At 44.1% G+C, this 72089-nt stretch overlaps 1 protein-coding gene across 1 annotated transcript; it reads left to right on the forward strand.

Moving 5' to 3' along the window:
- Positions 1–15051: 15051 nt before the first annotated feature.
- On the forward strand, positions 15052–49071 carry TTC9 (tetratricopeptide repeat domain 9). Its single transcript, XM_030812748.1, has 3 exons — positions 15052–15985; positions 41293–41475; positions 44777–49071. Exons 1-3 carry the CDS (start codon positions 15580–15582, stop codon positions 44854–44856), a joined length of 669 nt encoding a protein of 222 aa, XP_030668608.1. The 5' UTR covers positions 15052–15579; the 3' UTR covers positions 44857–49071.
- Positions 49072–72089: the final 23018 nt, after the last annotated feature.

The following is a 72089-nucleotide window of genomic DNA, read 5'->3' on the forward strand; positions in this document are numbered from 1 at the left end:
AATCTATTAGAACTAATCAATAAATTTAGCAACACTGCAGGATACAAAATTAACACACAAAACTCAGTTGCATTTCTATACACTAACAATGAACAATTTGAAAAGGAAATTAAGATAACAATTCCATTTATAATAGCATCAAAAACAATAAAATATTTAGGAATAAAGTGAACTAAGAAGGTGAAAGACTTGTACACTAAAAACTATAAAACATTGCTGAAAAGAGTAAAGAAGATAGAAAGAAATAGAAAGGCATTTCTTGTTCATGGGTTGGAAGACTTAATATTATTTAGATGTTCCTACTATCCAAAGCAAGGTACAGCTTCAATGCAAACGCTATCAAATCCTAATGGCATTTTTTGTAGAAATGGAAAAATCCATCCTAAAATTCATATGGAATCTCAAGAGACCTCAAATAACAAAAAAAAAAAAAATGAAAAAGAACAAATTTGGAGAACTCAAACTTTCTGATTTCCAAACATATTATAAAGCAACAGTAATCAAAACAGTGTGGTATTGGCATAAAGACAGACAAAACAATGAAACAGAATATGGAGCCCAGAAATAAACCCTCATGTATATGGTCAAATGATCTTTGACAAGACTGACAAAACCACTCAATGGGGAAATGGCAGTCTTCAACAAATGGTGATGGGAAAACTGGATATCCACATGCAAAAGAATGAAGTTGGAAACTTGTCTCACACTATACACAAAAATTAACTGAAAATGGATTAAAGATTTGAACATGAGATCTAAAACTATAAAACTCTTAGAAGAAAACATAGGGAAAAATCTCTTAACATTAGTTTTGGCAATGATTTCTGAAATATGACCCCCAAAGCACAGATAACTAAAGCAAAAATAGACAGATGGGATTACATCAAACAACTTTTGTGCATCAAAAGTCAGAATCAACATAGTTAAAAGGACATCTATAAAATGAGATAAAATATTTGCAAATCATTATCTAATTAGAGCTTAATAGCCAGAATATATGAAGAATTCCTACAGCTCAACAACAAAAAATCAAATAACTCCACTTAAAAATGGGCAAAGGACTTGGATAGATGTTTCTCTAAAGATGATATAAAAATGACTAGCAAGCATATGAAAAGATGCTCAACATCACTGTTTATCTGAGAAATGCAAATCAAAACCACAATGAGATATTATTGAGCACCCAGTAATATTTGGCTACTAGCCAAAAAACAAACAAACAAACAAAACCTCAGAAAATAACAAATGTTGATAAGAATGTGGAGAAATTGGAACACTTATGCACTGTTGGTGGATTGTAAAATGGTGCAACTACTATGGTAAATAGTATGGATTTTTCCTCACCAAATTAAAAATAAAAGTATCATATGATCCAACACTCCAGCTTCTGGGTATAAATCCAAAACAAATGAAAGCAAGGTCTTGAAGAGCTATTTGTACCCCCAGGTTCACAACAGCACTATTTACAATAGCCAAAAGGTGAAAGCAATCCAAATGTCCATCAACAGATGAACAGATAAGCAAAAGTATTACATACAATAAAATATTATTCAGGGCCAGGCACGGTGGTTCATGCCTGTAATCCCAGCACTTTGGGAGGCCGAGGTGGGTGGATCACGAGGTCAGGAGCTCGAGACCAGCCTGGCCAACATGGTGAAACCCCATCTCTATTAAAAATCCAAAAATTAGCTGGGCGTGGAGGCACACGCCTGTAATCCCAGCTACTTGGGAGGCTGAGGCAGGAGAACCCAAGAGGCGGAGGTTGCAGTGAGCTGAGATCGCACCACTGCACTCCAGCCTGGGCGACAGAGTGAGACTCTGTCTCAAAAAAAAAAAAAAAAAACAAAAACAAACAAACAAAAAAACTGCCTCGCCTTATACATTAAGGTAGTACTGTAAGGATCTAAATGAGGCTAAAATGCTTAATAAGCCACAAAGATGAACTTATATCATTATGAATGTGGCACTCATACTGGCTGGGCATGGTGGCTCACGCCTGTAATCCCAGCACTTTGGGAGGCCGAGGTGGGCAATCATGAGGTCACGAGATGGAGACCATCCTGGCTAACACAGTGAAACCCCATTTCTAGTAAAAATACAAAAAAAAAATTAGCCAGGCGTGGTGGCAGGCACCTGTATTCCCAGCTACTTGGGAGGCTGAGGCAAGAGAATGGCGTGAGCCCAGGAGGCGGAGCTTGCAGTGAGCCGAGACTGTGCCACTGCACTCCAGCCTGGGTGACAGAGCGAGACTCTGTCTCAAAAAAAAAAAAAAAAAGCAGAAAGAAAGAAAATCATTGAGGAGGAAGGATATCTGCCTGAACAGGTTTTTAATGCAGATAAAAGTGCCTTATTTAAAAATTAAATGCCACAAAGGACATTTATTAGTAAGGAAGGGAAGTGAGCACAATAATTTAAGGCAGGAAGGGATAGGCTAACTTTACTGTTTTATGGAAATGCAGATGGGTTTATAATCATGACTGCCCTTACCTATAAACCTGCTAACCCCTGAGCCTTGAAAGGAAAAGATAACACCAGCTGCCAATCTTTTGGTTGATAAGAAGGCCTGGAAATGAGAACACTTTTTCTGGATTGGGTCCACTGATGCTTTGTCCCTGAAGTCAGAAAGCACCTTGCCAGTAATGGACTGCCTTTTAAAGTTCTTTTGATATTAGACATTGCCCCTGGCCACTCAGAACCCTATAAGTTCAACACTAAAGGTGTTAAAGTGGCCTGTTTGCCCCCACACACAATGTTGCTAATTTCGCCTCTAGATAAGGGGGTTATCAGGACCTTTAAAGCTTATTAAATATGGTACTCTATAGAAAGGATTGTTAGTGCTGAGGAAGAAACCCCCAACAGGGAGAACATCATGAAAGTCTAGAAGAATTACACCATTGCAGATGTCATCAGTGTTACAGAAAAAGCTGTGAAAGTTACCAAGCCGGGAACAATAAATTTCTGCTTGAGAAAATTGTGTCCAGATGCAGTGCATGACTTCACGAGAATTACAGCAGAGCCAATCGAGGAAATCATGAAAAGAGACTGTGGATATGGCAAAAAAAAAAAAAAAAAAAAAGTAGGGGATAAAGAGTTTCAAGATATGGATCTCAGAGAAATTCAACAGCGATTAAATAGCAAACCAGAGGAATTAATAAAGATGACTTGTTGGAGATGAGTGCTTCCACATCAGTGCTAGATGATGAGGAAGAAGACATAGTAGAAGAAGCAGTGCCAGAAAATTAATTGACATTAGAAAATCTGGCAGGTTTCCAATTATTCAAGACTGTCTTTGACTTCTTTCACCACGTGGACCCTTCCATGATATAGGCACTGAAACTAAAGCAAATGATTGAAGAAGCATTGGTGCCACAGGAAAACATTTTTAGAGAAACAGAAAAGCAAAAATGTCAGATAAAAATTATGATATATTTCCATAGAGTGACACCAAGCGGGTCTGCCTTTCTCACCTCCCTTCCACCTCCTCCACCACTTCCTCCTCTGCCACCCCTGAGACAGCAAGACCAACACCTCTTCTTCTTCTTCCTCCTCAGCTTACTCAGTATAAAGATGGTAAGGATGAAGGCCTTTATGATAATCCATTTCTACTTAATGAATAGTAAATATATTTTCTCTTCCTTGCAATTTTCTTAATAACATTAGCTTTTCTGTAACTTACTTTATTGTAAGAATACAGTATGTAAAACATATAATACAAAGTATGTGTTAATCAGCTGTTTATGTGTTATCATAAAGCTTCTGGTCAACAGTAGGCTCTTAGTTAAGTTTTGGGGGAGTCAAAAATTATACGAGGATTTTTGACTGCACAAAGGTCAGCACATCTAACTCCCCCCCAATCTTCAAGGGTCAACTGTACCTCAGAAGTGATGATATATCACTTCCAAGACTCAGTTTTAAAAGATTATGGATCTCTTAGATCTCTTGTTCTGGGGGAAGCTGGGTACCATATTGTGAGGACACTCAGGGCCTATGATGCAGAAGATCATCAAGATGCCAAGATGTTCAGCCAACAGCCAGCAAGGAACAGAAGCTTGCCAACCATTATGTGACCGAGGCTGGAGCTGGAATCTCTTCCAGTGGAGCCTTCAGATAACGTCAGTCCTGGCCAACAGCTGGGCTGCAACATCTTAAAATAACTTTAGCCAAAACTACACAACTAAGAGACTCCTACAGAGACCATGAGATTGTTTGAAAATGATAAATGATATTTTAAGCTGCTAAGTTTGGGGGTAATGTGTTACACAGCTACAGATAACTAATATATCTCTCTAGCAGTTCTGTAGGAAAAAAAGTAGTGTGATTGGCAGGATTGGGGGATTTAAAAAAGATTGCTAAAATGTTAAATGCCTGCTAATGGAAACCCAACGTTACATGATCAGAGTTTCATATAAATTTATGAGGAACAAGACAATGACCAAAAAAATCTACATATAACCAACAGCAGAGCCAGTCTCAGCACTTGGCCAAATAGGCTGCTGCCAAGTAGATAGAATTTGAGAGTTAAAAGTTCCAATTACCCTTAATTAGCCTGAAATTTTACCATTAGAGATTAATGTCATTGAACCTTATAGCATCAGGTCTTTAAAGTTCTCCTGGAAGGGATTATATCTTAAAATAGTATTTATAATAGGATTATGACAGAAGACAAAAATCTAACTAATGAATGGTTCATCTGAAGAGACTTTTAATACAAAGACTATTTATATAAGTGTGGGCATGGTTAGAGAAACCAAGAAAGAATGTTGAAGTATCCAGAGACTAGCAAGAGAGGGAAGATATTTAGGCAAAAAAAGAAGGAAGGAAGGAAGGAAGGAAGGAAGGAAGGAAGGAAGGAAGGGAGAAAGAGAAAAGAAAGAAAGGAAGGAAAAGAAAGAAAGAAAGAAAGAAAGAAAGAAAGAAAGAAAGAAAAGAAAGGAAAGCAAGAAAGAAAAAGAAAAGAAAGAAAGAAAAGATAGAAAGAGAGAGAGAGGAAGGAAGGAAAGGAAAGGAAGAAAGAAAGAAAAGAAGGGAAGGGAAGGGAAAGAGAGAGAGAAATAAATTGCATTACCAGAACCCATTAAGAGGTAGACTCAAGGAGGAAGGGCCCCCCAGTTATAATAGTGATACAAATTGACCGCTGCCAAAACCTTGGTGCCAAAGCAGGGAGGAAGTGGGAAAAAATGTTAATCTGTCTTTTCTCATTCTCCAGTCTCATGTTGGTGCCTCCCTTTTGCCAAAGCTGACCCTCAATAAGAGGGCAAAGAGCCCAGTTGGTGCAGAGGTCAACCTCCCAAGACATAAAGCCAACAGAAAAAACAGGGAATGGACAGCAGAGGGTGGCACAGTGTTGGAGCATCTTTGGATTGGAGAGAATCAAAGATCATCCAGAAGCATCCGCCAGGCATTCTGCAGAGATCCTCTTTATTGCAGGAATACCAAGAAACTCTACAGGAGGCAAAGAGCATGGCCTTTGGGGTAAGGCAGACCTGCTTCCAAGCTGTGTGACCTTGGTCAAATTACTGAACCTCTGAAAACCTCAGGCTTCTTCTAAGTTGAGCCTCGGAACAACAACCTCATGGGTATGGGTGAAATTAAGTGATATACACAGAGGTGTGGAGACTAGCCTTCTCCCTGACAGGTAAGCTACTGACTTAGTTAAATATGAAAGATTTGATGCATCAGAGTCACACTGCAACCTAACTTTTCAACTAGTTAAGTGGTTCATCAAAACATCTTTGTTACTACTTAAATACCCATTGACTGAGGCCTGATGAAATACATTCTGATGCACTCATAAAAACACATACTATATAGCTATATTTTAAAATGTAGCAGTTCTGTATACTGAAATACAGTGATTTCCAAGATAATACTTATGATTGAAGATATATTACATTGAAAGCTAGAGAGACAGATAATCTCTATCTCTGGAGTGACACATAAAAATCAAGTAATAGTGGATGCCATTGAGAAAGATTTTGGAGGCGGGGGGCCAGGGGAGAAGGAACACATAGTATTTTTAATATATATTCCATTATATAGAGTACTGTTTGAATTTTTTCCCATGTACCTATACTATCCTCAAAAAAAACTAAAAAGGCCAGGTGCAGTGGCTCACGCCTGTAATCCCAGCACTTTGGGAGGCAAAGGCAGGCGGGTCACTTGAGGTCAGGAGTTTGAGACCAGCCTGGCCAACATGGCGATACCCCATCTCTACTAAAAATACAAAAATTAGCCAGGCATACTGGCACATGCCTGTAATCCCAACTACTTGTGAGGCTGAGGTGGGAGGACCACTTGAACCCAGGAGGTGGAGGTTACAGTGATGGCACCCCTGCACTGCAGCCTGGGGTGACAGGGTGAACCTCCATTTCAAAAAAAAAAAACCTTCCTTGACACCAAGAGTCTTTAGAATTGGTGTCTTGTATTCTTCTGTTTTTTCCATTTATTCCACAACCATTACAGAATGCTTGTTAATATATATACTAGGTGCTTGGCTACAAAAAGAATAAGACACAATCCCTGCTTTCAAATAGCTACAGTCTAGTCGCAGAGACAAAAAAGCAAGCAGATAACCATTATGCAGTGTAATGAGTATGGCTTATCTTATTTTCCTTATTTAAAATGTGAAGACATACACAGACATCCAATTCCACTTAAGCTCTTTTCCTACTGCAATTATCACATTCTAACAGCCTATGTAATTATTTATTTATAAATAAATTACATAAATTCAGTCCTCCCTCATTCTATGAAGGTGACAATTTTTGCCTTTTTAATTCATTGATCTCCAACACCTAAAACAGTGAAATATTTCAATAGAAGTTTGTTGAATGAATGTTGAATAAATAATTGCTATGCAGTATAAAAGCATGAAAAGGGAGCTACCAGAACATAACAGAATGAACACCAACCTTGTATATGGAAGCCAGTGGGACTTCATAGTGGAAGTGACATTTGTGCCAGGTCTTTTGGCAAATCTGGGTGACTTTGACTGGAAGACCTAATATTCTAAGAGCAAGCAAATGAGAAATACAGAAACACGAAACACGTAGGAAACAGTAAGTACAAAGGCATAGAGAGATAAGAATAGTACATCTGGAAAACTAAACATATGGCAATAAATATTGTTTGTTGATAACTGTGTAAGCTGGGTGATAGGTTCTTAAAGATTCATTATGCTACTCTTTTTTGTGTGTATGTTAAAATTTGTCCATAATACAAAGTTAAGAATAAATTAATAAACTATGTTTTAATGAGTATAAAAGAATAGAAAAAAGAATTTCTCTCTTCCAATGTCTATATGTATAAATCTCAGAGAAAACTGATTGTCTCTACTTGGTCCATGTGCTTCTCCCTGAAAGCAATCACTATGGTGTAGGAAGACGGAATAACATAATGGGCTCAAGCCTGGAATAGGTACTAGCAAGTGGGTGGGGGTAACAGGGGCAGTGTAGGGAGCTAGAGTACAGCATGATTGACAGTTCCACCCGACCACATGGAATAGGGGAAAGAAGAGTGTCCTAAGGAAGGTTGGTAGCTGATCCAAATAAATGATATCATGGTCCCAAGGAGGGCTTCAACTGATACTGGAGATGAGGCAGTCAGAGAATGGATTGGGTGGTAGGAGACAATGGAGATAGGTAGAGAGGCCTTATTTTTCTAAATAAGGTCAGGCTGAATCAGGCTCTGGAATCATAGAGAAATTTGTTGTTGGGTTGGGGTTGTGAGCAGAAGGTAGAATGAACGAAAATGTGAATCTCACATTAGCTACATCTGGACACAAAATACTCAAAAATCTCCTGCTTTCCCATAGAGGGATATTTGAAGATTGAATATGGATAACAACTTTTAATGAAAATGCTATAATTTTTCAGGTAAATTGTAATGTTTGATGCAATTAGAAAAACGTCCCCAAAATAGCTTTGATTTGGTTGTCATGTGACCAAACCCTGAATAGCTTAGCTTAGTACAAAAGATATTCAAATACATGTCTCACATATGCTCAAGAGATTGAGCTGAAGGAAGAGACAAAGCAGCCCAAGCCATCTGTTTAGAAGGTACCCAAGCTCCAGAGTGAGTGTGGAGAGAAAGGGGCCTCCAGTCTTCCAAGACCAGTGGGTAGCAGAAGAGTCAAAGACTCCAAGAGGCAGAAACAAGATCCAGAACTGGGGCAGACACAATGCTTGAAGCCTGTAAAGGAACATTGTGCCTTCTACTGTTGACCATGCAAAGGTCTTTCCTTCAAAACAGTTCCACACACTTCTCTAGGAAATATTCCAGCATATCTCAGCAGTAATGAGCTGTTCCGTTAGTGATGTGAGCATCCACAGGATTCACTGGTGTGTGTTCAAGGCTAGCTTGTTAGGAAAGAAGAGACAGGTTTTGATGACACTGGGCCAAAGTACCATGAGTACTAGAAACTTGCCGTGTGGCCCAGTCATCTTTCTCCTTCGTGAGGTTCATGAAGAATCCATATATGCATGTGCCACTGACAGATGAGAAATTAAAATACCACTTTACAGTTACCTGAATAAATGCCCAATTTCTTAGTGTAGAACTCTTTTAAAAACAAAGTTAGAGGCCGGGCACAGTGGCTTATGCCTGTAGTCCCAACACTTTGGGAGTCTGAGGTGGGCAGATCACTTGAGGTCAGGAGTTCGAGACCAGCCTGGCCAACATAGTGAAAGTCCCTCTCTACTAAAATACAAAAATTAGCCAGGCGTGGTGGCATGTGCCTGTAATCCCAGCTACTCAGGAGGCTGAGGCACAAGAATTACTTGAACCAGGGAGGCAGAGGTTGCAGTTAGCCGAGATCACGCCACTGCACTCCAGCCTGGGCAATAGAGTAAGACTCGGTCTCTGAAAAAACAAAACAAAAAAAAACAAAGTTAGAGCAAGAAGCCTATACTAAAGGCCTACAAGGGCCTTCTTCTCCCTGTGACATACCAAAATCTCACTTTCTTTCCTGCCACATTAGACAAGATGCAAGCAAAAAATGTACACTTAGCTATGCATTTGAGGAAGAGAAAACATGGCCAGATCCCAAGGGAAGGCCCTGATTCAGCTTACCTATTCCTGCTGCATTAAGAGAAAGCTGAATGGAGGTTCATACCTCTGTTCATGTTAAACATGGATCAATTGATTCTCTAGAAAAAACCCCTCTCTGGGAAAAGGTGAAGATTAGGAAAGAAGGGAAGATATTGAGCCTCCTGTTGGAAGTAAATGCTCAGTGCTGCCAAGTGAAAATAGCACTCAGGCAAAAGTTTTCTCAGCAAGGCAATTTACTTCTATAGAGGGATGTATCTCACAGATGGAGCAATGGCAAGACCACACCAGACAAGGGAGGGTAAGGGAGTCTTATTCCTAACGCAGCTAGTCCCTACCTCTGTGTCTTTCCCCTGTTGGCTAGACCACAAAGCTTAGACCACAAAGTCTAAGCTAATTCCAATTGCCTATTTTAAAGAGAGTGAGGGTACAAGCTGGAGTGGCAGGGTGAGTAGTTTCCGTGGGAAGGATGGTTACAGAGCAGGTGACTAAGAATGACTAAGGACAGAACAGGTGACTAAGGATGACTACCGACCAAAGAGGTGACAGAGGCTAGGAGGGGGTTGTTTACTGAAACTAGGGGCAAAGAGGCATAAAGAACAAGGAAGTTAAACTTTAAAATGGAAAACAAAGAACAGGGAAGCTAAACATACTGACATATTGGTTCTTTGAAGAGGAACTCAGAACTCATTGTATTTAACAATTTTTCTCCCTCTTGAATTTTAAAGGGAGTTTACAGGCTAAATTTTGAAGAGGAATTTACTGTATCCTACACTCCCTTCCCTCTAAACACTTGCTCCTCAAAATGTGGTCCATGGACCAGCAATATCAGCAGCACCTGACAGCTTGTTAGAAACATAATCTTGGTGCCGGATGTGGTGGCTCACACCTGTAATCCCAGCACTTTGGGAGGCCGAGGAAAGTGGATCACGAGGTCAGGAGATCAAGACACAGTGAAACCCCATCTCTACTAAAAATACAAAAAAATTAGCCAGGCATGGTGGCACGTGCCTGTAGTCCCAGCTACTCGGGAGGCTGAGGCAGGAGAATCACTTGAACCTGGGAGGCAAGGCTTGCAGTGAGCCGAGATCATGCCATTGCACTCCAACTTGGGTGACAGAGTGAGACTCTGTCTCAAAATAAAAAAAATTTAAAAAAAAGAAACATAATCTTGGGCCCCAGCCTAAATTAACAGAGTCAGAAAACTGCATTTTAATAAGATCTCCAAGCAATTCATATACACATTAAAGTTTGAGAAGCACTGAGATTCTTTTTTATATTTTTTGTATTTTTTTATTTCAATAGCTTTTGGGGTACAAGTGGTTTTTCGTTACATGAATTGTATAGTGGTGAATTCTGAGATTTTAGTGCACCATCACCCAAGCAGTGTACATTGTACCTAATGTATAGTTTTGGTTTTTTTTTATCCCTAGGCCCTCCCCACTCGCCCCCTTCTGAGTCTCTAAAGTCCATTATACCACTCTGTATGCCTTTGCGTACTCATAGCTTAGCTCCCACTTATATATGAGAACATACAGTTTTTGGTTTTCCACTTTTATGTTACTTCACTTAGAATAATGGCGTCTAGCTCCATCCAAGTTGCTGCAAAAGACGTTATTTCGTTCCTTTTAATGGCTGAGCAGTATTCCATGGTATATACATACCACATTTTATTTATCTACTCATTAGTCAATGGGAACATAGGTTGCTTCCACATCTTTGCAATTGTGAACTGTGCTGCTATAAACATGCATGGAGAAGCACTGAGTTTCTGACTCTGAAGTTCATGCTCAGATTTTCTGTCATTTGGGTCTATTCTCACCTCCTAAAATAATGCTCTGCATATGGCCAATGGTTAATGAAAGAATGTTTAAGAAATTCTTGTTGGCATTTATTTAATTCCATTTGAAGGGAGAAGACCATTTCTGGGAAGCCAGAACACGTTTACCAATGAGTGGCTTAAACAGAGACAGAAGCATACTAACAACAAGCAAACAGAACAATTCTAGACATACACAGACAACTCTGTGGAGTGGGACAGATGGGCATAGTAAATCTACTCTCACTCCATGCTACTGCTCTTGATATTCCCTCCCTTCCTCGTTCATGCTCACCTTTATCGGACCTACTACTAAGCTCTTGTGCTGAGTTCTGCTTCATACACAGGGTAGTAATGCATGGGTTACCTGTTTTTCATAGCCGTGTCCTCAAATCCAAAATCTACAAGTCAGATACTGCACCATTAAGCCAGCACACAGTGGGAAAATAAAAAGCAATTTGGCATGTCAATATTTCTTACCTTTAAATGGTTGTGACCACTGTGACCCAATTCATGTCTTATTTCCGACAGGAGCCAAATCCCAGGCCTGGGTCTTTATCCAATATTTGCCTCCTGTAGCCTGTCCTATCTAAGTTATTTTAAGGACTGGTAACAACAAAAATTCAGAGTGCCCAACCTCCAATTTCTTCTCTTTGCTCTACCTGATGCAATACCTTAAAGTAAAAAGAGCCGGCGGTTGGCAAATATTTATGAATTAACTGGAGTTCTGTCACAACATTCTTATGGGATCCGATAACGACAGGATTTAAGAGCAATAATGAAAGTTACCATCTGTCGTGCACTTATGATATGCTTCACAACAACCCTATGAAGTAATTAGTAGTCCCATTTAATGAATGAGGAATTTAAGTTTTCAGAAGTTGAATAACTTGCCCAGGAAATAGTCAAGATAGAATTCCAGCTAACACTTGTCTGAGTCTAGACTCTCTTAACCACTGAACTTATATGATGTCTCACTTGTAAGATACCACTGCTGACGCACTGAGTGAGCAGAGAATCATCTACCCTCTCCAGGGATAATGTGAGGATCAAATGAGATGAAAAATGTCAAAGCATTTAGGAAAGTAAAGAAATATAAGATATGATTTAGCACGCTAAAATTGTGTCCAACTAAAAGCCCTAGGTTCTCTATAAACGACAACGGTATATGTGAAAAATGTTCACCTTTATAATTAGAGCTACCTCATTTAATTCTATACACATTTTTAATTTATCAAATTAGAAAATATTTCCTAAGAGCTCACCCTTGATGTTGGCAAGGAGGCGGTGAAACTAGCACATTGCTGGTGGCAGCATAAGTTAGTACAATCTTCCTGAAAAGCAAGTTGACAATGTGTTTCGAGACTTTATTAAAACTTGAAATAATGTTTTCTAAGAAAAAATAAATTAGGGGCCGGGCGCGGTGGCTCACGCTTGTAATCCCAGCACTTTTGGAGGCCGAGGCGGGCGGATCACGAGGTCAGGAGATCAAGACCACAGTGAAACCCCGTCTCTACTAAAAATACAAAAAAAATTAGCCGGGCGTGGTGGCGGGCGCCTGTAGTCCCAGCTACTCAGAGAGGCTGAGGCAGGAGAATGGCGTGAACCCGGGAGGCGGAGCTTGCAGTGAGCCGAGATTGCGCCACTGAACTCCAGCCTGGGCGACAGAGCAGGACTCTGTCTCAAAAATAAATAAATAAATAAATAAATAAATAAATAAATAAATTAGGACAAAAATTTAAGTATAAAGATAGTTAAGAGCATAGATTCTGGAGCCAAATTTCTTGGGTTTAAGTCCCAGCTCCACTACTCATTAGCAGTGTAATCTCAGGCAAGTCTCTGTGACTTGGTGTCTAACATGAGGATAACAATAGCACTGATTTCACTAAGTTATTATGAAGATTCAGTGGATTCTTATATGTTAAGTGCTTAACCCAATGCCTGGCACAATGTAAATACTGTATGTAGGTGATATCTGTTATTTTTATCTCAGTGTTATTTATAATAGCAAAACCTGTCTGACTATAGAAGAATGCTTAAGTACACTATGGTACACTTACAGTGGAACTTTTTTTTTTTCTTTTTTTTGAGATAGAGTCTCCCCCTGTGGCCCAGGCTAGAGTGCAATGGCACGATCTTGGCTCACTGCAACCTCTGCCTCCCGGGTTCAAGCGTTTCTCCTGCTCAGCCTCCCAAGTAGCTGGGATTACAGGCACCCACCACCACGCCCAGCTGGTTTTTGTATTTTTAGAGATGGGGTTTCACCATGTTAGCCAAGCTGGTCTTGAATTTCTAGTCTCAGGTAATCCGCCCACCTACGCCTCCCAAAGTGCTGAGATTACAGGCGTGAGCCACTGCACCCGGCCACTTACAATGGAATATTGTACAGAATATTAAAAATTAGGCTTTAAAATAATATTTAATTACATATAATGTAAAGTAAAAAGCACAGGAAGCAAGCCTGGGGAACATTGCAAGACCCTGTCTCTACAAAAAAAATAATTAACCAGGGGTGGTGGTGTGCACCTATAGTCGCAACTCCTTAGGAGGCTAAGGTAAGAGATGAGAGGATCCCTTGAGCCCACGAGTTTGAGGCTGCAATGAGCAATTATCATGCCATTGCGCTGCAGCCTGGGTGACAGAGAAAAACCCTGACTCAAAAATAAAAAAGAAAAGAAAACAACAACAACAACAAACAGTAAATGAATTGTGTATATTGTTCCATACCACTTATGTTGGCTAAAAGAGCACTTTTTACAAATATAGATGCCTAGAAAACAACTGGTAGGAATCACATCAAAATATTAACAAATAATACAACTGGGTGTAGACTGGGGGGTTCTTTATACTTTACTGTATTTTCCAAAGTCTCTACAGCAGTGTTTCTCACACTTTAATAGGTAAACAAATCACCAGGTATGCTCGTTAAAATGCAGCTTCTGGGTTAGTAGGTGTGGGATTTTCAGATTCTGCATTTCTGATAGGTTCTCCTGTGATGCTGATGATATTGGCCCAAGGTCTACACTTTGAGTAGGAAGGTTTTAAAGCAGCATATCTGAACCAATATACTGGTTAACTGAGACCCACCCTCAGAATTTCTGATTTCATAGGTCTGGGGTAGGATCCTAGGATTTGCATTTCTGTTTCCCAGGTGATGCTGACACTGCAGGTCTGGGGACAGCACTCTGACAACCGGGGCTCTAGAATCTTTCTTTTTCTTAACATTAAGGAAGGGAGGGCACTAAAAAATATGTCAGGCTTCTCCATTGCCTCCAAAATCAAATCGAAACTCTTCATCCAAAAGCTCCCATAATCCAACCCAATCATTTCCCACTACTTCTCTTTAGGCCATAAAATCAAACCACTATGTCCTAAACACACCTGAGATTTCGGACATCAGGACTTCAGCTGGATTTCCTCACTCTGACTACGCCACTTCCTTCTATTTCCTCATGCCAAATCCTACCTAGCCTTCAAGGTCCTCAAATGCTATTTCCTCCATAAAGCCTCCTGATCTACCACTACTCAAAAAGCTACCTCTCCCTCCCCTCCTCAGGGCTGCACAGCACTTTTCGTTCCTCCCCAGCGACAGGCACCATCTGTACCTGGTCCAGCGACTCTACCGGTGGGTGGTGTATCTTCGCCTGTAGACTGGGAGTTTCTTGAGGTCAGGGGAGTGACTTGCCTATCTTTGCCTCTTAGCCTTAGCAGATCCCCAATAGACAGCTGACACTCAGAACTGACCAAAAGAAGGAAGGAATGGGACCTCCTGAGGAAGGGCACAGAACTGTCCTGTAAATGGAAACTAGACCGGACGCACGCCAAGCCGATGACCCACAGTAACAGGTGTTCTCCATCTCTGATGTCTGTGATTCATCCTGCACAGCTGCGCGCACACAGTGCACGCATACACAGGCTCCCAGAATACGGCGCCCCACACGCTGTACAGCACGTCGCGTTCTGGACGCCCCGGCAGCCACACACACCGAGACACAGCTCAGCGACAACCTGGATCCACAAAAAGGAGGCCCTGCCCCCTTAAAAATACTAACACCTTACTGCAAAGAACTAGCTGCTACGGCTTGCGCCTGCGCCCCTTGTTCCCCGCCGCACCTTTTCTTGTAGTTAAGAAATCTATTTCTGCACGCATTTTGTCGCCGCCGCCCCCATCCCTACACACACACACACACACACACACACACACTCCCCTTCCCCCTAACCTACCCGCCCCCACCTCCTTTCAGACTAGGCGCGCCTCGCAGAGCGGGATTGAATGCGAAAGAACGGGGCCGTCTTTGTCATTAATCCTCCCCTCCTTCGGGCGAGCCAAGCTTCTTCCGGGTCAGCGACCATCCCCGCCACCCCACTCGGGGCTACGGTCCCCCCGCAGCGCTAGCCCCGGGCCCGCGAGCACCGGCCCCCGCCACCCGCAGGTTGCGGAGGGAGGAGGGCGGGAGCGGGCGGCGCGGAGCCGGGAGGCGGGGGAGGGGCCGGCGTCCGAGGCGGCGGCGGCGGCGGCTGCGGCTGCGGCTGGAGCAGCCTCTGGCAGCAGCGGGGAGAATGGAAGTGCGGGGCGTCAGACCGCCGCGGGGTGTCACGGCCGCCACGAAGCCTGCGAGGCGAGGGGCCGGCGCCCGCGGCTTTTAAACCCGGGAAGGCGCGGCGGCGGCGGCGGGCAGATCGCGGCGCGCACCAGGCGCCGGGGCGGCGGCCGAATGGAGAGAAAGGGCTCGGCGGCCGGGGCCAAGGGGAACCCGAGCCCGCCCGCGGCCGGAGAGGGGCAGCGGCCACCGCCGCCGCTGTGCGTCCCGGGCGGCGGCGGAGGAGCCCCAGCTAGGGGCCAGGTCGGGGCGGCGGCCGAGCCGGCCGAGCTCATCCGACGAGCGCACGAGTTCAAAAGCCAAGGGGCGCAGTGCTACAAGGACAAGAAATTCCGTGAAGCCATCGGCAAATACCACCGGGCGTTGCTGGAGCTGAAGGGGCTGCTGCCGCCCCCCGGGGAACGGGAGCGGGACTCGCGCGCGGCCTCCCCGGCTGGGGCCCTCAAGCCCGGCCGCCTCTCGGAGGAGCAGAGCAAGACGGTGGAAGCCATCGAGATCGACTGTTACAACAGCCTGGCAGGTGAGCCGCGCCGCGCCCCCCGCCCCGCGGTCCCGGTTCTTCGGCCCGGTCCCTCCGCGGACCACTGCGGCGCTCCCGCGGTGCAGATTCTCCTGCTGTGACTGTGCTGCTCTGAGGAGAACCCGGGAGGGAGGCGCTTTGGAAAAAGTGTGACTTTTAGGATTATGCCTTTCAAAGGCCATAGTCATCTCTTGTCCCTTCGCTAGCAGACATCGTAAATCTCACCTAGAATTGACTGGATAAATAGAAGGGGACCCAGCTGGCCTGGCTATGGCTGCTGCTGCTACTGCTCCTGCTCAGCAGTGGACCTGGGTCCAAAATGCAGAAGCAGCGCCCGGGGTGGGCCCCCGCACCCACCGCTAGCCCAGCTTTTTCCTGCGGGTGAGTCCCAAGGGAGGCCTCGCACCTGTCTGCTCTCCTCAGGTAGCATGAGCACCAGGATTGGTCCTCGCCTTTTCCCCAACCAACCGCATCCCTGTAGGTAAGATCTTCCCCAAGTTTTTTGGCCCCAGTGGCAAAGGGGAGTTTGACACCATGCCTTCAGCATCTTGAGCAAAATGGATTCCAGAATGCCACTTTCTTCTCTCTGAGCTCTGCTGGGGCTCCCGGTTGCCAGGTGAAGATCGCAATCTCAAAGGAAGCTTGGTTCATGGTTGGGCTTGAACTATGCTGCATTCTCCCTCTCCTCCCTGCCCGTTTCTCACTTTGTGTAGCATCAGTCCTCACGCCAGCTGGCTGCTAGGGGTGAAGGAAAAGGGGGCCCTTCTCTTGGGCAAAGAAGGTGTACATTCCAACATTCCCTTTGGGGACAAGAGCCAAAATCAGGCATTTAAAAATTTTTTAATTTAGGCGCAGGAATATTTAAAGTCTTTTAAAAAAGGAAGAGTCTGGCTCTTGCCAGGGCCTTCCTGGGAGAAGGTGGGAGAGGTTGGCAAAGGCAACTTGAAAAGCATTCTCTCCTCTTCTCTTGCCCCATTTGGTGAGATTTTGGCGTGGTCAACCTTCTCCGACCAAATAAAGGGCAGTTCCTCCTAGTTCCTAACATGTAAGATTGCCTAAACTGTCTATGGACAGTTAGAGCAGGGTAGGAGTGAAGAGTGACTGGGTGTGGCAGGGGATGGTGAATGTGTCTGAAGCCCAGGCAGTGGAGAGGGGGGGGGGTAAAAATAAATACTGGCAATTCTGCTCTGTTCTTAAATGCAGATCTCTCTGTTCCCTCTGAGGTTTCTAGTACCAGCCTACCTCTGTCTTCCCAGAATGCCATGTCCAGTCTCATCTTTGATCAGGTAAAACCCAGGCTATGGAGGCACTTTGTAAATTGTAGTTTACAGACTTAAAGGATTAATAGTCAGAGTAGTAGTAGCAGCAGTTGGAAGGAATGGTGGTACTAATAGCAATACTAGCAGTAATAGCAGCAGATAAAATTGTAGTACAGCAAAAATGGACTCTTTCAATCCATTATAAGATACAGCTTGAGTCCTTTAGTTCCCGTAAGTCTTCGGCATACTGGCTGCTGCCCCATGAATAGTTAAAGGGCAGAGCAGCCATGGGTGGAGGAAGAGGCACTGTGGATTGCTAATGCAGTGACTTTGGAGTGGTAATGGAGTCTTATATTTAGTCAGTATTATCCATGGACATTCTAGGGCTGCCAGCCAGTGGCTAGCACTGCCTGCCCTCCACCCCAGACGTGGTTACATTTCCATGGTGAAATCAAAGATGTGTCCTTGGTCAGGCCAGCCCAGTCAGGGCGGGGCTGAAATCTGGATAGCTCCACCACGCCCATCCTCACCTCACACACTGGAAAACTTCAACTGTGAGAGAATGGAAAGCAGCAATAGCAGATATTCCCCTCTGCTGCCTTCTCTAGTGCTCACCACTTATATTAATAATTAATTGTGTGTGCTGTTAGGCATCCTCCATTGTCTCTTTAAATCTTTATAATCTAGATAAAAGAAATATGATCATCAGTTTTGCAGAGAAAAAGCTCAAGGCTCTGGAGCCATTCTTCTCCAAAGGCAATGTTCTTGTCATCATACTTCGATGCACAAAGTCAGCATCCTCTGGGCCTCTGTCTCACTTGAGCCCGGTTTCAGGTAGGCTTCAAAGCCTTGCACTTTGGAAATTCCTTTGGGAGATCTCAGGCCTGGTAACCAGGAGAAAGAAATAGAATACTTTGATTCAAGGCTCTAACGGTCTATTTCCAAATGTCAAGTTTCACAAAAGAAAGAAAAGAGTGATTATAAGCAAAGCAGTTTTGTCAAAGCCGAAATCTGTATCCTGTATAGAAAATTCAGCTAGGAGGATGGTTCCACTTAAAAGTCACTCTGGGGCCAGGCACGGTGGCTCACGCCTGTAATCCCAGCACTTTGGGAGGCCTAGGCAGGTGGATCACAAGGTCAGGAGATGGAGACCATCCTGGATAACACGGTGAAACCCCGTCTCTACTAAAAATACAAAAAATTAGCTGGACATGGTGGTGGGCGCCTGTAGTCCCAGCTACTTGGGAGGCTGAGGCAGGAGAATGGCGTGAACCCGGGAGGCGGAGCTTGCAGTGAACCGAGATCGTGCCACTGCACTCCAGGCTGGGCGACAGAGCGAGACTCCATCTCAAAAAAACAAACAAACAAAAAGTCCCTCTGGGAGAAATAGAAGCCTTATGTTTGTTTCCTTCAGGGCTATGTGTAAAATCAGTGATGACTATTTCAGAAGTCCCAGCTAATAGGAAAGTATCCTTTCTTGTCAGATTACAAAATAATCATGCCTGTAATATGTATTTTCTTTTGTAAAACACTAAAACGTTTAAAGAAGAAAATACACGATTACCTCTAATCCAGTTAGAAACCCATGTGGTATATTTCCTTCCTGTATTTTTTTCTGTGAATAAATGTAAACAGTTTACAAAGTTGAGGTCCTCCTGTGTATACAATCAGGTATCCTGCTTTTAATCCCATTTGTTTATGTCAGAAGCATTTTCACATTTCATGAAAATATTTTCATGAAGATTATTTTAAATGGCAACAGAAAAGTTTTACATGTGTATTTATACTTCTCATTGGCTAGAAAGGAAGGAAAGATGATTACTGGTATTGCTGTTAGAGCCAGAACAGTGCAGCATGGCCCATGAGATATCTTTTCCCCTGTGTGCCTGCTAAAGGGAAGGAAACCAGCAACTGGAGGCTTATTCTGGAAGAAAGGCCACTGACCCTTCCACCAGGGCTGCAGCACCAGCTGAGTAGCCCAACAAGCTCCAGGTTCTGAGGGAGTCTGAATATATTTAATCAAGGATCCGTCCTCCTTCTACACAAAGCTGTGCATAGAGAGAGAGGACTGGGTTTTAGGAGGAAGTTGGACTACCAGCCCAGAAGTACCTGGAAAATTAAGCTGTGTTACTAAGGGCGTCGCTGCTCCAAACAAGAGGTGGTTTTGAGGCTTCTGGAATAAATCTAGGCTCAGTGAACCCTTGTACTCCACATGGAAGCCTCCAAAAGAATAGCAAGGGGACAGCTAGAATGTGCTAAAAGATGTCGGTCTAAAAACCTATTTGGATGACTTGAGGGAACGCATGAAGGGTGTGCAGGCAATTTGCAAAGGGCTGCAGGTTGTGATCTCTTCTGGCTGGGATTTCCTTTTGGTTGGAAGAGATCTGGCCAGTTGTGCTGGGCCCCTGGATGTGATTTTTGCGTATGTTGTTTTCCAATAAATTCAAAGAAATAGGTGGGGATCGTTCTGTTTCTACAGAATTTTGAATGATCCTGATACAATGATTTTTAGAAAAGATATCCTGACCTTCCTGGGGAGACATAGGAATCTGATCTTTACCGAGGCTACAAAGGAAGCATGTATTGGCCTGTTGATGGACTCTTCTTGACATTGAACAAGACACAGGACTCCCCTGGGCCTTGGAATGTTCTGTGTAGAACCCTTTGAAGGGCAGAGCCTTTTGCCCTACATCTGTTCTTGTGGGGCTTTGGTGGCTCCAGCTGAAGTGTGATCAAAGGGATACAACACACAATGACTTTGTTGGTATTTTCAAATGATGTTCGAGGCTCGAATGCCAGCAGTAGAGATGGAAATCAACAAACCATGGCATTGGACCTGAAGGCTAGGAGCTTGTGCCTCTGTCCCTGGGATACCTTGTGACCTTGGATAAGCCCCTGCCATTTCACTTTACCTCCATTTTCCCATCTACTCAGAGCTATGTTTAGGAGACTTCTGTTGATCTTACCAAAGGGGCAGCTAATATCCACTGATCCCAGTTGAAGCCTTGGGATGGGGATGTGGCAAGGCCTAGAAGGAAGTCGCACTGGGAAATGCCTGGGATGGTGCTGGTTTGAAACAAGCTTTTCAGTGCTTGTGGACATGTCTTAAAGCCATGGGATCAGAGCCAGCCACATAATTTGCAGGGCCCAGCAAGAAATGAAATGTAGGACTCTTTGTTGAAAAGGCAGGGAGGAAGTGTCGCTAAAGATCCTGAAAGATAAAGCTTTTTTCTTTCTTTTATTCTCTCTTTCTCTCGACTTGACGTGGTGTTTTGTATTTGCTATTTAATGTCATTGCAAATAAAAAATTTTAAAAGTTAATTATTAGCATAGATTTTACTATTCTTTATATTGTGTGGTGCCAGTTTTAAATGAACTTATAAGAACACTTTACTTATATGAGGAATTATAAAAATTATACAATTTACACTTCTGTAGCTCATACATGCATATGTATTTATTCTTACTAGAACAGTGGAAATGCTGCACCAAATAAACTAAACTATTTTTATTTCACTTTTTTATATGTGTACTTTATATGCATATTTCATATGTGCACTTTCTACCAGGCTTTCAGATGAGCCAGGAAAGGAAAAGGGACTACACGTGACCCTACCCTTTCCTTCTGTGTCATCATTTTCAGCATGAGTGGTTGGCTAATATGGGGAAGCAACATAGGTAGGAAAGGATATGATAGGGTTCCTAGATTATTTGTGTTTCTGAGAACATTATTTTTTTTTCCACGTTTGAAGCCATTTCTAGTTTGAATGGAAAGAATGGCCCTTTGGGACTGGCAGCATATTCATTTAGTTATGGGCATAATTAAGTCTTGATGAACTCTCACGCATCATGGGGCTCCTAGAATTCTTTACTCATGGGGCATTGTGAATGCTATATGCCAATGGGGCAGCAAAGAGTGGTATTGTTTCCGTATCCTCTGTCCCCGCTCATGCTGTGTTGTCCCATCAGACTTCACTTAAACAAAACGCAAGTTTAAAGATAAAGTGACTAAGAATTTCAAGAAGGCAATAGCAGAGTATTAAATGAAGTACAGGTTCCTTCTGAGTGTGGGCCCTATGCAACAGCACAAGTTGCCCACCCTTGAAGCCAGCCCTCAATGGGACACCAGAACATGGCTGGGTGGATACATCTGAGGTGGACAAAATTGGATACAGACTCTAAGGCAGAGTCTAAGAACAAAGGGTATTCAACAGATGTTGGTGTAAAGATGGATGAATTACAAATTTAAAAACTCAGTGGTGAAAAGGAGGTCAGGGGCTAGAGACAAGCGGTAACCCTTGCAGTCAGAGGATGAATTCCTAGGGTAAGGACTGGTCAAAAGAAGGGAAAAGAATGTAGGCCTCATGCTAAGATGCTCAGCCAAGATCTTGCCATCCCATGGGAGAGCTTGACTGGCTAAGCTGTTGTTGACCTGGGGCTGTTCCTTAGGTAGCACCTTGACCAATAAATCTTAAGGGTCAAGTAAATGGGGCTTGGAATACCTTCTTCCAAGGAAGAAAGTGAGAATTGAAACTTGCAGAATGCTTTCAAGGAAGGTACTGGGAAGAACATTACAAATTTAGACACTGGGCTGAGTTCCTAAAGTGGATTTGGAAGCTCCTTAGTCCACCTCCAAGGGAAATAAGTCAGGTGGCTTTTAGCCAGGAACTCTTTAGGACATCTTGAAATCAGAGTCCCTACAGCCAAAATACATGGGAGTGCCCCCTCCAAGGCAAGGAAACTCATCTGCAAAGCAGACAGGAAGGCCAAGATGTGGAGCAGCCAAAAGCAGCTCCCAGAGCTTTCACAGGTTGTGGGTGACCTCCAGATTCACTATAAGGAAATCCTCTCCTTACAGCTGTTCTCTTTCACCACCAGACTGTGCCTACTCCAAACAGCTAGGATGAAAACGGAATGTTTCAATCAACCAACTAGAGATTTCCTAAGCCCCTTTGGGAAGGCAGATGTCCATATTTGGAACGAAATTTTCCATTTCACCCAGATGATTAGTGTGGCCCAGGCCCAGGCACGGAGCAGCAACTCTAAGGTCTAGCTCGGACAGTGGCACCAGACTTTAAAAAGCCAAAGATAATGCTACAGGGATTAAAGGAGTGTAGCCAGGCCGGGCACGGTGGCTCATGCCTGTAATCCCAGCACTCTGGGAGGCCGAGGTGGGTGGATCACTTGAGGTCAGGAGTTCAAGACCAGCCTGGCCAACATGGCGAAACCCCATCTCTACTAAAAATACAAAAAAAATTAGCCGGGTCTGATGGAGCACACCTGTAATCCCGGCTACTCGGGAGGCTGAGGCAGGAGAATCGCTCCAACCCAGGAGGCAGAGGTTGCAGTGAGCCGAGATCGCGCCACTGCACTCCAGCCTGGGCAACAGACTGAGGCTCTGTCTCAAAAAAAAATAAAAAATAAATAAATAAATAAAAGAGTGTAGCCTACCTTGTGATATTTATATGGCCTTGGAATTATTTATTACCACTGTAAAGCTCACTATCTTATACAGACATGCAATGTCATATCCCCACCAAAAGTGTGAAGTGGTACTAACAGCTCAAGATTTCTGTAAAATCAGAATTTTGATTTTGGATTTGGATATGACCCCAAACCCTATATAGGTGCATGGATTCCCCTGTCAATACTACCAGCTTGTCATCCCACATGAGCTAGGCATTTCCAATGATAGGGATATTCACCACCATCTGAAGCAAACTTTTTGACAACCACCACCACCAAAACAACTGTAATAATAATGGTATCAGTAATGACAGAAAGGATTACCATGATGAGCCCAGTACGTAGTAGATGTTCCACAAATGTGTTTGAAATGAGTGAAAATGCTTGTCCCAGCATCTGTCTCTTGTTAGGGATCCAATAAATTCAATCATTCCATTAATGTTTATTGAGCACTTAGTATACACCAGACTCCAGGCTTGGGGGCTGGGTATACAGCAGTTAATATGAAGGACAGGGTCCCCGCCTTACATGAACTTATGTATACATAATTTCATTTGATCTGTACAACTCTGTGAGACAGAAAAGTCAGCCTTGGAACAGTTAACATCACTTGCCCATGGTCACATAGTGGTATATGGCAAACTGAGATTTCTCAACCACTGGGTCTGTAATTCCAAAGTCTGCAGTCTTAGCCATTCACCCTACCACCTCCGTCTTTAGGGGTTTCTTCCTTAGATAATAAAACTTGTCTCACTGAAATTTCTTTTAATCCATCAATATTCTACTCTTTGAAGCAACACAGAGTATATATCATCTCTGTAGCAAAGACAAGCCTTGACATTTTTAGGGTAGCTCTCTTGCCCATCTTCCAGTCTTTCCTTCTGGCGGTTAGACATCCTTTTACTGTGAACGTGCCTTGTGTGATTAGGACTCCCATTCCATGGCCATCCTGGGTGGTTAAGGGGAAAGTGTCCTGTGTTCTGAAACCAGGTCATTGTTTCCCTAGGTCCTCCCATGTTAGTAGGAAGGTGACCTGAATTTGTATGGACAGTGGGGAGTGAGAAGCCCTGTGAGTCATAATTTCTAATGAACATAGAGACTGCAGAGTCCCCGCCCATGTCTCTCCTCTTTTCTTCCTCTCTTGCTTTAGGGTGTGTGAATTGCAGTTAAGAGGTCTTGAGAAATCGAAGTAGAAATGTGAAAATTAGGAGTTCATTTCAGCCATTAAAGAATATACTTGGTTGGGCACAGTGGCTCACACCGGTGGTCCCAGCACTTTTGGAGTCCAAGGTGAGTAGATCACCTGAGGTCAGGAGTTTGAGACCAGCCTGGCCAACATGGTGAGACCCTGTCTCTACTAAAAATACAAAAATTAGCTGGGCATGGTGGCGCGTGCCTGTAATCCCAGCTACTGGGGAGGCTGAGGCAGGAGAATCACTTAAACCTGGGAGACGGAGGTTGCGGTGAGCCGAGATTGCGCCACTGCACTCCAGCCTGGGCGACATAGCAGGACACCATCTCAAAAAAAAAAAAAAGAATATACTTGATGAGGAAAATAAAAGGGGTGTTCTTTGAAGGCTAAAATTTCCCCAATTCTCTTCAGACATCTTCTTTAAGAACGTAGCAGAAGTGGGGCTTAGTGTAAAGGGACCTGGACTGCAAGTTCTGTCTCTAACTTTCTGTGTGCCTTGGATCAAAGAATTTTACCTCTTGGACCATGGTTTTCTGATTTTCAGAAAATTAAGGGTTGAATTCCAAGATCTCTAATCTGCTTTCCAGATCTTAAAGAAAAATTCTCCACATCATTCTTTCTGAACTGTGTGGCCATTACATGGAATAGAGAAGTTCTATGTGTGCTTAGAGATACTAGTCTCCAAAACCTATATTACTTGAAAAGGCAGAGTGCAGAACAGTCTTTAATATGATTTTCTTTGTGTAGAATTTTAATAAGAGAATAAACATATATGCTAGTACAGTGTTCGCATTCAAGAAAATTGTCTCAAGTCATACCAGAGAAGCAGTTAACTGTTACCTTTGAAAAATGAGGCTAGGCAAGGAATAGGGCAGAGAGATTTTAACTTTTTTTTTTTTTTTTTGAGACATAGTCTCATTCTGTCACCCAGGCTGGAGTGTAAGTAGCATGTTATCAGCTCACTGCAACCTCTGCCTCCTGGGTTCAAGTGATTCTCCTGCCTCAGCCTCCCGAGTAGCTGGGATTATAGGCTTGCGCCACCATGTCCAGCTAACTTTTTGCATTTTTAGTAGAAATGGGGTTTCGCTATGTTGGCCAGGATGGTCTCTATCTCCCGGCCTCAAGTGATCCCCCTGCCTTGGCCTCCCAGTGTGCTGGGATTACAGGCATGAGCCACCACACCCGGCCTAACTTTTTACTTTAAATCTTTCTGTAATGTTTGACTTCTCTACCTACATGCATATTACTTTTTTTTAAAGAAAAATGATGAATGAGTTATCTGTATAGAGAAATTATGAGTAATTTTGCGTTTTAAAAATATTCCTGAAGAAAACATAACCTACAAACATAATTTTAATGCCATTCTGGGTTTTATCATGCCCTGTCTATACTTGTCAAGCAACATTATCCCACAAAAAAAAGTTTGAATGCCTCAAACTTTCTCTTAATATCTCATAAAAAGACTTGTCTCCCTTTCTGCAGTGGCCACCATCCCAGTCCACACAAAGGGCTAGATTCTGGCAGCATGGTACCCCACAGAGTAGGAGTATGTCCCCTAGACTCTGTTGCACATTAGCGACAGTTTGAATCTTCTGGTGAGGCAAAGAAGAGAGTTGAGTCAGCACTTGTGATGTAAACTGGTTCTGAATGTTAGTAATATGTCTCTGGTGTCGAGGAAGGCAAGGTGTAGGTGCTCAGCATCCAAGGTTCTTGTTAGCTCCTGAGTCTAGAAATTCCGCATGTTGGAAGCTCAGCCAGAGCAGCGGAGCCCCCAGAAGGAAGCTCACTCATTCATTGGATCTTTACTGGATGCTTGCTATGTCTCTCCACAGCCCAAATCTAAATCCTTTATGGTTTAAAAAAAAAAATACATGAAGTGGGGCAGTTGGGACCAGGGTTTTAGTCCAGGCTCTGCTGCTAACTTGTTCTGTGACTTTGAGCAAGTCACATCCTGCTGAGCCTCAGTTTCCCCATCTGTAAACACTGGGGGTTAGATCAGCTTCCTGCCAAGCTTTCTTTCAGAAGCATTGAACTATCCAGGATTTCAAAGGGCTTCTAGCAACCCCCTCCCTGCCTTGATCTTTCTGGGAGCAGTCAGATTTGGGGAAGGAAACAGGAGACAAGCTCTCTTTTATTCCAGCTTACTGGTATGTGCTGACAATAAGTATTAAACGATCCCAACTGAGATTTCCAAGGCAACCCTTGCAAATTTGGGGGTAAACCAAAGGGACATCAAAGCCTCCTTGGATGATACAGTCAAGCACTGGATTTCTGAGAGAAAATGAGTAGGAATTGAAGCCTATGTAAAATATTATCTGGGCCCTGGAATGTAAGTTGATGGCACCAAATAGTACTCATTGCTGCTGTATCTCCCTAGATTATCCCCAAATTCAACTAATCAAGCAGCCATTCAGCATCAGAAACCTGGCAATGCTGGCTATATTAGGCCAGGAAGTACCGGTAGCAGTGAAAACAAAAAACGAAACAAAACAAAGCAAAAGCTTTTGATAAACAGACTGGCGAGAGTTTGAGAGAACAGTTGCTGGTTAAGTTCTAGCATCTCAGAGAGTTCCTACCCATGGCTCAAGGCTGGAAAGTCCTGGGGATTCTGGGCTGGATCTGAGCATTTGGGGATGTGATTCTGGGCTTGTTGCTTATGTCCAATCAGAACTGCACTCCTTTTTGTAATGGATCTGCACCTGCAGGTTGTGGAGACTACAGGACCATTGGAAACTTGAGTGGACTCTGATGCCTATACAGAGAGGGGGGTATCCCATGAGGATGGAAGGAAGATAGAACACAGAGGAAAAGACAGGAAGCAACCTAGACCTCAGAAAACCGGAGGGGTAATGTGGCGTAATGGAAACAGGTCTTTACGTAGTGAAATCTGAATCTGAATCCTAGCTTCCCTACTTCTTCCTCCATTAACCTTGGACAGGACCCAACCACTGTGGCTTCTGTTTCCATGACAGCATGTGAGTAATAATAATGTACCGCACAGCATTTTTATGGTGATTAAATTTAATGATACCTGCACACATGCCTAGCACAGTGCCTGGCTCATAACAGAGGCTTAACAGATGCTAGTTAATATTTGAATCTAACTCCTACTCCAGTAGCATGAAGACAGAGGAAAATATAGGGAAAGAGAGGGGGAAAGAATGCAGCAAAGAAGGCTATGGGGAAACACGGGAAGCAAGTGAGCAAAAAGGTGAGGACAAAACAGGGGCCAGGGGAAAGAGTGCCATCTCCCTAAGTGTCTGCAAGACAGGGGAGGTGAGAAGGTATAAGCCAACAGCTTTTGGTGTGGACATTGTTCACCACCATGCCTGGTGTATTCCTGGTCAAGGGAGGCTGAGTGAACATATAACTCATCAGTTAGTTGAAAGACCACAGAGTTCCACCATGACCAAGAGCCGGTGGGTCAGGGGTCTGTGCCCTTTCCAGCTTCTCAGGATTTGGGTCAGTCTAAGAAACACTTAGAAACTGTGGGTTCTAGGCACACATCATCTCCAGCCTGAGATTCTCCAAGTGAATAAGGCTCAGTTAGACAGTGCCTGTTCTCTGCCACTCTTCACACTTTGCCCCAGGATTCCCCCTGACCCTGCCTTTGAAATGAAACAGCAGGGAAAGAACTTCAGGCACTCTCACAAGTAAGACCAGTTGAGAATCTGACAGTGGAAAATAAGGATTTGCCTGCTGGGAAGAGAAGATACATGCTGTGATCATTTGAGTCCCCAGGGGAGCTTAACAAGAAAGAAGGCTTTCTGGTGGGAAGAGAAACAGAGGATGGCAGAGGCTCATAGGAGAAGGAGACATCCGACAGAGAAGCCATGGGGCTGGTAGCTTCGGGCCTGCCCCACCCACCCTCTTGTGCATCAGGCAGATGCCAGCTTACTGAGCTTCCTTACTGGGGTAGGTTGAAGAAAGTCCTTGGCTTAATCAGGCATCTTGGGAGTGAGAGCACTAGCAGGTGTGTCCCTTGGATCTGCTCACAGCTGCTCCTCCACCAAAACACCCAGGGTCCCTCATGACCCTAAGCATCCCCAGGACAGTGCGCCATGAAAAGGCAGTGCTTTCTGCCTAGGAAACCCTTCTCACACCTCTCCTCCCAAGTTCCTCTTCCCCTCATCCCCCAGCTCTCTCTGAAGGGATGATAATGGTTAGTGGTGACTTTTTAAAAATAGTTTCTGTCTGGGAGTGGTGGCTCATGCCTGTAATCCCAGCAGTTTGGGAGGCCAAAGTGGGTGAATCACCCGAGGTCAGGAGTTTGAGACCAGCCTGGCCAACATGGTGAAACCCTGTCTCTACTAAAAATACAAAAATTAGCTGGACGTGGTGGTGGATGCTTGTAGTCCCAGCTACTCAGGAGGCTGAGGCAGAAGAGTTGCTTGAACCCAGGAGGCGGAGGTTGCAGTGAGCTGAGATTGCACTACTGCACTCAAGCCTGAGCAACACTGAGGCTCCGTCTCAAAAAAAAAAAATTTCTAATTACAAAAGTAAAGCATCATAGTTGCAGAAGTTATTGATACTAAAAGAAAAACCTTAGACAAATTAAATTTAGCAGAGTTTAATTGAGCAAAGAATGACTCGTGAATCGGGCAACCTTCCAAGCCCGAATAGGCTCAGAGAGACTTCAGTGCAGCCACATGGTGGAAGAAGATTTACGAAACAGAAAAAGGAAAGCCACTGTACAAAAAAATGGAAGCGAGGTATAGAAACAGCTGATACTTAACAGCTCTGCATTTGCCTTATTTGAACTCGGTTTGAACAGTCGGTTGCCTTTGATTGGCTAAAACTCAATTGATTGGCATAAGAGTAGGTTGCAGACTGTTTACACATCCAGCTAGTTTTCAGTTTACTATGGTTCATTATGTACAAAGAAACCTTTAGGCCAAACTTAGAATATGTAAGGAGGCAGCTTTAGGCTAAATTTAATTCAGCATTGAAAATATAAGAAATTACAAAGAAGAAGCCCAGGCTCAGTGGCTCCCGCCTGTAATCCCAGCACTTTGGGAGGCCGAGGTGGGTGGATCACCTGAGGTTGGGTGTTTGAGAACAGCCTGGCCAACATGGTGAAACCCCGTCTCTACTAAAAATACAAAAATTAGCCGGGTGCAATGGCATACACCTGTAGTCCTAGCTACTCGGGAGGCTGAGGCAGGAGACTCACCTGAACCTGGGAGGCAGAGGTTGCAGTGAGCTGAGATCGTGCCACTGCTCTCCAAGCGTCGCTTGGGCAACAGAGCGAGACTCCATCTCAAAAAAAAAAAAAAAAAAAAAAAAAAACAAGAAGGTAAAACTCTGTCATTTACCACCCCAAGATGACAACAGTTAACTGTTTTGGTTTATTTCCTTGCTGTTTTTCTTCCATGTGGGTGTATGATCATTTATATGTAAAATAAACATCAGCCAGCCCTCTTCAGGTCTACCTTTCCCAGTGTATTTAGAAAACAAGGGGTTGTTCTCACGTGGGCTGGGGCCACTGCAGGGACCTCCTGTCTTTTCTCCCCTCCCACAGGATGCTGCTCACTCTGTTTGCATGACAACCAAGGGGCCACTCGACTTCCTGTTGCTGCTACTTCCTTTTCACGTTCCACGGCACCACTACACCCAGATGTATAATTTCACTAGACTTTACTGAAGGTTATGGGATAGAGAAGGAGTTTACATCTCAAAAATTGAATGTTAGAAATTCTTCCTCCTAAAACTCATTTGCATCAGACCACCAGGAATTTCGAATGGACCACTCACGTTTTTTGGCAGGTTCCAGCCTCCCGCCATGCTGCTTGGACTCTTTCTCCCCTCCAGCTCCTCTCAGCTTCTTAGGTTTCCCCACTCTCAGATTCCCTTCATTTCATATACAAAGCAGTCTGGGCATCTTTTCATCTATGTGTGTGCCTACTACTAACCTCTAAGCTTCACCTTCCCCACCTGAAGCAGTTGATGAAGCCAGTCTCCTCCAAAAAGATAATTGCTTCCCTTAGAGAAACTCTGCTATAGATGTTACAAATTCTTCACCCATACAGAAGGAGCAGAACTTTTAAAAGAAAAAGTAATTCTTCACCCTGATACACACACACACACACACACACACATTTATTTTTCACAACATTCAGGTTTATACTGTACAAACTTTAGCAACCTTCATTTTTTTCCACCAGTGTTTTCATTGAAAATATTTTTCAATGTTCCACAGCATGATTGTAATGGCTGTGTAATGTTCCATTGCACCAATGTCCCATTATTTATTTAACTAATCTACTGATGGATACTTAGGTTATTTCCAGCATTCTGGGATTATAACACAATGCTGCCACAGAAGTACTCTTTCCGCTATACATGTGCCTGTTAATTATCCCATCCCCAAACACGTCTAAGGACATGAGGGAAGGATGGTGGGAGAGGCAATAGGAACAGGGAACACATCTCTGGGGCAGGAGAGGGGATTGAAACAGGGGAGACATTCTTTAATGTCCAAAAAGAGAACAGGATAGAACTTTGGCTTCTAAGGTTTTCCCATTCTGGCTTAGAGTTTCTGCCAATGAACGTGACGTGTACTTGGCCAGAGCTGAGAAGGAAAAGATAATATGGGGCGATGGGTTTCTTCTGAATATTTTTGGGAATATATTCATCTTCACATTCCAAATGGCCAATCTGGCCACTCCAAAGTCCTGCTTCCAGACTGAGGAAGGGGTGTTAATGAAGATTCCAGCAAACAACAGCTCCGTCCTACCAACTTTTCACCACTGCCTTCTCCCTGTCTACTACACCAAAGTCAAGAGTGAGAGTAAGGGGCCATAGGTGGGATAATCCTAAGTGTTCTGCCATAGCACCCAGATTGGTGCCAAAGGGCTGAGCTGACCTTAAGCTTTGGCATTACAACTCCCTTGGGCAGATTCCAATATGCTTTAAAGGACTGTCAATGTAAGCTTTCAGCTTATAGGATTTTATACTGACTTTCCATCTAGCTCTTTCACCTGCCACTTTGACAGCTATTTTTGCCAACAGAGGGTAATTAAAAAGAATATAAACTCCTTGAAGATATCAATATCTCTTGAATGCTTTCCATTTTCCTTATGAAGCCCTGGGCACAGGCCATGATGAGTGAATCCTTATTGACTAAGTTTACTAAAAGTGCCTACCCGAAATTGTGTAGTGATGATGCGTGGGAAGCAGCAGCTCTGGTAGTGATCCCAAAGGTGGGGCATCCATGTGAAGAATCAGAGGGATTCAAGGGGGCAGCTTGGTTGTGATGAAAAGGAGAGATCTCCAAAGGCAGTGTTGCTAAAACAAAGAAAACAAAAGACACACTTGACAGTGTTTGTTTCAATCTAGTGCGAACACATACTAGAATGGAAAAGTGGAAGGTCAGAAATTAACGTGAATGGAATCAAAGGAGATTTAGCCCCTAGATAAATCCAAACAGCTCCTGGCAGTGGAAATAGCAGCAACAGTAGTGGGAGACTCTCTGGGCACCAGGCAGGAGAAACAGGTATTGGAGTGAACAAAGAAACGGCCACTTGTGGGCTGGGCGTGGTGGCTCACGCCTGTAATCCCAGCACTTTGGGAGGCTGAGGCAGGCGGATTACCTGAGGTCAGGAGTTCGAGACCAGCCTGGCAAACATGGTGAAACCCCGTCTCTACTAAAAATACAAAAATTAGCCAGGCCTGGTGGTAGGCGCCTGTAATCCCAGCTACTTGGGAGGCTGAGGCAGGAGAATCACTTGAACCCAGGAGGCAGAGGTTGCAGCAAGCCAAGATAGCGCCACTGCACTCCAGCTTGGGTGACGGAGCGAGACTCAGTCTCAAACAAACAAAGAAACGGCCACTTGGAGGGTGCTAACTCTCTGAGCCAGACTTCTCAGTCCTCAGACTTGATAAAGACCTTCAGAGATCAGCCAGTCCGGGTTTCCACCGTTACCACCAGCTTTGTTGGATTGGAACTAATATGGGATTTGGGGTTAAGTAACACTAGCTCTTTCCCCATAAGAGCTGAGTGGGCTCAGCAAGTCACTTAACTTCCCCAAGCCTCAGCTCCTGGAAGCAGAGCTAATAATAGCTATTTCCTGGAGTCTCCATGAAGGTTAAATGAGTTGTAAAACACTATATATATGTTAGGTCTTGCTGCCAATTGAGCATAACCACTGTGGTAGGTGGTGTGTGAGAATTTGAAGGTGTTCTAGAGATGCTTGTCTGAAAGAGCAAGGGAGACACATTTCATAAATAACTGTAATGATCTTGATTTGAGAATGTGGCTATGAAAAATAATTTTATTCTTTGTAAAACTAAAGGGCACATTTGATGATTGTACCTGTAGATCTGACTCATTAGAGAGACCCCCCCCCAACAGGTTCTGCAAAGCATTACCATTAGGCAAGGATATTTAAAAAATAATAATTTCTTAGCAAGTTAGAAATAGAGCAAAATTGCCTGATCTCAGTTAAAAGCATCTACAAAAAAAACTGAAGCCAACATCATAGTTGATGACAAGAAATGGAATTCTTTCTTTTATGATCCAGGAATTGCACTCTTGAGCTCTTATCTTAGAGAAATAAAAGCTATACCTGACTGTTCCTATCAACTTTATTCATAATAACCAAATACTGGAAACAGCGCAGATATCTTTCAACAGATGAATGGGTAAACAAACTGTAGTACATCCATACCATGGAATACTACAGAGCAATTGAAAAGGATGAACTATTGGTGCATGCAACAACTTGGATGCATTGCAAGGAAATTATGCTGAGTGTAAAAAGCACCTTCCAAAGGATTTCATGCTATGTGATTCCATTTAGATAATATTTTCAAAATGACAAAATTTTAAAAGTAGAGAACAGGATAGCAGTTGTCAGGGGTTAAAGAGGAAGTGGTGGGACAGGAGGGAGATGAGGATAGAGGAACCTACACACGATAAAATTGTATATAACTAAACACACACACATACACACACACACACACTGAGTACAAGTAAAGCTAGGGAAACCTGAATAAGATCTGTGGATTCTATCAGTGTCAATATCATAGCCAATATGTTGTACTATCATTTTACAAGATATTAGCGCTAAGGGAAAATGGGTGAAGGGTATGGGAGGTCTCTGTAGTATTTCTTACAATGATAGGTGAATCTACGATTATCACAATAAAAGTTGCAAGTAAAAAATAATAATTGGGGGGTTAGTTTTGCAAGCACTAGCTAAGCAAAGATAGCTGTTGTTTCAGGAAGAAACAGGAAACGTGTCATGTCAGCCCTATTAGGATAACAGTAGACTCTCAATGGAATTGGAGATGCTGGTGGTTTTAGAACTTAGAAAAAAAAGCAGCCGCAGCAGGAGGAGGGGAAACTTTGCAGTTGGTTTTGTTTGCTTGTTTTTTGTTTTTCTCTCTGAATGTTTTTCTCTCTGAATGTAAATGAACGAGTGGGAGAGAAGGTTCTAGAGGGTTATATAGGAAGTTTCCGGATGAGAAGTATTTACTTAGAAGGTGAGAACAGTTTGGCACAATTAGGGTTTCACACTTAAGCCCTGCAGCAAGCAGCACCCATGCTTCAAATATGTCTAATGAAGGAACTAAGTTAGAATCATTGCAGTCAGGTAAGCATCCTCGGAGGGCAGTGTGTGTGATGGTTAAAAGCACAGTCTCAGGTGCCAGATGACCTAAATTCAAATCTTGGCTCTGACACTTACTAGCATTGTGACTTTGGGCAAGTGACTTGACTTCCTAGGGCCTCCATTTTCCTATCTGAAAAAAATGGGCAAAATACTAGAATCTACAATAGATTGCTGTCAAGATTAAATGAGTTAATGCTCAGAGCAGTGCCTGGCCCATTCATGCTAAATAAAGGTGACCTGCTCTTCCTCTTATTCCCTTTCTGGGAGGATGGATGGATACTGTCCACTGGTGCAGGGCCAGATTCTCTTGAGTGCATCATGCAGCACCTCATCCTTCTGCTCCTTTTCCTCATCTCCTTGGCTAGGGTTCTTATTCTCCAGGGGAATATTTCAAATCGCTAACAAGAGGAGTATCCAAATGTCACAAGTTGACAGCATAACAGAGAACAATTATTTGCGCACATGTGCAGATTTCCAGCTCTAGGATTTGGCCATCTGACACCTGTCTGCCCTTGTGGGTAGTGAGTGAAAATCTACTTTAGATTATCTACATTAGATAGAAAATCTACTTTAAATTACATTGTAGCTTTGTGTATGTACCACATACTGTATATAGGACTCAAGATGGAAATTTTCTCCAATTCATGTACACATTGCTGGGCAAACCATATTTGATAAGTGGCTTTCTAAAGAACTAGTATTTATGAGAATGCATTTTTGTCCCAGCACTGTGAGAAGCATATAATGTGCATTAATTATCTCATTTCATCATCATAAGCGTTCCCACAAAGTTCCTATTTAACATGGGAAGAATAAGACCCAGGGTGATCATAATAACTCGCCCTCGGTCCTGTGCTAGTGAGTGGCAGAGCTCAGATTCCAGCTCAAGACTGTATCTCTAGACCCAGCATTAGTCTTCAGCCAGGGCACCCAGAGCTGGTACAATACTGTTTGCCTATTTGGTTTGGTTAGGATCTATACCAGTCATTCACTACTCTTAATATCACCTCTGTCCAGATCCCAAACTTCTTCCACTTTACTACTATGCCATTGCTTCTTGAAATAAATTTGAAAGCAAATCAAATAATTTGGCAAACTTTTGGGAAAATTTTTCCCCAGGAACGCAATGGCCATTTCCTGGGCCCATCTCACAGAGCAGTGACTAGCAAGGTATATTAGTTTCCTAAGGCTGCTGTAATATCACACACTGGGTGGCTTAAAATAACAGAAATTCATTGTCTTATCATTCTAGAGGCTAGAAGTGAAACATCAAGGTGTCGGCAGGGTTGGTTCCCTCTGAGGGCTGTGAGGAAGAATCTGTTCCAGGCCTCTCTCCTAACTTCTGGTAACCTCGGGCACTCACTGGCTTTGTAGATGGCCGTCTTCCTAGATCTTACTGCATCATCTTTCCACTCTGTGGATCTGTCTCTGTGTCCAAATTTCTCCTTTTTATAAGGACACTAGTCAAATTGGATTAGGGCCTATTCTAACAATTTCATTTTAACTTGATCATCTCTGCAAAGACCCTATCTCCAAATAAAGTGACATTCTTAGGTACTGAGGGTGAGGACTGTAACATATCCTGTACAAATGGATACGGTGCAACCCCAAACAGTGAGACAGCCTTGTAGAGTGGGTTCTTCCTCTTCGCTCCTGGCCCCAGGTGGATCTGGTCTTCCTTCCATTTAGCCCATGTTTCCCTTCTGTTCAGCAGGTAAAGGCAAACTATAGTGAGTCAGCTATGAGAAGAAAACCAGTGATTGCATGAACTTGTTCTTCCTTTCATCTAGTTTCCCTTTATCTCATGCCGGTGGGTGGCATTTTGCCCCACATGCACCAGGAAACACAAAAGCAAAACAGGTGCCAGAGTGAGGAGAACTCGACATGCTTTAGCCTGAGGTGTCAGTGTGGTTGCTGTGGGGAACATCACACTTAGGATTTTCCGTCTGTGTGCATGAGTGTCCCGGGGGCTCTTTGAGTAGCTGATTCTCTATTTGCTAAACACGACCCCTTTGTGGGCCTCAGAAGGCCTGCCAATTCTTTTCATAAGATCACACCCTAACTGCCTAAGGCTGACAGTGGAGGAATCTGTACTTGGGAGGGGTGGTTGGAGATTTGCAGCTTCAATTCTTGTCCCCCAGATTTGCCTTTCTCTTGTAAGTTCACTGGCCACCTCTGCTATCACCCTGTTTGGCTCAAGGAAGGCTGTTTCTCCTCTAGCACTTCTTCCCATGCCTTGATAGAGGCTTGTCTTCATTCTCCACAATTTGGCTGATTCCAAGCCACTGCATTTATTCAGCCTTTTCAGAAGACCCAAAGGCCAGAAAGTTAATAATACTTCTTTCAATGGAGCCTCTAGATATGGTTGTCTGAAAGCCCAGGCCCTTAGCCATGCATCTCCCACCCTGTACCTCTTCAGCTGCCAAGTGACTGCATCTTTGAATCCAAGTATATCCACAGAGTCCAGGCCAGGCTCCCTTGCCAGTCAGTCCAAAACCTACCTTTCCAACTCAACAGCGTCCTCTGCTCACGATGACTAATGGTGGAGATGTTTACTCCCTTCAGGGAAGGTCTCACCCCAGTGCCATGACTTGGGAAGACCCATATCAGAACATAATCCAATCTCTATGCCAAAAAAAAAAAAAAATCCACACAGCAGGAATCTAATTGTTGTCTTACAGAAGCCCTCTTGATCACTGCTTTACCAGTTCTGATTGTCCTCCCCAACAGAAGATACCTGACCTTGAATAATAGGGAGAATGGAAATCCTTTTGAAGAGGAACCAGTGAAACAATTTTGTCCTTCTATTAAGTGGCAAACATTTGTATTTAGAGGCTATTAGGTCTGAAAGGACAGTAGAGATCATTTAGTGAAATTTAGGTCCCTCATTTTGCAGATGCCCAGAAAGGGAAAGTAATTTTCATAATGTTGGCTAGTGGCAAAGATGGGACTAGAATCCAGCTCTTATGATTCCTAGTTCAGTGCTCTTTAAAATATCGATGCATGCCAAATGGCAGAGTATAGAGACTGTGACACGATAATCCTTAATTCAAACAGAGACCAGGTCACCACAACATGGAGAAACACTTCTCGACAATCAGGAAATCCAAAACGACAATAAAGATCTCCCGGACGAACGGCTCTACCTCGCAAATGTGGACAGCAGAGGGAAAATATTGCAGAAATTCCCTGCTGCTGGTCACCTCTGCCTCCTGGATGCCACTTACATTGATCCGTTTTTCCTGCTTACCCGCCTCCACTCTGGTCACCTGAGTCACCATCATTTCATCATCCAAATCCACTCTTGCCTCACAATGAAGTCCCAGATCCTCTGCATAGACCAGGAGGGTCTCTGTGTCATGGTTTCTTTCTTTTCCAGCTTCACCTTTTTCACCCTTCCCTCTGGTTCTCTGCTCCAACCTGGCGTGCATGGCTTCCCAAACTTTCTCAAATAGGCCATTTCCCTCTCGCTCTCTCTCTTTCTCGGCTCTGCCTTGAAAAGTCACAATTTCACCCAGATCAGTGATTCCCAAACATGGGTGATTTTACCACCACCCCACCACCCAGGGAATACTTGGCAATTTCCAGAGACATTTTTTGGTTGTCACAAGTGGCACGTAGTGAGAAGAGGCTAGGGGAGCTGCTAAGCATCCTGCAAGGCTCAAGACATCCTCATGCAACAAAAAATCATCTAGTCCAAAATGTCAGTAGTGCTGAGGCTGAGAAATACCCGATCTTTAGATCCCAGCTAAAATGCTACTTCTTCCAGGAAGGCCTCCCATTATACTTTAGATCAAGGTAAGGCCCCTCCTGCCTGGGTATGCTCCTTCTCTACCTTTGTCCTTCATAGCAGTTAGCCCACATGTGAATATTTGAGATAACATGACCTCTGCCCTCCCTGCCCATCTGTTAGCCCCAGGTGGGTGGTGGGGCGGGTGTCAGCTCATCACCTGATCCCACTGCCCCACCCAGTGCCTAGCAGTTAGGCATCAATTTTTGCTTGTTAGCTTTGGAACACAGCAGAAGGGAGTTTCCACAGATGACCTCTCTTTCTCCCCAGGGGCTGTGTGGGTTTCCGACGGCTTCAAATGCAGCCCCACAGACACCCCAGAGGTCAAGTGCACAGTCTTGGAAACCTGACAGAAGTGGGCTGATATCCTAATTCTACCACCATCCAGCTGGGTGACCTTCAGCAAGTTACTTCATTTCTCTGGAACTCAGTTTCATCATCTATAAAAGAAGGATAAAAATAGAACCTGTTTCATGGAGTTGATGTGAGGATTAAAAGACATAGTGTATGTGAAGTATTTAGCACCTCTGACACCGGAGAAGGGATTAATAACCATGAGGAGGACACACTGTGGGGCGATGCCACTTATCCTGAGGTCCACTGCAACCCCAGGTCCTGGCTAATGGCTACAGGGATGGGGAAGGAGCAATCAGAAGGCAGCCAGTCCACCTCTTCTTAACTTCCTCAGCCCTCACATGTGCCTGCTGTCATCCCATCTTACCTATCCCATGGGCTTATTAGATGTACCAGTAGCCACCCACCCAAAGCAGAGAGGTGCCTAAAAATCACCTGCAGGTAGCGCTGGGGCCAGCCTCCAGCCTGGCTCTCACCCCCTCCACCCCTGGATTCCCTTAAAAGTCCTGGCCTGGGCCGGGTACAGTGGCTCACTCCTGTAATCCCAGCACTTTGGGAGGCTGAGGCAGGCAGATCACCAGAGGTCAGGAGTTCCAGACCAGCCTGACCAATATGGTGAAACCCCGTCTCTATTAAAACTACAAAAATTAGCTAGGCATGGTGGCGGGCACCTGTAGTAGTCCCAGCTACTTGGGAGGCCGAGACAGGAGAATTGCTTGAACCCAGGAGGCAGAGGTTGCAGTGAGCCGAGATCGCACCACTGCACTCCAGCCTAGGCAATAGAGCGTGACTCCATTTCAAAAAAAAAAAAAAAGAGTCCTGGCCTAGCATCCCAACTTCTTATCCAGATTCTACCTCTTGGCCCAGCCATTTCTCCATCTTTCTGGGCCCTGCCTGTGGTGTCAGCTGAGGCTCCACACCCTATAACCAGCCTAGCCCTGCCTCCCCTGCCTCCCCCCAGGTCTGAACCCTGGACCGCAGCCAGGTATGCCAGTTCCCACTGGATCTGCAGGGGAACTAGAAATATTTTTACCAAATAAGTGCCAGAAATTGATTGCTGTGGTTCCTTTAACCCTTTGTGGGAAGGGGGAGGCTTCCCCATTTCCAGGCCTCTTTGCTTCCCCTCCCCCTGTCACCACCATTTTATGCATTCAAAAACTGTTTTTTTGTTTTTGTTTTTGTTTCTTGTTTTTTTTTTTTAAAAAGGTCCTTTTCCTAGACTGCCAGGGTCAGCAAACAGAAGTGTCTGTTCGAAGAGGGAGGGCTGGACGGGAAGAGGGCTGTTAGGCCCGGTCAGAGAGGACTTCAGGCAGGGAGTGTGGAAGCTGTGGACAGGACAGCTTTTAGCTCTGGGAGCAGGTGCTGGAGCCAAGTCGCACACAGGTAGCAGTCAGTGAGATTCACATCCAGCAACCTTTTTACAGAAACCCCCCTCTCTCTCTGTACAGCTGTATAAGCACCAGCTCAGGCTCAGACAACATGCGGGTGAGGAAGGAGACAGAAGGGCCTAAGACCCCATCATGGAGGGAGGAGAGGGGAGGGGGGCTTGTAGCATCAGCTTATCAGAAGGACCCCCTGGTGCACCAGAAGACTGTAGTCCTGGGTGAACAAGAGCTGCCCTCGGGGGTTAGCAGCCTGTTGCTTCTGTTGACTTGGCTTTCTGCCCTGCAGCCAGTGAAACCTGACAAGTCAGTTTCTAGATCTGGGCTGATTCTCTTTCACTTCCTGGTTCTCATACCTTCATCTTGAGAGTCTGTGTATTTCTCCTGATTCTGTGAAAGAATGGAGTTTTTTGGTCCTAAATGCTCAAAGAAAAATCTGGTCTCTTAAAAAATCTCAGCAATTCTGATACCTGGGAAGTTATTTAAGGGGTCAGAATGACTGACGTTAGACCCCTGAAGATTGAAATCAGTGACTTTTCTCTATCCTGAGGTGTCTTCTGTCAGTGTGGAAAAGTCTGGGCACAAAGAAGGAACAGAGCATCAGCATTCTCCCCCAGCCACCCAGCCGGGTTGTGAACAGAAGCACCAGTTTTGCCTCCTAAGTCTCTGTTTTTATTTGCTTTGAAGAAGCAGACAGGTGCTTTTTTCCTGTCTCTTTTTTTGTAATCCCTCCAAAGTATACAACATACTTTGCTGTTGGTCAATGCCTACTAGATATTTGAGTGGTTAAATGGAGGCAAGGTGGTTCAGCAGAGTTGGGATTAGAGGGAGGTGCCTAGGGCACGAAATTTCAATCATTCTTCAAGGCTATTTAGTCATCCTCCAAGCGTGTCATCACTCTAGTCCCAGCCCTGTGGCTCCCTGTGGCTCAGAGCTGGTAAGAGAAAGCTCAAAGGGACATGGTTTACTCAAAGATGGCTGTTTGTGGGATGGGGAAGCTCTCCACCATGAGGCCTGCCTGCCATAGCTTCCTCTTGCCTGGGACACCTAGGTCTCTCATGTCCAGACATGTGGCTTGTATGAGCTGGTCACTAGCCTACCAGAAAGCCCCCTCTCTCAGGAACTGCAGAGACAAATATATATGAAAGGGAACTTGAGGGAAGTCAGAGGCAGATGTTACTGGTACAAGACTAAAAAGAATTCTAAGAATGTTAACTAACATTTTTTCATGCTTGCTATGTGCCAAGCCCACATTAAGTACTTTATGGCCATTATTTTATATAATCCCTCCAACAACTAGATTAGGAAGGACTTGGATTCTGGAGACAGACAGCTTCAGTTTAAATCCCATCTTTGCCTCTTTCACGTTGTGTGGCCTTGGGAAATTTCTTGAGCTCTCTGGGCCTCAGCTTCCTCACCTATAAAATTGAAACAATAATAGTATCCACATCGTAGTATTCTGAGGATTATATCAGTAATACATGTAAAACAATGAGACCAGCATCTGTACAAGGTAAGCACTCAACAAATATTGGCCATGATGGTGATGATGATGAAGATGATGATGAAGATGATGATGATTGCCTCTGGTAGCTTATTCCTAAGGCTGCCTATAACAAAGTCCCACAAACTGGGTGACTTGAGATAACAGAAATGTATGGTCTCACAGTTCTAGGGGCTAGGAGTCCAAGATCAGGGTGCTGGTGGGTTGTTATTCTAAAGGATGTGAGGAAGAATCTGTTCCATGCCTCTGCGAGGTTCTGGTAGCCTCAGGCATTCCTTGGCTTATGGATGGCTATCTTCTCCCCATGTTTTATCACGTCATCTTTCCTCTGTGTGTGTCTGTCTTTGTGTTCATATTTCCCCTTTTTATAAGGATACCAGTCACACTGGATTAGGCCCTACTCTAATGACCTCAACTTGATCACCTCTGTAAAGACCCTGTCTCCAAATAAGGTCACATTCTTGGGTACTGCAGTTTAGGACTTCAACATATTTTTTGGTGGTGGAAGGGTGGGCATAATTCAACCCATAACACAAGGTTAAGTGACTTGCTCAAGGCTTGTTAACATGGCTTGTTAGTGATGAAACTGGTCAGGGAGCCTAGGATTATTGGAAGACAAATCCCAAGACATAAACCCCAGTGGAAAACCCCAACCCTGCTAAACCACTGGAGAGAAAGAACTCAAGGGAGACATGCAGAGCCAGCCACTGTTATCCTGATGGCATTTCCCCTCCCTTCCTCCATAGCCTGCCTGCTCCAGGCTGAGCTGGTAAACTATGAACGAGTCAAGGAATATTGCCTCAAAGTCTTGAAGAAGGAAGGGGAGAACTTCAAGGCCCTTTACCGGTCTGGTGTGGCCTTCTACCACCTTGGGGACTATGACAAAGCACTCTACTACCTGAAAGAAGCAAGAACCCAACAACCAACAGGTAAGGCGGAAATAGCCGTTTTCTTGCTTCCTCCCTGCTCTGGTGGCTCCTGGGACCTTCTCATTTCGGCAGTTTTCTTGGATGGGAGGGCCAGGCAGGGACAGAGATGGCAAAATTAGGGATCAGATATATATGATAAGACCTAAGTAAGAGGAGCACACAGCCCATGCATTTGCCTAGGGTTTGAGTTCCAGGGAACACGGGCCCCTCTTCTCTTCAAATAGAGTATCGAATTTCTCATCTTTTTCAATTCAGAATCCAGCTCTCTTTACTTATTCAACAAATATATGTATATTGAATTCATACTATGTGCCCAGATTGGTGCTGAGCACCAAGGGAATCGATGAAAAGACACTGCCCTTAACCATGAGGAGCTCACGTCTTGTTGATGACACAGAATACAAACAGGCAAATCTGATGCTAAGCCCAGCACCTTTCAGGAAGCATGCTCTGATTTCTCCAGTCAGATCCTATTACTTAGGACTTGTGTTATCTATACCATTCACTTACATCATATCCACCCGTCATTCATTCATTCATTCTACAGATATTTACTGAGGGGGTACAATGTTGCTAGGCATATAGTAGTGAACAAAAGAAAGTTGTTGCCTTCAAAGAGCTCACTGTCTATTGTAAGTGGGAAAAAAAAGTGTGGAGAGGGGACAGAACCCAGGGAGGGGCTCTCTACCAATGGATGGCTAGAAGTCAACCGGTAAACAAGCAAACAGATAGTAAACAAATGAAATATTTAGTAGTAATAAATGCTGTGAAGAAAATAAAGTAGAATAAAGAGATCAAGAATAAATGGGGGGGCTGGGCGTGGTGGCTCATGCCTACAATTCCAGCACTTTGGGAACCCGAGGCAGGTGGATCGCTTGAGCTCAGAAGTTTAAGACCAGTCTGACCAACATGGTGAAACCCCATCTCTACTAAAAATACAAAAATTAGCTGGGTGTGGTGGCGGGCACCTGTAATCCCAACTACTTGGGAGGCTGAGGCAGAAGGATCACCTGAGCCTGGAAGGTGGTGGCTACAGTGAGCCAAGATGGCACCACTGCACTCCAGCCTGGGCAACAGAGTAAGACCTTGTCTAAAAAAAAAAAAGGAGTAAGGCTGGGCACAGTGGCTCACACCTGTAATCCCAGCACTTTGGGAGGCCAAGGTGGGTGGATCAGGAGGTCAGGAGATCGAGACCATCCTGGCTAACATGGTGAAACCCCATGTCTACTAAAAATACAAAAAATTAGCTGGGCATGGTGGCACATGCCTGTAGTCCCAGCTACTCAGGAGGCGAGGCAGAAGAATCGCTTGAACCCAGGAGGCGGAGGTTGCAGTGAGCTGAGATTGCGCCACTGCACTCCAGCCTGGGCGACAGAGTGAGACTCTGTCTCAAAAAAAAAAAAAAAAAAAAAAAAAGAGTAAAGGGGGGGTAGCTATTTTAGACCAAGTGGTCAGAAAGAGCCTCTCTGAGGAAGTAACATTTAAACAACTTTGACTTGATGTTGCTATTGTTATTGTTTATATGGTCAATTTTTCTTTTTTTCAGGCATAGTCTGGCTCTGCTGGAGTGCAGTGGTGTGATCTCAGCTCACTACAACCTCCGCCTTTTGGGCTCAAATGATCCTCCCACCTCAGCCTCCCCAGTAGCTGGGACTACAGGCATGCACCACCATGCCTGGCTAATATTTTTTATTTTTTGTATAGACGAAGTCTTGCTATGTTGCCAGGGCTGGTCTTGAACTCGTGGGCTCAACCAATCCTTCCACCTCGGCCTCCTAAAGTGCTGGGATTACAAGCATGAGCCACCACACCCAGCCTTTTTTTTTTTTTTTTTTTAAACGCAATCCTCCTTTCAAAAGTCTTTAAAGAACTTTAGGATCAACTTACAAATGTCCAAGTGTATACTTTTTTTTATCTTTTTAAAGAACACCTTGTTGTTGATTTATTTTCTATATATAAATTTTGTTCCACCAACTGTAAGCAGCTTGAAGACTAAGCATTGGACTCATTCAACAGAATTTTCTGGAGCACCGCTATCTGCCAGCACTGTTCTGGAGGATACGCCTGGCATTTTTTAGCATTATGATATAGTATTCATTTCTACTTCCAGAAGTAACTATTCCAGGCAGCCCTGTCACTCTTATGTTCTGGTGTGTAGAACTTAGCAGTTGTTCCATGCCATGTCCTCACTAATAACAGGAACTGGGAAGAAATGCCCCAGTTTTGGTGAGGTGGTCATCTGACCCTACTTATGAGGACAAAAATATGACAATGAAGCAAAGTCATTTTAAACTCTTCAAGCTTAAAAAAAATTACATTAGACTAATATTTATTGATCATTGTTTTAAGCACTTTTAGACTTACCTATTTTGGGCTTCAGAGCAATTTCACGAGGCAGGTATTACAGTCCTCAGGAGAGACAGGCCTTGCAGCCAGACACACCATTTACTATGTGTCTCCTTGGCATCTGACTTAATCTCTCTAGTCCCTATTCCATTTTGTCACGGTGAGGAGGAGGATACATACCTTGCGAGATTGTAGTGAGGATTCAATGAGATCATGAATGTTAGAAACCTGGCACAAGGTTGGCATTCAAAAATGGAGCTTGTTGGCTGGGCGCAGTGGCTCACACCTGTGATCCCAGCACTTTGGGAGGCGGGCAGACCACCTGAAGTCAGGAGTTCGAGACCAGCCTGGCCAATGTGATGAAACCCCGTCTCTACTAAAAATATAAGAATAAGCTTGGCACAGTGGCATGCGTCTGTAATCCCAGCTACTCGGGAGGCTGAGGCAGAAGAATTGCTTGAACTTGAGAGGTGGAGTTTTCAGCAAACCAAGATTGTGCCACTACACTCCAGCCTGGGTGACAGAGCAAGACTCCATCTCAAAAAAAAAAAAATAGAGGTTGTTTCTTGCAGATGGTACAGGAGGCTCAGAGAAGTTGGCAACTTGCCTGATGTTAAACTCCAACTGGGGTCTCACTAAACTAACTGCACCGGCTGGGAAACCACTGGGATATGCTGCTGCATAGAAAGAGGGAGAGAAATTCTCTCTCCTCTCCCACCCATTCTCTCTCATGTCCCCAGGATCATGCCAACCTGTCCACATTTGCTAAGAGGAGGCAGTGAAGGAGAGGGCCGACATCTAGTTGCCCTCTCAGCCACCATGGATAGGCAGAAGGGACCTTGGTTGAGTGAGCCTGGCCTGTTGGATGTCTGCAGACACAGCCTTTGCTAATTCCGTGTAAATGTGATAGTTGCCCTCACCTGGTGTTCCCTAAGGTTTATTTCTCTCCTCACAGACACCAACGTGATTCGGTATATCCAGCTGACGGAGATGAAGCTCAGCCGATGCTCCCAGAGAGAGAAAGAAGCCATGTAACCAGGAAGCAGCTCCAGAGCTGCGCCCACGCCTGACCAGAGACTTCCAGGCACCCCCTGGCGGAGAACCCCATCCTGGGTTCCGTCCCTTTCTCCCCACTTCTTCTGGCTCCTCGTTTTTCCTCCTGTTGCACCCCAACTCTTTGTCTCCTCCCAGTGTGAAAAGAAGGAGAGATGCAAATTTGGAATCTGGTAGGTCGCCCAGACAATGGAGACATCCTCTCCTCTAGCAGGTCAGCGACTGAGAGGGGCCCGACTTCTGCTAGGACAGCTGGAGAGGAGTCTCACAGGCTGGGATGCTGTTGTGGCTTTGACTTTGGCCAGTGCTTCTGACAGAGGCGGAGCCTGGCAGGTGTACCATCCCACAGGCAGCAGGCACACAGCCCATGGGCTGGATCCTTCCACACCTTCCTGACAGACCAGAGCCAGAGCATCTCAAGGCAACTGTTAGAAATCCAGGGACGAGACAAACAGCAGAAGCGCTGGTGAAGCCAACATAGAGACTGTCAATGTGTACACGGGAGTTCCCATCCCCCACCCCCCCCCATCACCTTAGCCCCTGCCTCCTTCCCCCACTCGTTGTCTTGGCTTGTGCTTTCTCCTCTCCCCGTCGGGGATCCGAGACTCTGCCAGGATTCACATGCCACTGAAGCCCACTCAGTGCCCTCTGGTGACCACACATACCATTCCCCCGGACTCCCACCCAGCAGGCAGCTGTGACCGCAGAAGGGCAGGATGAAGTGGGCCAAGGTTTGGGACAGGGTGACTGTGTAGGTGACAGGGAGGGAAAGATGATGGCCAGGGGAAAGAGCATCGTATAGGCTAGGGGATTGAACTGTGGACTGATTCACTGTAAATAAAAATCAATTAACAGGGAGTAGTTCCTGTCAGTCCTGTTGGAAGCAGCCCACTCCCTCATTTTTACTCCTTCCTCCAACCCTCAATCAGAGCTACTTACAGCCAGGCAGGATGGGGCTTCCCCCAAAGCAATTGGCCATTTGTCCAGTGGCAGACAATGGTGGCTGCAGCCTTTGTGCTTTTAAGAGTGGGCTGGGATTGTGGAGACTGCCCAAGGGCTTGGCTTTGTCAGAACTTGTACAATCTTCTTTTGATGAAATTATCTGAACTCAATATCTAGCACATAGAATGTGTTCAACAAATACTTGTTGAATGAATAAATTATGACTGCAGACTGGCTCTCCTGCCTTAAACTAATTTCATCCCAGCCTAGTCTCCTGATGTCTGTGCTCATTATGCTATGCCATGTTGCTTCAGTCAAACAAGAAACACTTACTGAGGGCGTATTGTTTGCCCATCATTGTGCAATATGCTGTGGGACATGGGATGTAGTCTCAGTCTTCAAGGAAATGGAAGGGTTAAGAAATGCATATGAGATTATTACCAATGACACCTTTAATTTATATGATGCTTTAAAATTATCAGAGCACTTTCATGTATTTTTCGTGTGACTAGTGAAAAAGACAATGTTGTACAAAATTCAAATATATACAGATGCAATAATGTGAATAGTTAGGATTTATTAAATGCATTATCTTCAGATCTTTACATGTATAATCTCATTTCTTTCATGCAGTTACTCTGGGATACTGTTCCCGTTTGATGGGTAAGAATATTGAAAACCAGAAAAATTAATTATCCCAAGGTTGCATGGCCTTTAGTGGCATAGCTAGGATCTGAACCAGGCCTGCCTGACTCCAGAGCTCTGGCTAGTATCTATGCTATACTTAGTTGCCTCTCTATAAGTATAATATTGGGCAATTATAACCATTTGAGAACAGGACAATATGTATTAACCTGAAAAGTGTTCATGATGTCAGTGATAGTACATGGCCCCCTTATGTATTTACTCAAGGGCCCAAAAAGACCAGAGGCCAGAATCCCTAGTAGTTAGAGCAGTGACAGGTCAGAAAAAGGCAGCTGAGGTCCAATAGTTATGTCTGTGTATTGCTCATTCTACTTACTGATGGAGCCAGCATGTATCCCAACATACTCACCTAGCATTCATCATCCATCCCCAGCATTGGGAAAGGGTCACAATTGAGACCAAAAGGAAACACAAAGTTAAATATAGGTTAATTATATAAGCAGATGCCCCACCACGGCAGGATCCAATCACAGCCGAGGGGCCCAGAAGAGAGCGGCGTAAGTTATATTCACATAGTTCCCCAAAGGCTTTCAATGGGGGCTACAGGAAGGTGCTAGAAATATTGAGGGGCCTGCCGTTACTCACCTAGAGCTTACTCTCTGGAGAAGAGGAAAAGAAAGAAGCTGTTTCAGCTGTCACATTCTCCCCAATCACTACTATATTATGCTGTCTTTCCTCTTCCTCCTAGCTGGCTTTACATGACCCTAACCCAAAACTACCCTATGGCCCCACACGGGTATGTGTTCAAACCCCCCGACCCCCACCCCCATTCCCAAGCCTCCAACTTAGAACGTTTGTGATTTGGCAGATAGTTTGTTAGGATCTGAAGGATGAAGAGAAGGGTAGGGTTCACCCGGAGAATGAGTTCAAACTGCCAGGGTCTTCCCTTGGTCTTTATGCGTCAGGAATAATTATGCCGAATAATTATTCCCCATGCAGAGACAGGAGAGAGGTCTTGTTTACATGAGTGTGCTGGGGCAGGGCTGGACAATTGAGGATATGATTGTAGCCATCCCATGTAGAAAGATCAAAAACCAGAACGAAATGAGGACAGCCTCTCAGAACCTCATAGAACAAGCGTCCAGGTCATCTGCTTGTTTGGTGACTTAGATATACAGGCTTATTGGAACTCCATTCACTGTGACCTGAAGTTAAATAATCCCAAAGAAAAAAAGCTACCTGGGGTATTGGTTGATGTTTGGGGTGATAGGGCTGAATTTTCTGTGCATTTGTCCAACAAAGGCTTTAGAGCACAAAACCAGGTTCATTCTCCCTACCAGATCTTCAGCTTCCTTCTCCTCATCCCTCCCCAGAACAAGAACTGTGATTTAATTCCATACGTTGTGGATGTCACTGCTGACCTATATAGCTGGAGTACTAATCAGGCATCTAACCTGCACTGTCATCCCCTGCCTGGACTTTTGCGATGGACTCTTTGGGGGAAAAGCTAACGCTTTTTAATTATTGTGAAAGCATCATATGTGTATTGTAGAAGTTTTAGGGAAAAAAGGACAAAATCCAATCCATGAGCTTACCACCCAAGACAAACGTGTATTCTTTTGAATATACCTTTTAGTTCTTTTTGGTGTAAATGTACACATGCACACGCACAGTTGTGGGTTTTTTTAAACAAAAACTGGATACACTGAATATACTCTTTAATAACTTTTCAAATGTGTATTTATACTTTAGAATATGTAATACTACACAGATACAAAATTCAAAAAGTACAAACTGCCCTGTAGTCGGAAGTAAATCTCCCTACCCCGTCTACCAGCATCTAGTTTCCCTCTAATTTATTTTGCATCCTAGTGGAGATGCTTACACATGGTCAAACATATGTATATATTCTTTTATCACACACAAATGGCAGCATATTGGACACTTTTTGTTTTTTGCTCCTTCTGTTCCTTCACTTAATAATATCACGAACATTTTCTGCATATCAAACTTTCTCAACAGCATCTTCATTATATGGATGGACCCTTTTTCTTTATCATCAATCCCCAAATAGTGATTATTTCATTTGTTCTCAATCTTTATTGTAAATAGTGTTGCAACTGACATTCTTGTAGCTAAATTTTGCACATGTCTGTAACGATTTCCTTAGGATAAACTCCAAGAAGAGACTTGCTTGGCTATTTTTAAGAATTTTGATACATGTTGCCAACCACCCTCCAGAAAGTTTGTACAAAAACACTCTCCTATTTGGAGCCTAGAGAGTACCCTGTTTCCTGCACTCTAACACTAGGTATCATCGCTTATCAAATCTTTACCAATTTGATAGCTGGGATAATAGTATGTCAATGTTATTTTAACTTTCTTTGATTCTTCGCGAATAACATTTTCATATGCTTATTGACCATTTGTACTTCTTTCTTTGTGAATTTTCTATTTATTTGATATTGGTATGTTTATTAACAATTTGTAATTTTATTAAGAATATTATTTTTGTCAAGAAATGCTGCAAATATGCTTTCCAAGTGCTTTGCTTTCAAATTTTGTTTATGGTGCTTTTTGACATACATAAATTCTAAATTCTGCAATTAATTCGTTCCTCTGTTGCCAGCTTCTCCTGCCTACAGTTCATTCTCTTATTTCTATCAGAGTGACCCTTTCAAAACACAATTTGACCATGTCACTCCACAACTTCAGCACTTTGGGAGGCCAAGGTGGGTGGATCACGAGGTCAGCAGTTCAAGACCAGCCTGGCCAAGATGGTGAAACTCCATCTCTTCTAAAAATACAAAAAAAAATTAGCTGGGTACGGCGGCAGGCACCTGTAATCCCAGCTACTCAGGAGGCTGAGGCAGGAGAATCACTTGAACCTGGGCGTCAGAGGTTGCAGTGAGCCCAGATAACGCCACTCCACTCCAGCCTGGGCAGCAAAGTGAGACTCTGTCTCAGGAAAAAAAAAAAAAAATCTTTAGTGGCACCTCGTCACTTTTAGGATGAAGTCCAAACTCCTTAACAACACACATGGTCTTTCATATTTTTTCTCCACTGATCTTTCCAGCCTCACTTCCTGGTCCTCTTCCCAAAGTATCCTACATTCCACTGCTGCACAGCTTCTTGTGCTGCCCTGAACCATTGTGCTGGGTCTCTGGGCCTTTCCACGCTATTCCTTCCCTCTGCCTCATTGGCTATTCCTTAGCCCTTCAGTCCTCTCTGCCTTGCTAACTCCTATAGTCCTTGATTCAGGATCACTGCTAGAAAGGCTTCCTTGGTCCTTTAGTCTGAATTCTTAAAGCAACACAAGCCTACCTCAGCCTAGCTTTTGCTACAACAAATTAGAATTTCTAGTTTACATTCATCTCCCGCGCACCCTGGGTGTTCCTCAAGGCAGGCACTGTGGTCTATTCATCTTTGCAGCCAGAATGTGAAGCACCATGCCTGACACATTGTAGGTACTCAGAAAACGCTGAGCATTGGGCCTGGAATGAATGAATAGTGGGTTCAGTGGCAAATCTTACTGGAGGTAAATGCAGGGCTGAACTAGATCTGTGCTTCTGAGAAATGAAGATCTCCTAAGAGACTTGGGTCAGAAGAGAAGCCACGTGCTCCAGCCCTGTGCTTTCCAAGATATCAGAATCACTTGGAAGAGCTTTTTAAAAATACATCATCTCAGGCTCTACCTTAGACCCATTGAATCAGATTCACAGGAAGAGTGTTCAGGATAGTTTTTTGAATGCCATGAGGTAACCAGCCAGGTTAAGGGGACACTGCTGAGGCCCAGCAAACTTCAGAGCACGCCGCTCCAGCATGTCAAACCATGTGACATTTTAGTGGCTAGATGGAGTTTTGTTTGAATACCAGCTTTAACATCTGCTAGCTGTGTGACCCTGGTGCAGTTATTTAGCTTTTCTGACCCTCATTTTCCTCGCCCATACATGGGGATAATGTTTTGTTTGTTTTTCAAGACAGAGTCTTGCTCTGTCGCCCAGGGTGGAGTGTGGTGGCACGGTCTCCACTCACTGCAACCTGTGCCTCCCGGGTTCAAGCAATTCTCCTGCCTCAGCCTCCCGAGTAGCTGGGATTACAGGCGCACACCACCATGCCCAGCTAACTTTTGTATTTTTAGTAGAGATAGGCTTTCACCAAGTTGGCCAGGCTGGGGGAAAATGTTTTATCCCTTAAAAGGGTGTTGGGGCCGGGCGCGGTGGCTCACGCCTGTAATCCCAGCACTTTGGCAGGCCAAGACGGGCAGATCACGAGGTCAAGAGATCGAGACCATCTTGGCTAACACGGTGAAACCCTGTTTCTACTAAAAATATAAAAAATTAGCTGGGCATGGTGGCAGGCGCCTGTAGTCCCAGCTACTCGGGAGGCTGAGGCAGGAGAATGGCATGAACCCAGGAGGCGGAGCTTGCAGTGAGCTGAGATCGCGCCACTGCACTCCCACCTGGAGGACACAGCGAGACTCCGTCTCAAAAAAAAAAAAAAAAAAAAAGGTGTTGGGAGGACTAAGAAATAAGTATCTCCCAGCTCAGTGGCTGGCACAGAAAAAACATTTATTTCCTTCCCCCACCCTCCCTGGCCTCAGTTTCCTTGTTTATAGTGTGGCTGCTAATACTTGGACGTTCACCTTCCACATTCCCCCCCTCTGCACTGTAGAAGGAAGGGAACCTTCCAACAGGCCCTTGAGTTACTCTCTGCTCAAGCAGGACAAGTACTTGGAGGTGGGGAGTAGAAAGACAGAGGAAGCTTCATACTCCAACCCATGGCTCTCCAGGCTTCAAAGAGACTCCACAGCAATCAGCTGGAATAATTCTGATGGTTCTCAGAATCAGCTGTCTTCCAGTCACATCCAATGACTAACGCTGTTTTCTTCCTGACAGTCCACCCAGAGGCCAGCAGCTTCTGAGCTGCGAGGAGACGGCAATTGCCAGGAAACAGAATGGCCATTGCCCACTCCCCTTCCAGTGCCCTTGGTATCCTCATCACATGCCTCAGGGCAGGAAAGACAAGACTGGCTGTGAGGTCAAATAGCTGGTCTGCAGCTGCTTTAAGATGCCCCACTCCCTGGTCCCAATGCCAGCACTCTCTTTCCACAGCAGCCCAGGGCGGGCAGCGGACGCAGGGAAAATGCATTCAGTCCATCAGGCATGGCATAGTTCAAATTACCAAGCCAGCATGAAAAGTCCCACTGTAAATGGACTGAAATTGGATTCTATTAAAAACCACATTCAGCGAGGCCCTTGACTATTAATATTTGCTAAGACATGGAGGAGGAGGAGGCGATGGAGGCCCCTGAGAAAGGCTGGGCATCTCAGCTGCTCTGTTGAGTTGCCTGTCTGAAAGGGAGCCTACATTTGACCCCTAGACTTGCCTTGTTTTCCAAGCCTCACAGAATATTAGGGCTGGACAGAAGCTTGAACCTCAGTAGTTCAACACTCTTTTCTTTAAGATGAGAGATCAAGTCTAGAGATGATTAAGAGATTTATTCAAGGTCACACAGACAGTAAGCAGCAAATCCGAACTGGAACTCAGGTCAGTTTCCTGACAACAAATAATACCCTTTCCACTGAACCAAAGTACACTTCCGAAATATATATACATACATATATGTATATGTGTGTGCTTGTGTGTGTGTGTGTGTGTGTGTATATATATATATATATGCTGTAAAATTGTTCTCTTCTAAAGAAAGAAGGAGCATAGTACTCATTTATTCACTCCCGCACTCTCAGCACTTACTCCAATCACTTCATTAGGTGGTTCATTGGTAACAAGGTGTTGTCTCTGCTTGAGGGGCTTACAGTGTATAGGGAAGAAAAAAAGTAAATGCGCAGTGTCAGTTCTGTGTAGGAAATGTTCTAGAAAACATCGTGGAGGCTCAGTGCGGTGGCTCACACCTATAATCCCAGCACTTTAAGAGGACGAGGCAGGCGGATCACTTGGGCCCAGGAGTTTGAGATCAGCCTGGGCAACATGGCAAAACCCTGTCATTATAAAAAATTAGCCAGGCATGATGGTGCATGCCTGTAGTCCCAGCTACCTGGGAGGTTGAGGTAGGAGGATCATGTAAGCCCAGGAGGTAGAGGTTGCAGTGAGCCAAGATCGCACCACTGCACTCCAGCCTGAGCGACAGAGCAAGAACCTGTCTCAAAAAAAAAAAAAAAAAAAATCATGGGAACACATGGAAGAGGGAATCTATACCAACTCCAGAGGATCCAGGAAGAATTTCTTGAGGGGAGCCAACTGGGTGGGGCAGGAGCGATAAGAGATGAGTAAGCTTCAGACTGGTGCCTGTGACCATACACTAGTACTCCTTTTCCTGGATACAATGTGAAAAGATTTAGGAGAAACATCACGTGAGCTGTCTTACTTTTTTTCTGTTTTTTCATGCCTGGGCTCGAGCAATGTCACTTTTACTACCTTTGGAAGCCCAAAGGGCAGAGAAATCACAGAAGACCCTGCAGGTTACATCTGATTAAAGCCCCTCCACGTAGAATAGGAACAAGCGGCTAGGCGTGTTTTGAGTGCAGTCAGAACCCTTCAAAATTTGTGATTTCTATAATAGGGAAAATTCTAGACCAAGTTTAGCTCACACATGTAGCTCCAGGAGCATAATGTCATGAGTACCTTGAATATATCCCATTATTTTATGTTCCTTTGTTTTCTCTAATCTCAGCCTTTTTATTCTAGAGCAGTGCTGCCCATTAGAAATGTGGCATGAATCACTTATATAATTTTAAATTTTCTAATAGTCACATTTTAAAAAGTAAAAAGAAATACAGAAAATTTCTTTCAATAATACATTCTATGTGAAAATAAAACTATGGAAACAAACCAAAAGAATAAAATATTCAAGAATAAGCCAGGCATGGAGGTGCATTCCTGTAGCCCTAGCTACTTGGGAGGCTGAGGCAGGAACATCCCTTGAGCCTAAGGGTTCAAGGCTATGGTGAGCTACGATCACATCACTGTACTCTGGCCTGGGCGACAGAGTGAGACCCTGTCTCTTTAAAATAAAATTTTAAAAAGAATAAAATACTCAGGAATAGGCCAGGTGCGGTGGCTCATGCCTATAATACCAGCACTTTGTGAGGCTGAGGTGGGTGGATCACCTGAGGTCAGGAGTTTAAGACCATCCTGACCAACATATAATGAAACCCTGTCTCTACTAAAAAATACAAAAATTATCTGGGCATGGTGGCACATTCCTGTAGTCCCAGCTACTTGGGAAGCTGAGGCAGGATAATCACCTGAACCCAGGAGGTGGAGGTTGCTGTGAGCTGAGATAGCGCCACTGCACTCCAGCCTGGGCGACAGGGCAAGACTCTGTCTCTCAAAAACCAACCAAACAAAAAAACCTCAGAAATAAATAGCAAAATAAGTGCAAAACTATTACTCTGAAGACTACAAAAGATTGTTGGGTGAAATTAAAGGAACCTAAATTAAATGGAAAGATATCCCATGTTTATGAATTGGAAGATGTAATATTGTTAAGATAGCAATACTCCTCAAACTGACCTACAGATTCAACATAGTCTTTATAAAATTCCAACTGATGTCATTGCAGAAAATGATAAACTGATCCTAAACTTCATATGGAAATTCAAGAGACTCAAAATAGCCAAAATAATATGGAAAAAGAACAAAGTAGGAGGACCCACTCTCCCTCATTTCAAAACTTATGACAAAGCTACAGTAATCAAGATAGTGTGGTACTGGCACAAAGACAGACAATAAATAGATCAATGGACTAGAAATGAGAACCCAGAAATAAACCCTAGTATTTATGGTAAATTGATTTTCTACAGGGGTACCAAGATAGTTCAATGGAGAAAAAGGAGTATTTTCAACAAATGGTGCTGGGACAACTGGATAGCTGCACGCCAAAGAATGAAGTTAGACCCCTACCTCTATATATAAAAATTTACTCAAAATGGATCAAAGACCTAAATGTAAGAGCTAAAATTATAGAATTTTTAGATGAAAGCATAGGTATAAATCTTCATGACCTTGGATTAGTTGATGGTTTCTTAGATATGACACTAAAAGCACAAGCTACAAAAGAAAAAGTAGAAAAACTAGACCTTTTATCTATTAAAACTAAAAATATTTGTGCTTCAAAGGACACCATCATGAAATGGCCACCCACAGAATGAGAGAAAATGTGTGTAATCCCATATCTGATAAGGAAGTTGTGTACAGAATATATAAAGGACTATTACAACTCAATAATAAAAAAGACAATCCAATTTTTAAATGGGAAAAGGATCTGAGGGACATTTCTCCAAAGAAGATATGCAAATGGCCAATAAACACAATAACAGACCATCAACATCATTAGCCATTAGAGAAATACAAATCAAAACCACAACGCAGGACCACTTCACACCCATTAGGATAGCTATCATGAATAAGACGGGTAATAAGTACTGGTGAGGATGTAGAGAAACTGAAACTCTCATACACTGCTGGTGGTAACACAACATGATGCAGCTACAGTGGAAGAGTCTGGCAGTTCCTCAAATGGTTAATCATTGAGTGACCCTATGACCCAGCAATTCCACTCCTGAGACTATACCAAAAGAACTGAATACATGTGTCCACCCAAAAACCTATATATATATATGTTCATAGCAGCATTATTCATAAAAGTCAAAGAGAAAAAAAACAAAATGCCCATCAACATTGATAATGAATGAATAAATAAAACTTGGTATATATCCACACAACAAAATATTATACACAATAACAAGGAATGAAGTACTGCTATATGCTACAACATGAATGAACTTTTAAAACGTTATTCTAAGTGAAAGAAACCAGGCACAAAGTATCGCATATTTTATGATTCCATTCACATAAAATCTCCAGAGTAGACAAATCCATAGTGACAGAAAGCAGATTAGTGGTTGCCTAGCAGAAGGGGTCAGGGAGATGAGAGGATTGGGAAGTAGTAGCTAAGGGTGTGGGGTTCCTTCTTGAGGTCATGAAAATGTTCTAAACTTGACTGTGATGATGGATGCATAACTCTGTAAATATGCTAAAAGTATAAGGGAGTGTACATCTTAAATGGTGCACTATGTCTTAATAAAACTATTTAAATAATATATTTTATTCAACCCAATATACCTAGAATATTACCATTTTAGCATATCCTTAATATAAAATCTACAAATAATACATTTTATATATATTTTTCATAACCCAATGTGTAATTTCTACTTCCAGCACATCTCCATTTGGACTAGCCACATTGCAATTGCTCAACAGTCACATGTGGCTAGTGGCTACCATATGGGACACCAAAGTTGTACAGCCTTCAGGAAGATCCTATGAAGACCAAACAGTTCCCAGATCAGTGGGGCCAAGTGGTTCTTTTAATCCAGCTCCTTCATGCAATGTCCAGTGCGCCCACTCCCAGACCCTTCTGTAGGCTCTGCCACCGAATCAAGACGGAGTCAAGATTGCAGTCTGCATGAGAGAGAGCCCTAGCAGGGAAGAGGGCTCCACGGTCTGTGTGCTGAGCCTCCACTTCTGGCCCCGTGCTGGTGCACACACCCTTTGTCAGGTTCAACTTCAGACTTCACCATGTATGAGTGGTGTGTGTCATTTATGAAAATAGGAATGTAATAGTACCATTCCCTCGTAACTATTTTGAGAATGGAATGTCATAATGTATGTAAACTGCTTTGGATGGTGTCTGGTACGAAGTAAGCATTATTTGGTATTAGGTAATTATTGGGGAATAATAATCATATCATTAATTTTGTCACTGGCTTTTGTTTTATTTATTTGTTCACTTATTTTGCCATGTCTTGTGGTGTTGATTGTCTCTGGCTTTTAGCAGGGTGCCTGGCACATAGCAGATTCTCGGGAAACCATAGATCTTCACATTAGAATCTTACGATGTCCTCAACAGTTGGCTCTCTAGCCACAGCCTGAACACTTCCAGAGAGTCCTACGTCAAAGACAGCACATTCCATATTTAGTTCGTTTTGCCTTACAGAATGGACCTTCTTATGTCAGGCTGAATCTGTCTTTCAGTGGCTTTTATTCACAATCGCCTTGCCCCTGCCCAGGGAAAGACAGTCTTCTCCTCAATATAACATTGTTCCAAATATTTAAGGACAGTCAGTCATCTGAGCTGTCTTTATAACCTCCTAGTTTCCAGTCTATATGTTCTCAGTTCCTTCAACTCCTCTCCTAACAGATTTTTCAGCTCTGAGCTTTGTTTTTCAGTCTATTAGTGTCCTTCATTTTTTTTATGACGAGGTTGCCCAGGCTGGAGTACAGTGGCACAATTATGGCTCATTGCAGCCTCAAACTCCTGGGCTCAAAGGATTCCCACACCTCAGCTTCCTGAGTAGCTGGGACCACAGGCATATGCCACCACACCCAGCTAATTATTATTATTATTATTTTTGTAGAGATGGGAGTCTCACTGTATTGCCCAGGCTGATCTCAAACTCCTAGGCTCAAACAGGCCTCCTGCTTGGGCCTCCCCAAATTCTCGGATTATAGGCATGAGCCACTGCACCTGGTCTAGTGTCCCTCTTTAAATATGGCACACAGAACTATACTGGCCAGCACAGAAAACAGGGAACCATCATCATTTCGCTACCTCTGGATTGCAAAATGCCTTGCCTTTTTATCCAGTCATTCCACAGTTGGAATGTAGCATGCTTGTGGCGCCATCTCTTACTTGTACCATTACTTTTTAAAGAATAATGCAATATAAAATAATAATAAAACAATATTTACTCCAAAGAAATTTCATATATTGTATTACTGAGTTATAATTATGTGCCATAAAATGCACAGATCTCAAGCATTAGTTAATAAGTGAATACACTCCTGCAACAATACACCAATCACAATATAGGACATCATCATCACCCTAGAAACTTCTCTCATGCCTCTTTCTAGCCAATCTCCTCTTCAAACTCCTAGAGGCAACCACTGTTCTGATTTCTAGCCCTATAGATTCATTTTACAAAAACAAAAATTGTTTCTGACATTCACATAAGTGGGAAAATACAGTATTGTAACTTTATCTTAATGCAATACAATTTCATTCCTATTAAATATAATCATATTGCTTTCCATATTTCCTCATAGCTTCTTGTGAACATTTTGATCTTGGTTCTGCCAACCATATCTGCTAATTTCCCTAACTTTATGCCACCTACAGACTTAATAATTCCTTCTGTCCTTTATCCAACATAAGACAAAACCAGTGATGGAGTCCAGGGTACTTAACTAGAAACCTCCCTTCAATTTTCAAGCTTAAGAAATGAGAAGCATTGTGAAAGTGCCAGCCAAATGGGGGCACCCGGAGATAACACGTGTGGATGGAGAGGGCTGTGTTTTGTTAGGATGCAGTGAAGAGGGAGGTGATGACAGAACATCCTGGTGGGATGTGTGCTAGGGAAGGGGAATGGCTCAGAAGAAGGACTGAAAGTCACTTGCATAGAAATTACCAATGTGGAGGGAGGAAAAGAACTCCCAAAGGGAAGAACCGAGGGCTGGGTCAGTCACCTACAAGAGAGGGCCGCAAAGGTTTCCAAGGTCATCTGAGGAGTCTTGAGTGAAAGCTCTTGTTTGGTCTGGTTTTATGTTTTGCTTTGCTTTTTTGTTTTGATAAGCCCTAAGTGGAGTCTGGCAGCCTATAAGGCAAATGATATTTCCAGATTTAGAAGTAACTGAAATTGTGCAATCATGGAGAGACATAGTCCACTCCCTCACTCCCCCAACCTCAGAGCAGTGAGGCTTTGGGGACAGGCAGAGTACGAGCTGGGGGTAGGGGTCAGGGAGGTAGGTTTGAAACACATCGATCTTCCCTTCTTTCAGGGGAGAATTCTGGTAAAGTCAAGGCCACCTTATCGAAATGTTCCTTACATTTTTACTTTTTGATTATTTTTGATTCAGCATTATAGGCTTCTGCTTCTTTGACACACACGTAGGCTTAGAAATGCAGGTAAGCACAGGACCCACCCCTGAGGAAATGTGAACCCGGATCTGCCATCCCTGGCTGTAGGACTTGAGCTTGTAGCAGGCCTTATACTCACCTATAAATGGGCAAAGGTGAGTCAGAAATCTGTCAGAGTGTCAGAATCAGCCAGCCAGCATTTTAAAAAATATACTTGATGGGGTCTAGGAAACTATTTTATTTTGAAGCTAGAACTCCAGTACTGGTTCATAAACTGGTATTTGGGAGTTACTGAACTGTGAAGTCTTTTACAGTCCTAATATTCCATAAATACGTGGTAGGATATCCTAGGTAACTCCATATGGAATTGATCCTTCCTGGTCCATGTAAAGGGGCTTGAGAAAAGACAAAGGGATGGAGGTAAGAACAATGGGGACAGAGTATCTGACTATCAGGCACGGTTACAGGTTCTTGGTAGACTTCATTTTACGGAAACATCTATGATAAGGAAATGAAGAAATTAAAAAGGCATGCCAGTGGCCCATTTGGCATGTAATTCAGTGTAAGCAAGGTACTTGTACCTCATCCACAGTGGACTGAACTGTAAACCTTTGAGCATGAGATAATTTAGGACTCTCAAGTATCATCCGAGCTGGCATTGAGCTTGCAGAAGGGCCTAATCCTTTAGCTTCTTCTATTCTCCTTTCACTCCCTGTAACCAAACTACTTTTTGAGCCTGTAAGCCTCACTGTCTTAGCCTGAGTCTAAATCTACACCTTCCCAGGTTGACACCAGCATCTAGTTAAAAGAACCTGGGGTCTTTTTAGGACCCAGAAAAAGGAACAGTAAAACAGAAGAGGAAAGGGAGAGTCTGTTCAATAAGCTAAAACCTTCTTTGTCAATCATGTGACTCATTTGGAGAAGAGAAACTGAGGCACAGAGCAATGGTGTATTCAAGGAACCATGCTGGACACAGCAAGAGACTCTTTAACCTGGCTCTCAGTCCTTCTGGGATTGGATTCTCTGCACAGAGACCTAAAAGTTTCCCTTCAGGACTGCTGAAGGTTGTTTGAATTGGTTTCCTGCATCCCCTGGTAGGTGGCAATAGGGGAATTTTTAATAAGACTATTAATAGAAATTATGCATTAGAGAATGTCTAGTGAATCACTAATACAGGAATTATGTCTGATAATCAAAATTCATGCTGAATAGTGCTGATGTTATAGTGTGTGCGTGCGTGTGTGTGTGTACACATACATGCATGGATGCAGGTGCGCGTACCCACGTGAGTCAGGGTCAAGAAGGTTAAATATGTCAAGGGCACATTGGTAGTATGGTTTCCTCCTGCTATTGGTCCATATACAAAGATTTTATTCAAGAATGAGCCCACTAAAGTATAAAGTTAGTTTACAATTAGAATGTAATCAGGTTCTTAGCATCACCTGATGGCATTCTGTCCTGGTGTAAAGAGTTTTTAAATCTCAGCAGCTCACACATCTCCCCCAAGCTTAAATATATGCATGAATCACCCGGGAATCTTGTTATAATGCAGATTCTGATTCAGCAGGACTGGAGCAGAGCCCAAGGCTCTGCCTAACAAGATCCCAGGTGGTGCTATGCAGCTGGTCTGTGGACCACACTACGCAGGAGGGGATGGAGTGGCCTGACTCGTGAGCACAGGCCGACAGCCTGCAGAGTCAGCTAATCCCCAGCCCTGTATCCAGATACTCCTTCTGACAATTCCTTTATCTAGCCACATATTGTTTATAAATAAACCACAGTATTCTTAAGTGTCACTAAGGCTTGTGGCATGTCACCATTACAAAAATCTTGAGGACCAAGGTAAGGACTCCACACATCACCTTTGCCTCCAACCACCCGTCCCCGACTAAACTCTAAGTCCTTCTTTGCACAACCCTAATCCATCCCTCATAATCCATCCCCCCAACCCTACCATTTCATTCCCCATTTTCCTCCCTACAGAATAATACAATCCTATAATAGAAAACATCTGTTGACTACTGTGTGCCAGAACTGTTTTTTGCTATCTTTATTGGGTTTGTAAATGTCACTTTATGAAGTACTTATTATTCTAACCTCTATTTTACTGATGAGAGATTTGAGACTCAGACGGATCAAATAAATTGCCCAGAGTCTTACAACTAATAAGTGGAAATACCAAGGTGTGAACCCAGGCTGTCCAACTCTAAAGCCCATGTTCTTGGCCCACTGTAATGTTGGAAACTGTTTCCCAAGATGGTGAGCACTCCATTCTCCCCAGGACGTCAAGGGCTTGCACATCCTTGTCTCAGCCTAAATTGTATCTGGTACTAACCCTCTCTGACTACTTTAATCTCTCCTTCACCTGGAATAAAACCACATCAGGTTCTGAATGTCCAGGATAAAAATCTGATTTAAATTTCAAGCATCCTCAGAACTTGAGAAGTTGGCCAAATTAATCTGTGAGATCCCCAGCCTCCTGTTCCTAAACCTTCCTTCTACCCTCTATGGGACCACCTTACAGCACCCCCCTCCCACTCACTTCAAGCCCCTGTTCTCTGCCCTTCCTCCCTTCCACATCAAAAGTGCCTTCAGCGAAAAATCTACAAATAATTAATAATACCTCCACATACTTGAGGATTTGGGGCAGTTTGCATTTTAAGCCTTATCACTATTCAAGGGAGAAAAGTCCCAGGGAGCTGAGGTCTGAAGAATAAATGGTTGTTGATTAGGCCCAAGCTGTAAAGGAAAGGAGGAGAAGAAGGAAGGATATTTCAGGCAGAAGGACCTATTCTTGCATATTGTAATATGCATATCATAATAAATGTTTGCTGATGAAGCAAAGAAAAGAGACCATATTTAAGGGATTTCCCTGCAAAACCTCTGGTCTCCCTTCCTGCCTTTTATCCAACTCTAAGAAAAGACAGTTGGATTTTAAAAACCATAATATGTGTCTTCTCTCCTCCCCTGACCATATGAGTTGATTTTTCCTTTAACTAGTTAATCTAAAAGTAAATATAAAAATTCTACCAGTTACCACTTAAACAAAAGAAAAGCTATGATTTCCAACCAAAAGGTGCTTGTTGTAAGAGAATAAGGTGGAGGTGCTTCCTTTACCTTCCCACTGGCACATTTGGCTATTCAGGCGCCCAAACAGTTTCTCCTTCTGGAATTGCTGCATAATGATTGGGGTCTGGCCTCTGACCTCTGGAGCCCTATCAGGAATGGGAACCAGAATCTTGAGCTTTGCTGGGAAGGTCACATGTTGGCCTAGTTCATAACCTGGCAGCTCTACCCATTGTCTCTGTGCAGCTCAGTTTTCTTGCCTCACTTTTCAACCCCTTGACTTGTCTGAGTTATGGGAAGTTATGGATGCTCTTCTAAGAGCAAACAAGCAAGCAGACAGTAGCAAAATCAGCTTCTGGTTAAATTTCAGGCAGCTCAAGGGGTCTAGAATTGGCTGATGGCTTTGCACCTCTGAATAGAAGAGTATTCAATGGCCAGGTGCAGTGGCTCACGCCTGTAATCCCAGCACTTTGGGAGGCTGAAGCGGGCGGATCACCTGAGGTCGGGAGTTCAAAACCAGCCTGACCAACATGGAGAAACCCTGTCACTACTAAAAATACAAAATTAGCTGGACGTGGTGGCACATGCCTGTAATCCCAGCTACTTGGGAGGCTGAGGCAGGAGAGTCGCTTGAATCCAGGAGGTGGAGGTTGCAGTGAGCCAAGATCGCACCATTGCACTCCAGCCTGGGCAATAAGAGTAAAACGCCATCTCAAAAAAAAAAAAAAAAAGCAGTATTCGAGGTGCACTTCTTTTCCTTGCCCTTGGGCCTGTATTGTAAACTCTTTCCCCTGGCTACTAACTGTTGAGAGATCAGTGGGTTATGAACACTATTATATGCCTATCATCAAGGATGCAAAAGTGAGGAAGACACATGGTCTCACTGGTGTGATAGCCACATGCCTGTAATCCTTGTTAGTTGGAAGGATAAGGCAAGTAAATTGCTTGAGCTCGGGTGTTTAAGACCAGTCTGGGCAACTAGTGAGACCCTCATCTAAAAAAAAAATAGGAATAGTGCCGGCCAGGCGCAGTGGCTCATGCCTGTAATCCCGACACTTTGGGAGGCTGAGTTGGGAGTTGTTTTTTTTTTTGAGATGGAGTTTTGCTCTTGTTGCCCAGGCTGGAGTGCAATGTCGCAATCTTGGCTCACTATAACCTCTGCCTCCCGGGTTCAAGCAATTGTCCTGCCTCAGCCTTCCTGAGTAGCTGGGATTACAGACATGTGCACCATGCCCAGCTAATTTTGTATTTTTAGGAGAGACAGGGTTTCTCCATGTTGGTCAGGCTGGTCTCCAACTCCCAGTCTCAGATGATCCACCTGCCTTGGCCTCCCAAAGTGCTGGGATTATAGGCATGAGCCACCACGCCCAGCCAAAAAAAATTTTTTTTAATTAGCTGGGTGTGGTGCAGGCCTGTAGTTCCAGCTACTCGGATGGCTGAGAGAAGGATTGCTTAAGCCCAGGAGGTCGAGGCTACAGTGAGCTGCACTCAGCCTGGGCGACAAAGTGAGACCCTGTCTCAAAAAAAGAATAGTGTAGACCAGACCAGAACAGAATGGAATGTAGAAGACCGAGGAAGAGGAACCTGGGATGCACTGGGAAGCTGTGATCATAGGCATAGGCCAATAATATGAGCTGGAGCAAATAGTTCTTTATCATCTACTGAGACATACCATGATCTTGAGGTGGGAACAAAAACCATTTGACTGGTAAGGGCCTACTCAAAAGAACAAAGAGCAAGATGGGGGTGTTAGCATGGGTGTTCAGAGGGGAAATTTTGAGCTTTTACATAGGCAAGTGTGGGATAAGAGTATGGTAAGTGTTTAAGTGAAGTCTTTTAACCAGTATAGCATCTTGCTAAAAATATAAAAGAAAGGTTCATCCACAAAATATTTGGGCAGTGACCTGAATAAGAATTAGCTTATTCTAAGAACAACCAACTTGAATTTTTAAAAGGTAATCTCTGGCTATTCAGCCAAGGGTTGAGCATCTAATTATTAGTTTACATGTTTGTCTGTCACATTAGACAAAAGTTTAAAGGCAGGGCATGTGTCTTCTTCTTTTTTTTTGAGATGGGGTCTCACTATGTTGCACAGGCTGGTCTTGAACTCCTGAGCTCAAGCAATCCTCCTGCCTCAGCCTCCCAAGCAGCTGAGATTACAGGCACATGCTATTAGGCCCAGTAAGACCATGTGTCTTACTCATTTTTGCATCCTTGGTGATAGGCATATAATAGTGTTCATAACCCACTGAGGTCTCAACAGTGAATAGCCAGGGGAAAGACTTTACAACAGGCCCAGAGCAGTAGCTCATGTCTGTAATCCCAGCATTTTGGGAGGGCAAGGTGGAAGGATCACTTGAGCCCAGGGATTCAAGATCAGGCTGGGAAACATGGTGAAACCCCATGTCTACTAAAAATTAAAAAAAAACAGCTGGCCATGGTGGTACCTGACGGTAGTCCTAGCTACTCGGGAGGCTAAGGTGGGAGGACTGCTTGAGCCTGGGATGTCGAGGCTGCAGTGAGCTGTGATTGCACCACTGCACTCCAGCCTTGGCAACAGAGTGAGCCCCTGTGTCACAAAAAAGAAAAAGAGCTTCAGTAAAAATTAAGGGCAAAGAAAATAAGTTGAATAGCTAGAGCCATTGCTTCACCTACTCCTGCACAAAGCTTAAGACGAGGGCAGACCTATGCCCTAAAGTTGCCCTAATGAAAACCTCTCATTTCCTCAGCCTCCACTGCTCTCATTTTGCATTTCACCCATCTCATTATTGTCTAAGCATCCCAGATTTTGTATCATAAAGCAAAATCCCTAAGTGAGCTGTAATTCTGACATAGTTTGTTCACCGAGTCTCAACTGGGGAAAAAAACAACTATATGGTATATGAATCTTCCTCCAAGACATCCATACAGCATCACCAGTAAGCCTGCATCACTCATTTGGGGGCCATTCAGGAAATATGGTCTTGTCAGCTTTAAAATCATGAGATCTCTAAGTTTGGAGAAGAGGCTTTATTTCTGGTACAGGTTTACAGCCTGCAGGGTGGCCAACCTGACAAGCTGGAAAGTAGCCTTCGGCAGAGACTGTTAGCAGGCACTTCAAGGGAGGAGAAGTTGCAACAGAAATTTATGCTGAAGGGTAAATTTGGCTAAGTATACATATTCAACAAGTAATAGGAGGAACTACAAATATTCATGAAGGGGGTCCTGATGCATGCATACTGAACAAACATGCATTTTACGTGTCCCATGTTCATTTGGGGGTGGAGACTTACCATTTAAATGCACTGCAATTAAGCCCTGTATGTCAAAAGGTGAAGCAGGGACATGATGTCACTCAAGTGCACAGGCTCTGTAAATGCCAGAACCAGTCCATGGTGAGTGGGCACTTATCAGGAGAAAGTTACTGAAATCAGCCTCTTGTCCAATCAAAGCTGTAGTTTTGGCTTGTGGAACAGGTCGGTCCATTAGCATCTGGCAGTGCACAAGCTACAATTGTTAATATTGCTTATCCCGAGGCCAGTGCTTGATTACTAGAGAAGAAAACCCTTGTGGCAGTTGGGATATAGTTTATTCTTTAAATGTAGGGGTGCATGACTTAACCTTGCCTGGCATGGCCTTAGGTCCTGTTTATAACGTGGTATCTATTTTCTTTTCTTTTCTTTTTTTTTTTTTGAGATGGAGTCTCACTCTGTCACCCAGGCTAGAGTACAATGGCACAACCTTGGCTCACTGCAACCTCTGCCACCCGGGTTCAAGCAATTCCCCTGCCTCAGCCTCCCGAGTAGCTGGAATTATAGGTGCGTGCCACCACGCCCAGCTAATTTTGTATTTTTAGTAGAGATGGGGTTTCACCATGTTGGCCAGGCTGGTCTCAAACTCCTGACCTCAGGCGATCCACCCACCTCAGCCTCCCAAAGTGCTGGGCTTACAGACATAAGCCACTGTACCTGGCCTATAACTTGATATCTTATTACCACAATGGATCTGTTCTATCAGTCTTATGAGCTCTCTTTTTTTTTTTTTTTTTTTTTTTTGAGACGGAGTCTCGCTCTGTCACCCAGGCTGGAGGGCAGTGGGGCGATCTCAGCTCACTGCAAGCTCCACCTCCCGGATTCACGCCATTCTCCTGCCTCAATCTCCTGAGTAGCTGGGACTACAGGTGCCCGCCACCATGCCCAGCTAATTTTTTTGTATTTTTTAGTATAGACAGGGTTTCATCGTGTTAGCCAGGATGGTCTCGATCTCCTGACCTCGTGATCTGCCCACCTCGGCCTCCCAAAGTGCTGGGACTACAGGCATGAGCCACCGCACCTGGCCATGGTCTGTATTTTAACATTAGTGCTGGTCAGTGTCTAAAGTGCAAAAGGGAGGGCGTACAAGGAGGCGTGTCTGACCTCCCATCCCATCCTGGCTGGGAACTCAGTTTTTAAGGTTTCTCTAGGGTCCCCTTGGCCAAGAGGGGATCTGTTCATATGGTTGAGGGGCTTAGGACATTTTTTTTAGTTTTCAGTCTTAAGGGCCATGATGACCAGTTCAGGAGTGTCAAAGGGAGAATTGGGGCATTCATGTCATTGGTTTGAAGGAGCAACTCCCAAGCTGGTTTCAAGATGGCTGGCAGGCCCTGTGTTGTCACAAAAGAAGGATTCCCTTTGTCCAAAGCTAAGAGAGCTCAAATTCTCTACAGCTCCTCCCATCAGACAGATGCACTGAAAGAGCTAGTGAAAGGAGAATGACCTGGTGGCACCGAAAATACAGACAGGCTCCCTTCCCAAGAACTCTCCCGGTGCCTCTGTCAAGAACTCTCCCGGTGCCTCTGTCATGCATGCAGCCCTGGGGCTAATCACAAAGTTTCGTTTGTTTTCTGAAAAGGCAACTCACAAAAAACATGAGAGTAAAGGCAACTAGGAACAAGGAAACGAAACCGCTGGTGTCACCTTTCCACGCTCCTCATTCTGTTGACTCACTCCTTGCCTCCCAGATGAGCATCTCCAGCTCTGGCTCAGAAGTGAGGCCTGTTGATGGAAGCATGGTGAGCTTTCCTAGCCCAGGCCTGCTAGTCTAGCTGGAAGGCATCCCTTCTGTCATCATGCCATTTTGGAAAAATGCAATTCACCTATCTCTCGATGTATAGGAGGCTCAATTTGAAAAAATGAGGACTCTGATGGAGCCAAAGTCCACAGATGTAAATATCTCCGATAACAAAACTTTTTTTTTTTTTTGAGATGGAATCTCCCTCTATTGCCCAGGCTGGATGGCAATGGCACGATCTTGGCTCCCTGCAACCTAATTTCCCAGGTTCAAGTGATTCTCCTGCCTCAGCCTCCCAAGTAGCTTGGATTACAGGCATGTACCATCACGCCTGGCTAATTTTTGTATTTTTAGTAAAGATGAGGTTTTGCCATGTTGGCCAGGCTGGTCTTGAACTCCTGACCTCAGGTGATCTGCCTGCCTCAGCCTCCCAAAGTGCTGGGATTACAGGCATGAGCCACTGAGCCCAGCCATAGTTTTTGTATTTTTAGTAGAGACTGGGTTTCATCATGTTGGCCAGGCTGGTCTCAAACTCCTGACCTCAGGTGATCCACCCACCTCGGCCTCCCAAAGTGCTGGGATTTCAGGCGTGAGCCACCGCACCTGGAACAAAACATTTTTCCTGCCCAAATTTCACAGACCTTTAGAGCTTGAAAGAAGCTCATCTAATTGGACCCCCTTTAAAGAGACTAAGGCCCATGGTGACAGGGCTGGGACACAAACCGATTTTTTGGGGACTCCAAGTTCAGTACTTCTTAATGGTTCTTAGTTCTTCCATGCCCTTCTAGGTTGGCAACTTGTTCGTGGGTTGGCAACTCAATCCTGGGACCCCTAAATAGGCACCCCAAGACTAAAAAGGGAAAGAAGATGTGACTTTCGGGGACCACTGTCAGGTCACTAAATTGAGAGAGAGCTGCAGCCACCATCAAAATCCCTCACGCTTCTTGAGAGCTTCAGAGCTTCCTGACTCCAGTAGCCATGGCTGTGACCCCATGGAGTCCTCTAAACCTCAGGTCTCCATGGAAATGGGGGTGACCCCTGAGCGTGTTTGACAGACATGTTTTGGAAGGACTGGGTGGCAGGAAGAAGGATCGTGTACCAACTTACACCTTGGGGGCCTGGAATTGGAATTGATGTCACTGCTAGCAGGCCAAAGCAGTAGTTGAGCAAATTCTGTCAGTTCTAACTTCAAGATATATCTAGAATCTGATTACTTCTACCACTCCTACTACCACCCCACTCCAAGATGTAACTCTAGCTCCCCTAGCATTACCCTCTAACTGGACTCACTACTTCTGTTCTTGACCCCTGCACTCTATTCCAGAGTGATCCTGTTAAACCTGATTCAGATCATGTCACTCCTCTGCTTAAAATCCTCCAATGGCTTCCCCCTCACTCACGGTAAAAGCTAAAGTACTTTACTATGAACTACAGGGTCCAACATCATTGGGTCCTATAATACTCTGACCTGCTCTCTCCATCTGCTTCAGTGGTAACTGGCCTCTCTGTGATTCCTTAATGGTGCCAAGCAGGCTCCCACCTCAGGGCCTTTGCACTGGCTGTTTCCATTATCTGAAATTATCTTCCCCCACCCTAACCCCCACCCCGCAGACAACATGACTAGCTCCATCATTTCTTTCAAGGTCTTTAATCAAAAGATACCTTCTTAGTAAGGCTCTCCCTGGCCACCCCATTTAAAATGTTAACATTCACTTACCTGGCTGACATGTCACATACCTCTTCCCACTTTATGCCTTCTCCTTAGCACTTGCCAGTAACATATATTTTACTTGTTTATCTTTATTTATTGTCTTTCTCTCCTACTAGAGTGCAAATATGCTATATCTCCAGCAACTAGTAGGTTGGCACATAGTAGGTATTCAATTAATGTCTGTTAAATGGGCTGGGCGTGGTGGCTCACGCCTGTAATCCCAGCACTTTGGGAGGCCGAGGTGGGCGGATCACGAGGTCAGGAGATGGAGACCATCCTGGCTAACATGGTGAAACCCCGTCTCTACTAAAAATACAAAAAAATTAGCCGGGCGAGGTGGCAGGCGCCTGTAGCCCCAGCTACTCGGGAGGCTGAGGCAGGAGAATGGCATGAACCCCGGGAGGCGGAGCCCGCAGTGAGCCGAAATCGCGCCACTGCACTCCAGCCTGGGCGACAGCGAGACTCCGTCTCAAAAAAAACATCTGTTAAATGAAAGAATAAATGAACGGATGGTTTGGGTGCTTAAACCCATGACATGGTAGCACTGGCCTGTTCTCCAGCTGGGAATTAGGAGTCAGGCCTCCTGAAGGAACAACATTTGCGTGTCCACACCCCCGATGGTTTACAACCCTGTTTCCCCCAGTGGACAAATGAATGGAGATGCATTCCCCGTACTCACATCACTCCAGCCTTTGCCTTCTGCGCTACCCTTCCCCTCCCAAGCCCACACTACCTCAGAGATCTTCCTACCAACTCCAGTGAGGCTTATCTAGAATAAAGAGCAATTGTTCAACTGGCAGCCCTTACTATGTATCAGCCACTATGCTAAACATTTTACATAGAATATTTTGTTCAATTCTTATGAGACATGTAATATTATCCCCATTTTTCACAAGAGAAAATTGAGGCTCAGAGACTGCATTGAACACCTACTTGGGTGATTTTCTCTTCTCTGAGAACTTTTCACCTACCCACAAAGATGGGCCCTTGCTGGCCTGTTGGTACCCAGCAATACCACCCTCCACTCCTCAGGCCAGCCCTGACTGATTGGGCCAATATAGAAACCTGATTCTAGTGGGGCCAGTCAGTATCTTTTTCCCAGAAATGTGGATTTGGATACAGAGATATTTGTCCTCCCTGTTAGGCTTTTCATAAAGGTGGGACTGGAACATCAGTGTCTGGTCATAGGCACCCTGAGGCCAATCAAGAAAGAAGAAGGCTGGGCGAGGGGGCTTACACCTGTAATCCCAGCACTTTGGGAGGCCGAGAGGGGCAGATCACAAGGTCAGGAGATCAAGACCATCCTGCCCAACATGGTGAAACCCCGTCTTCACAAAAAATACAAAAAATTAGCCAGATGTGGCGGTGCACATCTGTAGTTCCAGCTTCTTGGGAGGCTGAGGCAGGAGAATTGCTTGAACCCAGGAGGCAGAGGCTGCAGTGAGCCAAGATTGCACCACTGCACGCCAGCCTGGGCGACAGAACGAGACTCCGTCTCAAAAAAAAAAAACAAAAAAAGATAAACCAAGTGTCTTTCAATTGTTTGTAACCAAAAGAGCTTGACTCAGAGAAGCTAAAAAACTTACCTAACACCATGTAACTTAAGAAGGATGAAGCTGGAACTCTAACGCCTGCACATTCCTATAACTGCCAAACCACTCAGACTTTGTCTTCTTCCTAGAGGTTGGCAGGGCAGAGGTGGAGCTTCCCCAGCAGATCGCACTGTCTCATTTCCCCTCCTTTCACACCAGTACATTTTCCCAAGAAAAGCCAAGGTCAGAATCACCTCCAGGGCAGCCTCAAATGGGAAAAGAATTTGATGATAGGAATGTATAGGAAGTAGAGAAGGGCAGCACCATTTTGATGGGTAGGGATCAGGCAACGTGGGGTCAATTTATGTTTTTACTGAGTCTTGATTCTTTTGGGGAGCACGTGGAGCCAGCCCCTTCTCTCCATGGAGACACAGCCAGGCAGATGGGTAAGGTGAGCAAGGCATAGGCCAGGAAGAAGTGTGGGGACAGCTTAGCTTTTGGAGTGGGGACTTCGCCCACCAGGCTTCCAGGCCCAAATAAGTCCCCTCATCAAGGAAACCGTGTACCCCTCAGGCAGTCTTGCTCCAAAGATGCAATCAAGCCAGGCGAAGACCAAAGAAAAGAGGGTCAAGGATCTCTCTGGGCAAATCCATTAGTGACAGCTGATCCCTTGGAGCCACTTGAAGTCTGCAGCTCCTGAAGCTCTGTTTATTAACTCTGTTTATTTCTCCAATTTGTCAAGTACTGTCTGCAAGCTCCAGCTTCCCTCATAAGTGCTCAGCTTCTATTCTGCCTCGCAGGCTTCACCAATTTGATTAGCATACTCTGCACTCTGTCTTTCAAGTTGTTAATGAAAATACTGATGAATACTGGGAGTTATTCAGGTCCCTGGGAGGCCTCTCCTCCACCCCCTCATCTTTTTGCCTGGCGAGTAAGCCAGAAGGGATGAATCCTCTTTTCAGATAGTCTTTGCCCACTGTTCAAGAGCTTTTGTCTAATCTTTTCATTCATTCATTTATTCAATCACTCATTTATTCATTTGCTAGGGCTAGAGGCTTAGCACAATCCCTGGCACATGGAAAATACTAAACAAATGCAAGCTCTTAGTGTTATGAGGTGCTGTGGAGAAACAGAGATGCACAGGATAGATCCCAGCCCTGAGCGATAAGAATGAGAATAAGAATTACAGCTGCAAATTTTGAAATACTTGCCAGATACTGGGCTATGTACTGTCCAGACAATATCCAGCCTAGGCCAGGTATCATCCACCCTACAGAGGCAGTTGTTGGTAATGATTAAAAGGGAGGATTCTGGCCAGGCGCGGTGGCTCACGCCTGTAATTCTAGCACTTTGGGAGGCCGAGGTGGGCAGATCACTTGAGGTCAGGAGTTTGAGACCAGCCTGGCCAAATGGTGAAACCCCATCTCCACAAAAATTAGCCAGGCATGGTGGTGGGCGCCTGTAGTCCCAGCTACTCGGGAGGCTGAGGCAGGAGAATTGCTTGAACCCGGGAGGCAGAGGTTGCAGTGAGCCGAGGTAGTGCCACTGCACTCCAGCCTGGGCAATATAGTGAGACTCAGTTTAAAAAAAAAATAAAATAAAAGTGAGGATTCTAAAGTCAAAATTCTTATTCTAGCTTTCCACTGACTGGCTTCTTTGCCTTAGATTCTCCCTCTGTACAGTAAGGGTACTATTAGTTATTTCATAGGGTTACTGTGAGGATTTAAGTTATTAAAATAATACAGAATTGGTACTTGGAGGACTGCCCAGCATATAATATGCACTGAACAAATGCTGGCAATTATTATTATTATTTGATGTAATACAATTACCCCTTATGAGGTAAGTATTATTATCAGTGTTTTACCAACAAGGAAGCTGAAGCTTAGGAAGCCCGAGTAATTTGCCTAAAGTCCTACAACCAAATAATGGAACTCGGGTCCAAACCCAAATCTGATTCCAAATTCCATTTCCTTTATTACTGTATGCTAGAAAGGAAGAAAACATGCATACATACATACATACATAATTATTTTTACAAGACAGAAAAGCAAATGAGACTGTAGAGCACAGAATATTTTCATGGCACATAGTAGATTTTCAATGAATCCTGACAAATGATGATGATGTTGATGATGTCAGTAATGATGATGACAAAATTCTAAAGTGCCATACTGAAGTTTTAAAAAACTGTTTTAAGATGTCACAGGACAGAGAGAGATCATTTATGAAGAGAGGAATAGTTGGAGACTTTGATGGAAAAGGTGGCATTTGCAAAGGCCTTAAAGGATGACCATGAGTTGGACACAAGGAGAGAAGAGAAAAAGGCACCCGGGTAGAGGAA

This window comes from Nomascus leucogenys, chromosome 1a (genome assembly GCF_006542625.1).
Source record: "Nomascus leucogenys isolate Asia chromosome 1a, Asia_NLE_v1, whole genome shotgun sequence".
Lineage (NCBI taxonomy): Eukaryota > Metazoa > Chordata > Mammalia > Primates > Hylobatidae > Nomascus > Nomascus leucogenys.

Coding starts and splice junctions, on each gene's coding strand:
- TTC9 (XM_030812748.1), top strand. CDS start 15,580: ATGGAGAGAAAGGGCTCGGCGGCCGGGGCCAAGGGGAACCCGAGCCCG. Junction 15,986..41,292: donor CTGTTACAACAGCCTGGCAG/GTGAGCCGCGCC, acceptor CTTCCTCCATAG/CCTGCCTGCTCCAGGCTGAG. Junction 41,476..44,776: donor AAGAACCCAACAACCAACAG/GTAAGGCGGAAA, acceptor CTCTCCTCACAG/ACACCAACGTGATTCGGTAT.